We start from the raw sequence: 72089 nt of genomic DNA on the forward strand, positions 1-72089 counted from the left end.
TCAATTGACACTGTTATCAAAACCAAAACTGTATACTGACACGATATAAACTGAACTGCTGTAGCTAGGCAGTGATTCCTATTTGCCGGATCACTTCCTCAAAGTTAAACCTCAATATCACACGTGAATTACGTGGCTGACATGGATACGAGCGAATGCAAATAATTACTCCAGTGTAATATGGACCTGAAGTACGCTTCGACATTAAACGCCTGAGGAATGCGTCATTTACCTTTCGCAGAATGCAGCGATAAACTCGGCGGCGGTCGGCTGTTACGTGAGTCGCCTCTCGTACCCGCTGACTGAATTTATAAAGTCTAAAGCGTCCGGATGTTTTCGTGAATCGGAAAACTGTATACGTCCCCGGCTAAGACAAATGGTTTTGTACATTCGTCAAGGTTGGACGACGTTCACTATGTTGCCCTCAAAAATGCTCACAAGAACGTCAACAGCTCTTCTCGTGTCCTCTACTGCGGAGACGTACGAGGAATCCAGCACAAATTCCGATGGCTTAGAGCTTCGTGAATCAGCAAAGTGTTCACAGAAAAATACCTCTGTCGGCGTCACAACAGAACGTGAAGTGCTCCGTGGAACACACGACACCCCCAGAGAGAGAGAGAGAGAGAGAGAGAGAGTGCCCTCAATTATTCCTACGTAATTGACTATATTGTCGCTAATTTCCCTCACTGTACTGCAGCTTCGCTTCTTTCCACAACTGATATCGGCCAATGACAGTCATCACTTACTCGACCAATGAGGATCTCTGAAACGAGGCCAGATGCTCAGCCTGCGAAGCACACGCACTATCCTCGGTAGTATAATGTGATTTTACTGTTTACTGAAGGCCCATGACGCTGCAATTTTTGCCTTCGTCTCTCACAAATCCAAGGGCTGCGTCCACTGTCCATTAATTGGTCTCCTGCTGTGAGAATCGCTGTGTTATGATTCGCTGAGTGTATTTCCCTGTCGCACTACTGCATTGTCAACTGGAAAAACCTCTTTCACTTCAGTTCCACTTTATAACCAAAATGTTACGTATTTATCTGCATACTAAAGATGTAGGAACTGTTAGTACTGCATACATGCAAGCCACATATGTTCTTATTACACTTCATACTAAGCAAATTACCTGATTGCGTTCAAAGTGTGGCTTGTGGCACATCAAACAAATCGGCTTAACGAGTAGAATCAACCTAACGAGAAAATTAACACGTTGGGTGGTAAATATTACCCTTCCATATTACAGGTGGATGCTAATTGGTGCCCAGACACTTTTGATGAGATATTGTATAATTAGAAATATTCTATTATATTAGAGCTTCACCAACATTCCTTCACGGAAGTTATTGAATCCCCCATTACTCTGAAACGTTGTAGGAAATGAAGGTAAATGGGAGTTCTGCAATATATCGAAATAACATGGTAATATTTTGAACAAGGTCTCACTTATAATTGTTTTCCTCTGGCCTGTTTTACAGTGATAAGAGAGTATCTTTAATACTATTACAGATACAGAGAGTATCTGTAGTACTACACTCCTGGAAATTGAAATAAGAACACCGTGAATTCATTGTCCCAGGAAGGGGAAACTTTATTGACACATTCCTGGGGTCAGATACATCACATGATCACACTGACAGAACCACAGGCACAAAGACACAGGCAACAGAGCATGCACAATGTCGGCACTAGTACAGTGTATATCCACCTTTCGCAGCAATGCAGGCTGCTATTCTCCCATGGAGACGATCGTAGAGATCCTGGATGTAGTCCTGTGGAACGGCTTGCCATGCCATTTCCACCTGGCGCCTCAGTTGGACCAGCGTTCGTGCTGGACGTGCAGACCGCGTGAGACGACGCTTCATCCAGTCCCAAACATGCTCAATGGGGGACAGATCCGGAGATCTTGCTGGCCAGGGTAGTTGACGTACACCTTCTAGAGCACGTTGGGTGGCACGGGATACGTGCGGACGTGCATTGTCCTGTTGGAACAGAAAGTTCCCTTGCCGGTCTAGGAATGGTAGAACGATGGGTTCGATGACGGTTTGGATGTACCGTGCACTATTCAGTGTCCCCTCGACGATCACCAGTGGTGTACGGCCAGTGTAGGAGATCGCTCCCCACACCATGATGCCGGGTGTTGGCCCTGTGTGCCTCGGTCGTATGCAGTCCTGATTGTGGCGCTCACCTGCACGGCGCCAAACAGGCATACGACCATCATTGGCACCAAGGCAGAAGCGACTCTCATCGCTGAAGACGACACGTCTCCATTCGTCCCTCCATTCACGCCTGTCGCGACACCACTGGAGGCGGGCTGCACGATGTTGGGGCGTGAGCGGAAGACGGCCTAACGGTGTGCGGGACCGTAGCCCAGCTTCATGGAGACGGTTGCGAATGGTCCTCGCCGATACCCCAGGAGCAACAGTGTCCCTAATTTGCTGGAAGGGGCGGTGCGGTCCCCTACGGCACTGCGTAGGATCCTACGGTCTTGGCGTGCATCCGTGCGTCGCTGCGGTCCGGTCCCAGGTCGACGGGCACGTGCACCTTCCGCCGACCACTGGCGACAACATCGATGTACTGTGGAGACCTCACGCCCCACGTGTTGAGCAATTCGGCGGTACGTCCACCCGGCCTCCCGCATGCCCACTATACGCCCTCGCTCAAAGTCCGTCAACTGCACATACGGTTCACGTCCACGCTGTCGCGGCATGCTACCAGTGTTAAAGACTGCGATGGAGCTCCGTATGCCACGGCAAACTGACTGACACTGACGGCGGCGGTGCACAAATGCTGCGCAGCTAGCGCCATTCGACGGCCAACACCGCGGCTCCTGGTGTGTCCGCTGTGCCGTGCGTGTGATCATTGCTTGTACAGCCCTCTCGCAGTGTCCGGAGCAAGTATGGTGGGTCTGACACACCGGTGTCAATGTGTTCTTTTTTCCATTTCCAGGAGTGTATTAAAATGTGCTAACTTGTCCATGTTATATGGGTGAGGCTAAAATGACAAAAATAGGGAGGATGAAACCCAGAGTTGGTACATAACGTACTAATATGGAAAAATGATAAGGAACCTCCAATCCTTACCTAACCATCTGATGTACTGAACACTCTCCCCCGTGTCTCCTCATCCTCTGTAATCAACATAAGGTAATGTGGAGCTATTTTTATCTGAACCTTTGACCATGTCGTAAAATATGATTGAGCATTTATTTCTTTCCCACAAGATTTCTTCATACCTCGATGTCGAACCAAGTCTTTGGGCGCATTATTACACTGAAGTGCCAAAGAAACTAGTATAGGCACGCTTGTTCAAATACAGAGGCATGTAAACAGACAGAATACGGCGCTGCGGTCGGCAACGCCTATGTAAGACAACAGTGTCTGGTGCAGTTGTTAGATCGGTTACTGCTGCTACAATGGCAGATTATCAAGATATAAGTGAGTTTGTACGTTGTGTTATAGTAGGCGCATGACCGATGGGACACAGCATCTCCGAGGTCGCGATAAAGTGGGGATTTTCCCGCACGACGATTTCACGAGTGTACCGTGAATATGAGAAATCCGGTAAGACATGATATCACCGACATCACTGGGCCGGAAAAAAATTCTGAAAGGATGGTACTAACGACAATTGAAGAGAATCGTTAAACGTGACAAAACCCCAACCCATCCGCAGATTGCTGCAGATTTCATTGCTGGGCCATCAATAAGTGTCAGCGTGCAAACCATTCAACGAAATATCGTCTATATGGGCTTTCGGAACCGAAGGCCAACTCGTGTACACTTGATAACTGCACGACACAAAGCTTTACGCCTTGCCTGGGCCCGTCAACACCGACACTGAAGTGTTGATGACTGGAAATATGTTGAATGGTCGGACGAGTCTCGTTTAAAATTGCATCGAGTGGATGGATGTGTACGGGTATGGAGACAACATTGTGCGTGAACCCATGGACCTAACATGTCAGCAACGAACTGTTGAAGCTGGTGGAGGCTCTGCAATGATGTGGCGCGCGTACAGTTGGAGAGATATGGGACCCCTGATACGTCCAGATACGACTCTGACAGGTGATACGTACATAAGCATCCTGTCTGATCACCTGCATCCAATCATGTCCATTGTGTATTCCGACGAACTTGGGCAATTCCAACTGGACAATGTGACACCCCACACGTACAGAATTGCTACAGCGTGGCTCCAGGTATACTGTTCTGAGTTTAAACACTTCCGCTGGCCACCAAACTCCCCAGACATGACCGTCTCTGGAATGCGTTGCTACGTGCTGTTCAGAAGAAATCTCCACCCCCTCGTACTCTTACGGATTTATGGACAGCCGTGCACAATTCATTGTGTCATTTCGCTCTTGCACTACTTCAGACATCAATCGAGTCCACTCAACGTCGTGTTGCGGCACTTCTGTGTGCTCGCGGGGGCTCTATACGATATTAGGCAGGAGTACCAGTTTCTTTGGCTCGTCAGTGTATGTTGGTGTCTCCGGTAGGCGACCTGGATGGTGAGGTGTTCCAGTAAGGATACCAGAAGTAATTATTAACTGCTACTTCCAGGTTAACTGGACGACCCACATTATCTCTACACAGTTTGATAACTGAAGCATTCCTATTTATTTTTTCCTTGTGAACAATAAGTTGATGCTTTGTATGAAACCATTTTACTGAGAATACTTGTACACATTATGACGTTGCCATACTTTGGCCTGAGCACCGACGTTCGTAGGGTAAGTAGAGTTTAAAGAGAAATTCGAAAAATGTTGTATCTCACACACAAAGCAATGTCACAGATTAAAATTACGGGAACCAGTCTATTGCATTAGCAGTCCTCAGGTAAAAAAAAATGTATTTGAAGTCTAACCACTAAAAATTGCATTAGACTTCCTCATTATGGCGTGTAGCGCAGATAATGTTTACCTTGCAACTTAAACACTTGCATCGAAGGATATAAAAGAATTCACGCCACAAAAAAAAAAAAAAAAAAAAAAAAAACAGTGTGTAGATAATACTTCCTCCATACTCAGTGGGACTGCTCAAATAGAAACCAATTTTGAGCAGATACCACTAAAAGGAAAAATCCGTGACAATATCGAAAAATTACAAGTCGTTGTGTTGTTTATACTTGTGACATACTATCTGCTTGTGAAAAAGATCTTCAGTTTTCCATCTCCACTACAACCATGCTGTACTTTCGGTAACGCAAGCATGCTTTTGAACACTCAGAAAAATCTATTTCTCGGTTATTATTAATTAGTCTTACAGTTAGTTTAACGTTTCCTTATATCCACTACTGATTTTTTAGTCTGTGGTAGTTTAATGTTTCCTTATATCCTGTACTGCTTAGTCTGTGTCTTTGAAGATCGGTTTAGTACATTCCAAACTTTGCCACTACCTTCAGATTTCTCCATCTCCAAGTCTTAGCATAGGTTTGTGAAAATTTCCCTTACAATATGGACGCTCCACAGAATTCTTCCTTTGTCTACCTCTTCAGCACTCAAATCTCCCTGTAGAACCCTTCTACGACATCAGAGGTGTATCTTCTTTTCCTTCCCCAGTTCTTAAGTGTTACATATTCACATAAATATTCAATATTAATACTGCGCCATATGTATAATTTGCTCAAGCAGTAAAGGAAACAAAAGAAAAAAGGAAACAAAAGAAAAATTCGGAGTAGGTATTAAAATCCATGGAGAAGAAATAAAAACTTTGAGGTTCGCCGATGACATTATAATTCTGTCAGAGACAGCAAAGGACTTGGAAGAGCAGTTGAATGGAATGGACAGTGTCTTGAAGGGAGGATATAAGATGAACATCAACAAAAGCAAAACGATGATAATGGAATGTAGTCGAATTAAGTCGGGTGATGCTGAGGAAATTAGATTAGGAAATGAGACACTTGAAGTAGTAAAGGAGTTTAGCTATTTGGGGAGCAAAATAACTAATGATGGTCGAAGTAGAGAGGATATAAAATGTAGACTGGCAATGGCAAGGAAAGCGTTTCTGAAGAAGAGAAATTTGTTAACATCGAGTATAGATTTAAGTGTCAGGAAGCCATTTCTGAAAGTATTTGTATGGAGTGTAGCCATGTATGGAAGTGAAACATGGACGATAAATAGTTTGGACAAGAAGAGAATAGAAGCTTTCGAAATGTGGTGCTACAGAAGAATGCTGAAGATTAGATGGGTAGATCACATAACTAATGAGGAAGTATTGAATAGGACTGGGGAGAAGAGAAGCTTGTGGCACAACTTGACCAGAAGAAGGGATCGGTTGGTAGGACACGTTCTGAGGCATCAAGGGATCACCAATTTAGAATTGGAGGGCAGCGTGGAGGGTAAAAATCGTAGAGGGAGACCAAGAGATGAATACACTAAGCAGATTCAGAAGGATGTAGGTTGCAGTAGGTACTGGGAGATGAAGAAGCTTGCACAGGATAGAGTAACATGGAGAGCTGCATCAAACCAGTCTCAGGACTGAAGACCACAACAACAACAACATGTATAATTTTTACAGACATCTTGCTTAATTTATGGACGATGTTCGATGTTCATAAATATATTTAATATATGAATGTTATTTTTCTGTTATGCTAGTCTGACGATAATGTCTTTCTTACTTCAGGAATCTTTTTCTCGCATTTTCCTCAGATCCTTTAGTTCATCTTTTGCTATTGCACAATTTACTTCTCTCCTTAATGATGGTCGCCATATCTGAACTTGGTGAGATGACCGTAACTATAGGTGATCTTCTCTAGGCTGTTCGATAGTTCGCATCTTTCTCTAGTCCATTCGAGTGAGTGATCTCACGGAGATACTTAAAATTAAGAACCGTGCCAATTGCACCTATTAACGAGGGCGAAATGTCGGTAGTTCTACCAATTTTTGACGCGGTCACACACCCAGAAGAATTTAACTGAAATGGACTCCGTCGGGTCCGTAGGCGACTGCAAGTGGGTAGGAGGCTTTCCAGAAGTGGAAGCAACGATGGGAACATTGGAGCGCGGGATTAGCCAAGCGGTCTGAGGCGCTGCAGTCATGGACGGTGCGGCTGGTCCCGGCGGAGGTTCGAGTCCTCGCTCGGGCATGGGTGTGTGTGTTTGTCCGTAGGATAATTTAGGTTAAGTAGTGTGTAAGCTTAGGGACTGATGACCTTAGCAGTCAAGTCCCTTAAGACTTCACACAGATTTGAACATTTTTTGGAACATTGGATTGCAGGTAGAGGTGACCATTTTGTGGGGGACATTGCTTCAGATGTTGTACGATAAGCAATAAGGGCGTTACAGCAAAAGCTCAGTTTCTTTTTGAACAACCCTCGTATGAATAGCAATATAATTTATGAATATTTTGTAGCTCTATTTCCTAACTCGATGGATACTCTTGGTTTAGTGATACGAGAACGTAATTTCGAAACATTGACTCAGAAAATGGTGACATCCGGAATCATATGTAAAATACAGAATGATATACTGTGCGTAGAGTTGCACTCTAGCAAAATTAAGTTTCGGTAGTTTTGGTACACCACATAAATGACATTTTAAATGGTAGGATTACCGATTTTGTTGGCAGTATTGGTAGGTAATGAAATAGAAATGAAAGTGTAAGAGAGAGAATTGGAGCCACCGACTATGCTTTTTTTTGTTTTTGTTTGGTAGGTTGTTTGTTTTGCACATAATTAGAGCCGCACGTCGTTCAGTGTAAGTCCATTGTGTATTTCATATTCTTACAGAATATGAATTGCCTTTTATAAGTAATAAAATTTGTTGATCACGTAACTTCTGCGCTTTTGTACAACCAAAGCAATTACTTTTAATGCCAGTACAGTTTACATGCACAGACGTTATGTATATTATTATTATTATTATTGGTGTTTTCCCTTAAAGAGCGCAGTTGGACTAAACTACGTGGCAAATTCCTTTTGCTGCCTTCCTTGCTGCCCAACTTCCCTCATTCACTCGCTGTGTTTCTGTTTCCGGTCCTCTGTCCATGCTTCTTGTCGGCTTCGTGTCTTCGGCTTCATCTTGGTTTCCTTTTTGGTTGTCCATATTTCTTTCATCTTCCGGCTGTGATCTTGCTTGCGTTCTATGGTCCATTTTACGCCTGTTAGTTTGTCACTGTGTATCTCATGTAGTTTACTTTTCTTAAAGATGTTTCTGAATTTTATTCTGTCGTTTATTATGTCTGATGTGATGCTGAGTTCGTTCAGGTCGTTTTTTTACCTCTGCCACCCATTTGTTGTTTCTAGTGGTTACCCAGTCAAAGATCTGTTTGTTCAGTCTGAGTGATGGCATTCTGCATAGGTGTCCATAGAATTGTAGTATGCGTTTACTAATCTTTTCTGTGATTGTCTCTGTATGCTTGTGTAGTTCATCTGTAGATTTCTTGGTCCATCTTTCATTGTTGTTAGTTGCACCAAATATTATCCTAAGTACACTACTGGCCATTAAAATTGCTACACCAAGAAGAAATGCAGATGATAAACGGGTATTCATTGGACAAATATATTATTCTAGAACTGACATGTGATTACATTTTCAGGCAATTTCGGTGCATAGATACTGAGCAATCAGTACCCAGAACAACCACCTCTGGCCGTAATAACGGCCTTCATATGCCTGGGCATTGAGTCAAACAGAGCTTGGATGGCGTGTACAGGTACAGCTGCCCATGCACCTCCAACACAATACCACAGTGCATCAAGGATAGTGAGTGGCGTATTGTGAGGAGCCAGTTACTCGGCCGCCATTGACCAGACGTTTTCAATTGGTAAGAGATCTGGAGAAAGTGCAGTCGAAGATTTTCTGTATCCAGAAAGGCCCGTACAGGACCTGCAACATGCGGTCGTGCATTATACTGCTGTAATGTCCACTGTTCAAAGTGCCATCAATGCGAACAAGAGGTGACCGAGACGTGTAAACAATGGCACTCCATGCTATCACGCCGGGTGATACGCCAGTATGGCGATGACGAATACACGCTTCCAATGTGCGTTCACCGCGATGACGCCAAACACGGATGCGACCATCACGATGCTGTGAACAGAACCTGGATTAATCCGAAAAAATGACGTTTTGCCATTCGTGCACCCAGGTTCGTCGTTGAGTACACCATCGCAGGCGCTCCTGTCTGTGATGCAGCGTCAAGGGTAACCGCAGCCATGGTCTCCGAGCTGATAGTCCATGCTGCTGCAAACGTCATCGAAATGTTCGTGCAGATGGTTGTTGTCATGCAAACGTCCCCATCTGTTGACTCAGGGATCGAGACGTGGCTGCACGATCCGTTACAACCATGCGCATAAGATGCCTGTCATCTCGACTGCTAGTGATACGAGGCCGTTGGGATCCAGCACGGCGTTCCGTATTACCGCCCTGAACCCATCGAGTCCATATTCTGCTAACAGCCATTGGATCTCGACCAACGCGAGCAGCAACGTCGCGATACGATAAACCGCGATAGGCTACAATCCGACCTTTATCTAAGTCGGAAACTTGATGGTACGCATTTCTCCTCCTTACACTAGACATCACAACAACGTTTCACCAGGCGACGCCGGTCAACTGCTGTTTGTATATGAGAAATCGGTTGGCAACTTTCCTCATATCAGCACGTTGTAGGTGTCGCCACCGGCGCCAACCTTGTGTGAATGCTCTGAAAAGCTAATCATTTGCATATCACAGAATCTTCTTCCTGTCGGTTAAATTTCGCGTATGTAGCACGTCATCTTCGTGGTGTAGCAGTTTTTATTGGCCAGTAGTGTATTTTCCGTTCTACTTTTTCTAGTTGTCTGATACGTGTATGCCCTAGGATTAGTGTAGTCTGTGCTGCATATAGTGCCTCGGGGTGCACCACCGTGTCGTATTGGCGTAATTTGGCTTTTTGTGAGATAGACTTCTTGTTGTAATGATTCCACACTACAGTGGAAACTCGATTAACCGTCATCTTCGGGACCGTGGTCGTGACGGTTGAGCGAATAGACGGATAACAGAAACACTGTATTCCTCCAAAACATAACCTCAACCAATTATTTTATATATAGACACATATCACTCTCACAGTAATATAATAATATTTCGGAGCGAAAACAAATTAAACACGATTGTAATAGCAAATAAAACTATTTATTACATGGTGAAAACATCCGTACAGTAGCTACAAAAGTTGCAAAATACGTAATGTACAGTACTGTACTGTACTATAAACTTACAGGTTGGAAATAGTCAATTTCTTCTGCCCTTTTGATGTTCGAGCTCTCACCGCGGCAATATTTCGTATTTTTCGGAGCAGTAGTGCCTGCGTTGCATTAGCCTCTTCTTGACTTTCAAGCCATGCTATACACTTGGACAGCATTGTTTCGGCCTCTGAATGGCTAATAGTTTGTTTTTCTTCATGGTTTGAACACTCGTCTTCATCAGCCCCTTCTTCTTCTTCTTTCGTGGCATTTACGCTGGCAACAATTTCGTCATCACTCAAAATTTGAAAACCCCCGTCCACTTTGTCATACTCTAACCACTCTGATACTTCTTCTGACGTCAAATTTGTGCTGATTTGTAAATTATTGCACAAATTGACCATCTCGTCAACTGTAACACACTCAGATTCCTCCGATTCTTCACCTCTAGGTTGAGGCCAAAGTTTATTCCAGCCGTTCTTGAGATTTGACACTGACAAATCACTCCATGCACTGGCAACATTGAAAATGGTATCTTTAATATTGTAAGACCTCCAGATGTTGATTCATCAGATGAGAGCAAACGTTCGATAAATATTTTTCTATAACGACGTTTCATGTTTTCGATCATTCCCTGATCCATGGGCTGTGAAGTTGTGTTTCCTGGAAGGAAGAGACATGTTATGTTGCTGTCATCACTTTTCATTTCACAAGTAGGGTGCGTTGGGGCATTGTCTAACAGCAATAGCGCTTTCTGTGGCAACTTTTTTTCAGCCAAATCTGCTCTAACTTGAGGTAGAAATTGTTGGTGAAACCAGTCAGAAAAAATTGATTGATCCATCCAAGCACTCTTCTGGGCGTAGTATTGTGCAAGGAGAGCATTCAAATTCAAATTTTTGAATGCACTAGGTTCTCTTGATTTCCCAGTCACAAGCAGGGGTAGCCTATGATTGCCGGTCGCATTTGCGCAAACCACAGCAGTGATGCGATCTTTTTGTACTTTGAAACCTGGAGCAGCTTTTTCAGAGAGTGATGCTAATGTCTTTTGTGGTAAAGCCTTCCAATGAAGCCCAGTTTCATCACAATTGTAAACTTGCTCCCTAACAAGATTCAATTCAGCCATTTTTTCTTTAAATTGTTCCCGGAACTCAGCAATTACTGAGCTATCCGCGCTGAGTTTTCCTCCACTGATAGCAAGTTGGCGAATGCCATGACGAAATTATTTAAACTTGTCGAGCCATCCGATACTTGCTTTAAAAGACGAGTCACCATCAAGTTTGCTGTTCATTTCAACATCCTTGGCCATTATTATAGGCCCTGAAAGTGGAATCCCCTGACTTCTTGCTTGTATAAACCATCGGTACATTGCAGTGTCCAATTCATCATATTTTGCAGGTTTCATTGTCTTTCTTGTTCGCACATCTCCATCCATGCTCTGCATTGTTGACACATGTTGTTCTATTTTATCAGCATCTCGTTCTATATCGTTAACTGTTGTTCTTCCAATACCATAAATCAGCGCTACGCTTGTCGCAGTTTCGCCCTTTCTTCAGAGTTTTATAATTTCAAGTTTCTGATTAAGTCCTAAAACAACACGTTTACGTTTTTCAGACATTTTATCAAGTCACTGTACCACACACACCTGCACTACATGCGGTAGTGTAAAATATTAGTCAATAAAGCTTATTCAAGTGGAAAACACGTAACACGGCACAGCCCGCTAGATACACTGCGACAATTACAGTCTTCTCGCCACAACTGGAAACCGATCCAGTGGTGATTGTTGACTCACAAGTGAGACAAAGACAAGAAAAGGGGGAGATGTGTTAGCACGTCGACTGAAGGTCATATTTTATGTACCATTCTACGGCGGGCGGGTACATTCACTTCCTACCAAAATAGAGTAAATAAACAAAGCGAACGCGTCACTGCACCTTAGAGCATTCTGTTATTACAGTATTATTATGCTGTTACAGCAGTGACGGTTTAAAGAGTGACGGTTGATCGAGTTTTTACTGTACTTTGTATGCCTTGTCCAGTTTAGTTTTTCTTTCTTCGTTTGAGTCGCTGTTATGTCCGCTCATTTGTAGTGCCGTAGACAACGCTTACTCATGTCAGTCTTCGGTAGCCTATGGTAGTTATACAACTCTTAACTCTGCATATACAAATGAAATATGCTCACCTTGTAGATACTAAAGTAATTTATCTTGAAAAACATATTGAGCGGCTAACTATCACTCGTTTAAGATAGAATAAGTTTGGTGCAATTCGTGTTAAAGTTCTAGGCGGCTGATGACCTCAGATGTTAAGTCCCATAGTACTCAGAGCAGTTTGAACCATTTTGAACAGTCTCGTGTGTAAGCACGATGACATCTAAGTTGGGACGGAAGCTTTTTCAGCCACTGTCAGAGGCAGAACCGTGACGTCTTGCTCGTCTCGCCGCTCAACTGTAGGGCGACCTTTCCCTCTGCAGAGGTACGTCCCCCGCTGGCCGCTCCCCCCCCCCCCCCCCCGATCCCAGTGAATTGGCCGGAACTGCCGCAGCGAGTGCAGTGAGTTTTTCACCAGACTGGCTCCGTGCGTGACGTCGCGGGGGCACGTCCGTGCGATTCGGCCCGTCTCGGGGCCCAATTGCAGGCCTCGCAATTTATGTGGGCCGGCAGCGGGCTTACACCACGCTCCCCCTGCTGCCTGTGGTGGATGTCCGTTCCTCGGCGCTCGCTGAAGATTTAGAAGCGTTCGAAACGCAGTGAGGGCGTAGGGCGCTAACCCCTTGTTCACCCCCTCCACTCCGGCCACCGGCCGCGAAAAACAAAGCGGTGTAAATTATCGATGACTATGACGCATGCTATCCATTTAGCCCTTTTTAAAGTGGCAATTTCCTAAAATTTCTGACCGGTAGGGCGCATATAGGCGTGCTTTGAGACGTAAGGGGGGCGGGGGGGGGGGGGAGCTGTTACAGGCTTGCGACTCGCTACATAGCTTTAGCAATACGATATCTCTTCCGTGCGAGAGCCAGGGAACAAGACAAGGGAAAAAGAACAGAGCACAGACTAGACGCATTAGTGTAGAGCAGGGCCGGCCACTCTGTGCCAAACTTCAAACGGGCCGAGTGAGTGGAAAGCGTGCGAGCCAAGGCTGTTCCTATCTTGGCTTTGCTCGTTCCCTTGCGGAAGTACACGGTACAGCGCGGCGTTTCATTTAATACTGCGGTGTGGCATTTTTCGATTGGCACAATTCTCTTCAGTTCGACAGAATGGTAATTTCAGCGCTGTCTGCCGTGCGGAGTGGCCGTGCGGTTTGGGGCGCCACGTCACGGATTGCGCGGCCTCTCCCGCCGGTGTTCGAGTCCTCCCTCGGGCATGGGTGTGTCTCTTGTTCTTAGCATAAGTTAGTTTAAGTAGTCTGTAAGTCAAGGGACTGACGACCTCAGCAGTTAGGTCCCTTAGGAATTCACACACATTTGAACATTCAGCGCTGTTTACCTCACCGGTCTAATGGCTGTTTGCACAAAAAAGACGCAATCTAGCGATCAGAAGTATCAGGACACCTGGCTGAAAATGACTTACAAGTTCGTGGCGCCCTCCATCGGTAATGCTGGAATTCAATATGGCGTTGCCCCACCCTTAGCCTTGATGACAGCTTCCACACTCACAGGCATACGTTCAGTCAGGTGCTGGAAGGTTTCTTGGGGAATCGCAGCCCATTCTTCACGGAGTGCTGCGCTGAGGAGATGTGTCGGTGTTGGTCGGTGAGGCCTGGCATGAAGTCGGCGTTACAAAACATCCCAGAGGTGTTCTATACGATTCAGGTCACGCCTCTGTGCAGGCCAGTCCATTATAGGGCTGTTATTGTCGTGTAACCACTCCGCCACAGGCAGTGCATTATGAACAGGTGCTCGATCGTGTTGAAAGATGCAGTCGCCATCCACGAATTGCTCTTCAACAGTGGGAAGCGAGAGGGTGCTTGAAACATCAATGTAGGCCTTTGCTGTGATAGTGTCACGCAAAACAACCAGGGGTGCAAGCCCTCTTCATGAAAAACATGACCACACCATAACACCACCGCCTCCGAATTTTACTGTTGGCACTACACATGCTGGCAGATGGCGTTCACCGGGCATTCACCATACCCCAACCTGCCATCGGATCGCCACATTGTGTACCGTGATTCGTCACTCCACACAACGTTTTTCCACTGTTCAATCGACCAATGTTAACCCTCCTTACACCAAGCAAGGCGTCGTTTGGCAATCACCGGCGTGGTGTGTGGCTTATGAGCAGCCGCTCGACCATGAAATCCAAGTTTTCTAGCCTCCCGCCTGTCATAGTACGTGCAGTGGATCCTGATGCAGTTTGGAATTCCTGTGTGATGGTCTGGATAGAGGTCTGCCTATTACACATTACCACCCTTTCAACCATCGGCGGTCTCTGTCAGTCAACAGACGAGGTCGGCCTGTACGCTTTTGTGCCGTATGTGTCCCTTCATGTTTCCACTTCACCACCACACCTAGGGATGTTTAGGAGTGTGGAAATCTCGCTTACAGACGTATGACGCAAGTGACACCCAATCACCTGACCACGTTCGAAGTCCGTAGTTCCACAGAGCGTCCCACTCTGCTCTCTCACGATGTCTAATGACTACTGAGGTCGCTGATATGGAGTATCTGGCAGTAGGTGGCAGCACAATATACCTAATATGAAAAACTTATGTTTTTGGGGGTGTCTGGATACTTTTCATCACATAGCGTATATCGTCTCAAGACGTTAAAAATGAATGGAAATGCCAGAAGAGATGGATGAGACTTTTGTATATACATTACGCAGTTACATAAATGACAAGAATTGCAAATCTGCTATGAAACGATATTTCAGTGTCATACAGAAAGAATTTAAATATTAAGTTGACAATCAAAGAGCAAAAAATTACAGTGATCGACAGATAGGATTCATTGTTCAGTACATCAAGAAACATTTTGTGCCAAATTTGCAGGCATGCACCACGTGAAGATATTGGTGGTAAAATTGCTGAAGTTGCAGGCATTGTTCCACTGTTGCAACAGTTTCCAATGAAGCTGAACGAATAGCATGGAGACCTTATGTATTACTGCAGAGGACGTTGGTTGAATTAAAGGACATACCTAGAACTATTTTTAGATTTAAAACTATTTATCCTTGAACCTACAACTATTTTTCGTTGTAAAACTCGTTATTATTGAACTCATGAAGGAAAAAAAAGGAGTGCTGGAATGAAAATGAGAAGATGCAGAATGGATAGCAGACCTGACGTTTCAAGTGGACTTGACTGCTTACTTCCCACATTAAGATTTTTCAAGGTGGCAAACAACTTATTTCTGATTTGATGGGGATGCGTTTAAAAAGACAATCGTGTTGTAGAAGGGAAGCACTTTGAGAAACACAATCCACTTTTCTAAACTCACTGCCGTTAAAAAAACAAAAAAAAAAAAAAAAAAAAAAAAAAGAAAACGCGAGGTCTGAAGAATTCGTTGTGCTCTTGAAAGAATTACAAGTATAGCTTCCTAAACGCTATGAGAACACCGTCAATCTGACATCCGTTTTCGACCTGTTTGCGAGACCATTTGCCGTTTCAGTTGGAAGCACCCCTGTGCGTGTGTAAGTGTACCTGACTGAACTGCAACGTAATTCCTCTTTTAATGACAAAGCCTTGTACGTTAAAACTGTCCAGGATGTCTAACAATAAGTGGATCAGGTAAAGTTACCACGTCTCCATAACGAGGTTGAAAGAGTGCTAAAATATTTCAATCGGGATATTTTCCATTGTAAAACTACTATAAAAAAGTCACAATTATGTGGTAATTTGAGTGCGAAAATCTTTGAAATTGTCTACGTCTGTCCGCATGCCGACAGTTTGTACCAAATGAAAACTATATTACGTCTTTAGCGAGCCAAAAATAATTAAATAATACTGATTTGTTTCATTTCTTATTTATATTGTTGACAAATGTGAAACATAAAATTAAGTGGTGGGAATTGTGTCTGGTTCAAATGGCTCTGAGCACTATGGGACTTAACTTCTGAGGTCATCAGTCCCCTAGAACTTAGAACTACTTAAACCTAACTAACCTAAGAACATCACACACATCCATGCCCGAGGCAGGATTCGAACCTGCGACCGTAGCAGTCGCGCGGTTCCGGACTGTAGCGCCTAGAACCGCTAGGCCAGAATGTGTCTGCATTTGCCATTTAAATGCTATGTGCTCGCAGTTCCCCCCCCCCCCCCCCCCCCCCCCCGCCGCCCCCGCCCTTCCCCCCTTCCTCTTGCTGAGACAGCGTGGCGTGGGAGTGGGGGAAGTGTGCAAAAATGGTTCAAATGGCTCTAAGCACTATGGGACTTAACATCTGAGGTCATCAGTCCCGTAGACTTAGAACTACTTAAACCTAAGGTCATCACACGCATCCATGCCCCAGGCAGGATTCGAACCTGCGACCGTAGGAGCAGCGCGGTTCCGGACTGAAGCGCCTAGAACCGCTCGGCCACAGCGGCCGGCGGGAAGTGTGCAGCAAGTTTGAGCGCACTCACCCCAGGACGCAGCTGGTGGGCTGAATTCTTGGCTGCCCCTGGTGTAACGAATAGTCTGGCGTCACGGTGCATGTCTTGTTGCTTCCACAGCTGATAGACCTCTTATTGTGACGAATAAAAATTATATACGTTCGTACAAAATAGATACATGTTTCAAAGTTTCACTGACGTTCAAAATAGTCACCTGCATTGTGTCTAACACGTTTCCAGTGATGTGGAAGTCGTAGGATACTCTTAGTAGTGCCAGACGTGTTGACAGTTCGAGCGACAGAAAGTGTCATCAGTTCTGTCTCTAAGCTGGTCGTAGGTTGTGTTCCCAAATTGAACAGCGTAGAGACAGACGTGATGGCACTTTCTGCAGGACCTGACCATCATTTTGCGGGACAATGCTGAAGCACGTACAATGCAAGCTGTTACTGATTTGTTTGACTGATGGGGCTACTAAGTGCTTTACCACCTGCTTCACGCCTCTAACTTAAGCCCTCGTAAGTTCAACTCGATTTCTTAATTGAAGGCATTTGCTTCAGAACTGCCACAAATTCGTCGGGCAATATAGACCGCGCTGCTCGAACTGTCAACACAACTGGCACTGCTAAAAGTATCCTACGACTTCCACATCGCTGGCAACGAGTTGTACATAATGATGGTGACTGCTTTGAAGGTCAGTAAAACTTCGAAACACGTATCTATTTTGTACGAGCTTTAAATAAATAGTTGCTACTATTAAAGGTCCAACTCTCGTATTCCCTTTATTGTTTTGCATTTTTGTATCTAACAAGCTGTACTTATTGTTTAATCTACTGGCAATTGGCTGGGGATGAAGCCCTCTGGTTTTGAAGCCAATTAGTGTAAAAGAATAAATAAATCTGACTGGACATAAAAAATTAAAAAGTAGTAGAAAAGAGAGGATATTCAATATTTATTCTCTGTAGAAATCATGATGCATGCGTAATCCCAGGAAGATGAGAGTCGAGCCTGGAAATGAGGAGAACGTTTGTGGAAAAATGTTTGGAAAAACTTCCATAGGAGCAGAACGCAACTGACACAACTGGAAGTTCTTTTTTTCGAAAATTAGTCCATTCTTGTTGTGTAAAACCTTTAAATGCACGGACATATTTATGCCCTCAAACTACCAAAATACTGAAAGCAGTTCGACTAAACAGACTTGAAACCTGTCTCCAGAGTTAAATGTGATTTGTCGCTGTTCCTTGTGTGTTTTATTTCTTTCGCTGATGATAAATAGAATGTGATCTTGGTAAATGTTCGTAACCAGCGGCTTTCTGTTGTTACAAAGAACTACTTTTTTTTAAATTGCTTCTCAGATAACTAAATTACTTAATACAATTTAAATAATTTGTGACAGTCATTTTGTTGTGCCTATCTACGACTCAGCATTTTATCTAGATAGTGAGTGGCAACTTTCCTTTCCATAATATTGTTACATTTCATCCTGCATTTTCTATTGTTTGAGTTACTTCACTGTTTGATACATACTGCCGTTTTCGGTATTATATTTGTTATTCTGGTTTTCCTGCTTGCCATGACTGTTTCTCCTGCTTTTCGTCGTCGTAACTACTATACTTCGCAGTCAGTCGATTGCAGTTATTCACGCTCTCCAGTCTTCCGTCAAGAGCATTGGTCCGAAGAAGCATCTATATTGAACTAATGTTCATGCACGGTGAATTCTATCTCATAAAACGTATCGAACTTTCTTCTATTTCTGTTTCGTACCTTCCTTTGCTTCAAAGTGGATTTGTTGCCTCCCTTGTTCGGCAATTATGTTCAAGAATTTTAAAATTAGTTTCCTGCCTTATTAAATTTTGTCGTAAATAACATATTTACACTTTTGATATCCTCGTATCATTTTTGTGGTATATTAATGCAAAGGAAACTTTGCAAATTATTCTTAATACACATTTTTTGAACCACAAAATATTAATCGGGTGGACGAATGGGTATCTTTCAAAGACTAAATTCTCGAGGGTAACTATCAGGAAAAGTCTGTAACGAAGCTTGATCTCATGTTTCAAATTTATACCGTCTTACTCAAAATATATGTGAGTGGCTCAAAACCTTATGAGTTCATCAGCGGCAAGGGTATCGTCAGGAGTGCCACAAGGGAATGTGATAGGATTGATAGTGTTCTCTGTATACATAAAAGACCTGTTGGGTAGGATGAGCAGCAATCCGCGAGTGTTTGCCGATGACGCTGCACTTTACGAGTATGTGTCGTTTTTGAGTGATTCTAGGACCTGGAAGAGCAGTTGAACGGAATGGACAGTGTCTTGAAAGGAGGATATAAGATGAACATTAACAAAAGCAAAATGAGGATAATGGAATGTAGTCGAATTAAATCGGGCGATGCTGCGGGAATTAGATTAGGAAATGAGACGCTTAAAGTAGTTTGCTATTTGGTGAGCAAAATAACTGATGATGGTCGAAGTAGAGAGGATATAAAATGAGGACTGGCATTGGCAAGGAAAGCGTTTCTGAAGAAGAGAAATTTGTTAACATCGAGCATAGAGTTAAGTGTCAGGAAGTCGTTTCTGAAAGTGTTTGTATGGAGTGTAGCCATGTACGGATGTGAAACATGGGCCATAAATAGTTTAGACAAGAAGAGAGTAGAAGCTTTCGAAATGTGGTGTTACAGAAGAATGCTGAAGATTAGATGGGTAGATCACGTGACTAATGAGATGGCATTGAAGAGAATGGGAGAGAAGGGAAATTTGTGGCACTAACAATAATAATGATCTTCTGGCATTGGTAGCCGGGAGACCCCTCGCCGGGCGATTCGGCCGCCGCTCCACCTGCGAGTAAATGCGGATGAAACGATGAATAAAAACTCACAACCCCCAGCCATCTCGAGGCAGAGAAAATCTCTGATCCTGCCGGGAATCGAACCCGGGACCCCGTGCTCTTGCTACCGCAAGACCAGGAGCCGCGGATATTTGCGGCACAACTTGACTAGAAGAAGTGATTGGTTGGTAGGATATGTGACGCATCAAGAGATCACCAATTTAGTATTGGAGGGTCAAAATCGTAGAGGGAGACCAAGAGATGAATACACTAAGCAGATTCAGAAGGATGTAGGCTGCAGCAGGTACTGGGAGACGAAGAAGCTCGCACAGGACAGAGTAGCATGGAGAGCTGCATCAAACCAGTCTCTGGACTGAAGACTACAACAACAACAACATGATGATACGGATAGAAATTCTGTTTAGTGTGATGAATGACAGCTTGCTCTAAACGTGGGAAAATGTAATGTGATGCATATGAGCAGGAAAAACAATCCTGTAATGTTGGAGTACAGTGTTAGTGGTATGCTACTTAACAAAGTCACATGAATTAATTAGGTGTAACATTGCACAGCGACATGAAATGGAAAACGACGTGCTACTTTACACAGTCACGTCGATTAAATTTGTAGTCGTAACACGAAATGGAACGAGCACGCATGGCCGGTAATAGGGAAGGCGCATGGTCGACTTCGGTTCATTGGGAGAATTCTAGGGAGGCGTAGCTCACCCTTGAAGAAGACCACATACAGAACACTTGTGCGACCTATCCTTGAGCACTGTTCGAGTGTTTGGGATCCCCACCAGGTCGGAGTGAAGGAAGACATCGAAGCAATTCAAAGACGTACTGCTAGATTTGTCACATGCAGGATCTGGTTCAAACGGCTCTGAGCACTATGCGACTTAACTTCTGAGGTCATCAGTCGCCTAGAGCTTAGAACTAATTAAACCTAACTAACCTAAGGACATCACACACATCTATGCCCGAGGCAGGATTCGAACCTGCGACCGGAGCGGTCGTTTGGTTCCAGACTGTAGCGCCTAGAACCGCACGGCCACTCCAGCCGGCATGCAGGATCTGTCAACGTGAGTATTGCGGATTTTTTTTTTTTTTTTTTTTTTTTTTTTTTTTAGAAAAATATCTTGAGAAAGTTTAGAGAACTGGCATTTACGACATCTGTAGAACGATCCTACTGCCACCAACAAACATCTCGCGTAAGGACCCCGAAACCAGAAATCAGGACTCGTACGGAAGCATTTGCGAGTGCAATGGGAAAGGGAATGAATATAGGAGCCCTAGAGAAAATAGGCAAATGAATGTCATCTCAACGTCTCACAATATTGTCAGTTAGTGGTAACTTCAGATGTTAGTAAACATTCCGAAAAAAATATTAGACAGCTCTACTTTTAGTCCACAAGAAGTACTTTGCCGAGAAACTTCTCGCCAGCTGCTACGAAAAAAGAAAAATAACGTTACAAGAAATTTCAAAGAAGAATAATTTTTTCACTTAAGGCTGTAGAAAAAACAGAACCACTGGCATATAAGGACTGAGAAAAAAAATGAACTTTTTTAAAGCTTATAACTGCATCTGATACAAGTTTTACCGTAAAAAACATAAAAGTAGTTAGAGATAAGAAATAAAATACCGTAAGAGGTGTGAAACTGTTCCGTCTATGTAATGAAAAATTTGCATTCTACTGGACCTTGTAGAAACTTACAGCGAGAAATTTGTTAAGAAAACTATAAAATTTTGGTATCATCTGAGACGTGTTTGTTGTATCACGTCACCAATGAAGGCATTTTACTTACGAAAGACTCAGCGCTCGCGACTACTTGCACGCCGCCGCCTGGATTTTAGTTCCGGCGACTCAAAAAAAGGAAGGAAGATTGGGCTTAACGTCCTGTCGAGGTATAAGAGACGGAGCACAAGGTCGGAATGTGTGAAGCATGGGGAAAGAAGTTGGCCGTGCCCTTTCAAAGGAACCTTCCCGACAGTTGCCTGGAGCGATTTAGAGCAATCACGGAAAACCTAATTCTGGATGGCCTGACGCGGGTATGAACCTTCGTCCTCCCGAATGCGAGGCCAGTGTGCTAATCACTGCTCCACCGCGCCTCGTTCGACGACTCACCCTAATACGATTGACAGTATTCCCTACCTCTCGAATTGTTTGTATTTGGAGCTCTTACTGATCCTTCGTCACAGCACCCATCACCCAACCTGCCAATACACACTATACAGAAGTAACAGTAAGTACATTCATGCCAATATTTCCGCTCGAGTCGAGCAAAATATAATTGTACGAATGGTTCTGTGAAACATCAAGTTTTATCGAAGTATATAGTACAAGCGTACTGTCCTTAGTACGTAACACGTGCATTGTATACAAAATTTCGTTTGTACTGCCGGAATGTCTCTGCATTACATTAAAAATTTTCGTCCAGCACTATACTTGAATCAAAAACCAAGTAAACGGAGAAGACAAAAACTGATGTCTGAGCCAGAATATGTTTTTTTTTCCTAACCGTCTGGTACTCTTCTCTGTTGTAGTATCGAAGTACAGTTCTACGCACTAACTTTTTGGCAAAATCGTCAAATTCCGTAGATTTCCGTTTTCATTTACATCCCTTTCTTGCAGAATCAAAACACGAGTTCACAAGTAGAGATTCTGCCAATGATACTGCACAGTTAATACGGAATACCGTCGATTCAGAAATAAAATGAGATTTGTTGTCATTTACGCAAAATTTATGTTATTCTCGGCGTCTTGGATGTTGACCAGATCACTAAAAGGCTTCAGTATATTTGATACGACAATTTTTGATAGTTTTCGAGTGTATTTTCGCCCTGTGAGAATTGAAGTGCTGACACATTGTCTGCGTATCCAGTAATGTTGCCAACTGATGTGATATATATAAGGATAGTATCAACAACAGCCTGAAGATGACGCATTGAAGCGTTGAATCTGGTTGAAAATCAAATCAAATCATAAGGACGGCTCTAGGTGTTTTTCTTTTATCACAATAGTAAACGGCCGTCGTCCCAGAGATCTCCTGACAAAAGGATGGACATACAAAAACTTTTTTTTAATCACAGATTTTAACGTCAACATTAACGAATGCTATATCACTGTAACTGTCTTCTCAAGACCTATCGAACGCAGTTATAAAAAGCATAAGTTCCGTTTAAAAAAGCATACTTGCTTCAGTATCTCCGTTGATACCAGCGCTAAAAGCATTTAACCCAGCAAAACAATATATGCTTCTCGATGCTATGGCATATGCTGATAACAACGTTTCAAAAATGGCTCTGAGCACTATGGGACTTAACTTCTGTGGTCATCAGTCCCCTAGAACTCAGAACTACTTAAACCTAACGACATCACACACATCCATGCCCGAGGCAGGATTCGAACCTGCGACCGTAGCAGTAACAACGTTTCGATAGATATGTGTAACCCTTCACGAAACGAAAGGGGTCTTACGTGACTTCTCCTGTACAGATATAGAGTGGATGTCGAAAGGGACGTGGCAGAGAACTAGAATAGTACCACAAATTTTAGAACAGGGACATGAATGACGAAATTTGTAAACGTGAGGCGATCAGGAGAGTCGAACATTTGGTTACCCAGTAGAGTGAGATGTCAGGTCGTACGCGAGCGCGTGTGGTCGAGCGCCGAGTGCACAGCGCGCATGCGCGGGCAGTGATTTACTCGCCGCCCGCGGCCCCGGCGTGGCGCTCATAATTCCTGGCGCAATCGGGAGACGCGCGGCGCTCGCCGCTGCCCTTTTCGCCACGCGCTGCAAAACGCGTGTTTGCCGGCCCAACAGAGTCCGCCGCTGCGTTTTCGCGATTCGCACTCCGTGTCCGCTGCAACATTTAAATCGCCGCGGCACGCTGATGGCGGGGGCGTATTTACGATATAATTTCGTTAAGTAAACACGGCGCGCAGTCAGTTTACTCTAGGTGCGCGCATTAATTTAAATTATCCGGCGTCAACAAGCGGTGTATGTTCGTCTCTCTCACTCCAGTCGGAACTCTGTCACAATCCCTTTCTCGCGCTTTTTCCACCATTTCGACGCCAATGGGATCGATTGTCACCGCATTATGGGCCCTCCTCCTGTGATTCAGTCACGCGAGATCCACGTTTATGTACGGTTTTGTCGAAATGCATGATGAACCTATAGCTGTCCTTTATTTTACATAATTCGCAAAATAAAGGACAGCTGAATATTCACCACGAATTTTAACGATTACTTAACGGCTGAATATCCCCACGTGCAAATATATATACATATACACTGTATGTAATAGCAAATTCCATATCGCCCATTCGATTCAGCAACTGCTATTTTAAGTGACTTTATTACACCGTCATATGCATCTACACTCTACTGTACGATACACGGTAGAGAGCATTTTTTGTGTCATATCAAACTTCCGAACATTTTTCTTTTTCTATTGATGGGCAAATATCTATTAAAAACATTACGTATGTTCAAATGGCTCTGAGTACTATGGGACTTAACATCTGTGGTCACCAGTCCCCTAGAACTTAGAACTACTTAAACCTAACTAACCTAAGGACATCACACACATCCATGCCCGAGGCAGGATTCGAACCTGCGACCGTAGCGGCCGCGCGGCTCCAGACTGTAGCGCCTAGAACCGCTCGGCCACTCCGGCCGGCAAACATTACGTATGTAGATTGTGGACAGTTTGGAATGTGGGTCTCACGGGAGGGGGGGGGAGGGGGAGGGACGTGGAAAGGATAGTTCCCTGCGGTCGCGCTATTCATCTGTATCCTCGGTGGCTCAGATGAATAGAATGTCTGTCATGTAAGCAGGAGATCCCGGGTTCGAAAATGGCTCTGAGCACTATGGGACTCAACTGCTGAGGTCATTAGTCCCCTAGAACTTAGAACTAGTTAAACCTAAGGACATCACAAACATCCATGCCCCAGGCAGGATTCGAACCTGCGACCGTAGCGGTCTTGCGGTTCCAGACTGCAGCGCCTTTAACCGCACGGCCACTTCGGCCGGCATCCCGGGTTCGAGTCCAGGTCGGGGCACACATTTTCAGCTGTCCCCATCGAGGTATATCAACAACACCTGTCGGCAGCTGAGGGTTTGGATTAATTATCATTTATTCGTTCAATGATTTTACATGGGAAAAATGGTTCTTTAGAAGCCTCAATACTTCCTATTGTTAGTATAATTTTATACACTGCGGAAGGGAATAGTACACCCTTTTACAGCTGTGCAGTTCACTCAAAATTTATTGTTGCAACAGTGCAAATGGTGTACATGAAATGATTACATTTACTGATCAATAGCACCGGTAGTTCTGAGGTACCAGGTATCGACGCATGCTGAAACGTCCATTTTAGTAAATGGTGTTGCCTCTACAGGTGGCAATGTAGACGCTGACTCTGGCATCAAATCGATCGTACAGATGGCGAAAACTGTCCTGGGATACATTATGCCATGCCTGCTCGACTTGTTTACGTAGTTCTATAAGAGTCGTCTGTTTTCGTATGGCACGAATCACTGCTCGTCCCATCATATCTCACACGTACTCGATTGGAGACTGAAACGTTCCCTAAAAAAAATTTAAAAATGAGAGTGCTGGAAAAGCTCTTACGTTATTTGATTTTCAAACAGCTGAGCAAAACTGAACGTACTCAGACATTCCTCTCTTGAATTATTCTGATCATCACTGAAGTGACACATAATATTTTTAGCGCAACACAATCTGACTTTCAATAACCTCTACAAAAGAATGGCCCTGACTAACAATAATCTATACCTTTCATGAATCACTTACCTCACAAAAATCTTCGTTAATCGAACTGCTGCAATACAGCGAGCACCAATACTGCCAGCTAAATAAAAGATTCTAACTACTGAAGTCACGAACTACTTATAGGCATAGTTAGCAAATGAAAGATTTTGATATAGACCAAAAAATTTATTTACCTTAATAATGTTTAAAAGTGATCATATATATACATATACACCTCCATCTTTACAAACTCCTTTTTCTGGCGGACACACGTCCGCTTCTAGTAACCTCTCAAAACTCTGGCATCTCTTCTCCCCACATCCACCACTGCTGGCGGCTCAACTCCAACTGCACAACGCTACACGCTGTCAGGGTTGTGATATCCACACAGGGCGATTCTCGTACCAACCTCATGAAATTCTCGTATTTTAGTAAAAATTCCCGTACGTTTTGAAATTTTTTTATTCGTAGTATATATATATATATATATATATATATATATATATATATATATATATATATATACAGCTTTACAAAACCTTATTTACAATGAATACAACTATGAACAAGAATTTGTAATTATGAAACAAATTCGATGTCTACATCTTCTTCTTCCTGTTTCGTTTTATAAAGAGCGTCCGACGTAATTTTCTCGTACATTTCGCGTGTTGGCTCAAAAGTTACACATGTTCCGTTGCTTCCTGGTCGTTCTTCAATGCATTCAGAGGCAAGTAGTGCTCCATTTAGTGTACTGGTTTGGAGTCTGTTCCTAATTTTGGTTTTTATGAGGTTTACCTGAAGTTGAACATGAAACTTCAATAACCTGACAAGTACGAAATCATGTTATTAACTAGTTATTAGCTTCATTGTTTTACATACCTTAGAAAAAACTCTTTCGCAGTCTGCATTTGAATGAGCTAAACTCAAAATTGAGAGAGCGAAAACGCTCAATTCCTTAAATTCTTCAGATTCGTTATTTAATATATTCCACATTTTATCCGGTGATTGTTCCTTTTGTAGTGAGTCTGGGAGACGAGCCAAAACCAGAGGGAGACGCCTCCACTGGTCATCTGTAGTTTGTGCTAAATCAGGATCTGAGGTAGGAATTACACGTGGCAACAGTTCCATTAAAGGCATGAGTGAAGGTGTTGTATCTCGGAAACTTTGTGACAGGGTATTTGTAGGTTTGAGTGCCGCTAGTTTGGACAGCACTTTATCTTCCATATCATACTGTAATTTGATCTGGCACGAAGCTGTCTGTAATATTTGAGAATTAATAGCTCTCATTAGGTATGCCACACATAAACACACAAATGTATAGAAAACAATAAAACACAAATTATATATGATTTCAGGTTGGTTGGTTGTTTTGGGGGAGGAGACCAGACAGCGTGATCATCGGTCTCATCGGATTAGGGAAGGATGGAGAAGGAAGTCGGCCGTGCCCTTTCAGAGGAACCATCGCGGCATTTGCCTGGAGTGATTTAAGGAAATCACGGAAAACCTATATCAGGATGGCCGGACGCGGGATTGAACCGTCGTCCTCCCGAATGCGAGTCCAGTGTCTAACCACTACGCCACCTCGCTCGGTTATGATTTCAGGCAAACGGGGTGTACTCACCACAAGAAAGTTCCTGCATAGATGATAAAAATCCTTGATAAGATGTGGGTGATTCTTTATCTCTGGTGTGCCAACGTTCTTCAGAATTTTCACACCCAAATACAGTTGTGAATCTTCCAGATGATGAGCTGCATTTTTTGGGTCAACATCACTTTGATTTTTCCCATGACATAAGTGCGTTTCATGAAATACAGAAGTATTTCTGTATAGAGAGCTCTAATCTCGTCATGAAGATCAACAATTATTACTGCTCTAGACTGGAAATACTCGTTGAAAGTAGTAAATTTTGGTAGAATCCACTCTAAGAACATATAATACATTTTAGCAAAGGAGTCATGTAAACAGCTAAAAACTTGTTCAGCAGTTAGAACTCGCTCAGAAAGCCATTTTTGGTTAAAAAACAGCATTAGAGCATCCCAGTTTTCCAGCACTGTCCTAACAACCGCGATCATTGACAGCCAACGTGTCTGTGAAGGATGTAGTAATTTGTGTGGTTCCAAGTTTAAAACTACCTGGAATAAAACATAATATTTAGCCCATTTCCACACGATCGGACGTAAAATAAAGTCTATGAGATATAAAATGCTACAATACCTGAAATTCCTTGAACTCTGCCTGCCTCTTCGCACTGAGTTTGAAAAAACCATAAATATTCCTCGCGAGGTCCTCACAAGCTCTTGGAAGGTTCTTGCACGCCTCGCTTGCGCATATATGCACCGAATGACAAACACACTTCTTTACAAAAATTCCCGGGCAGCTATTTCGGAATCTGCTTGCTACAGAATTACGAACTTCCATCATAGTATTGCAACCATCTGCTCCAAAGCCAATAATATTGGCAAATGGAATGTTATGCTGTTGAAACGTTTTTACTACACCATTGTTGAGATTTTCTGCAGTAGAAGCTTTCTCAACATTTAAGTCTCCATCTTCATAAACTTTATATAGCTCCCAAAACTTACTTTCAATACAACCTGTAAAAGGAGAAGTGATACAAAGTGGTAACTTAACAGGAGAATTTATTTTAGAATTAATCTGGTTATTATTTCAAAACTAGCTCTTATTATTACTCACCTGAATCTTTGTCATAAAAGCGGATCGCCACGCAGGAATTTTTCACAGTTCCGATATCGGTGGACTCGTCCGTCATTATGCTAAATTTGGCGTGTTGTAGTTTTTTCGCCAACACTTCTTTGTGTGACGTCCCAATAACATTAGAAACAATGGCAAGTGCTTTGTGCCGTTTAAGAGGCATTGCCCTTGCAATATCCGAGTCTGCAAAAATATCTTTTAACAAACCGGATAAATGGTCAGCACCTAAAAATGCCACATTATGTTCTGCTAAGAATGCTGATAATTTGATTTCAGCTTTAGCAACCTTCCTCTTAACTGGTTGTGCGTTTGTGACAAATTGAGCAACTGAAGGCTGTCGCACGGTAGCAGACTGCACCATGTTTAGGTGCATCTTACTTCTGGAATGGTTTTTAATATTCTGAATTTCGGAAACCATGCTGGTATTGCAATATCTGCATTGCGCCCTGAGAGGATCACTATCGCGCACCAGCCAATTACGTAAACCTGGCGTATGTAGCCACTCATCACGAAATTTTTGTTGTCGATGGACAGGCCGTTCTGTCTTCGAGATTTCACCTCTTTTTAGACGTTTTTTCTCCGGCGTGCACGAAAGTTTCGTGCTTGTGTTTTCATATTCACTGTCACTTCCCATTTCTCCACTCACAATAACACACAGTAACCCGAAACAAAAAGAAACTACACAGTAAATGAATTCAGCTAAACGTACCCGTAATGACTATACGCGAAATACACATTGTTAATAGTATCGTTTGTTGAAGACGAAACAATATCGTCTGATGAAATGTCTTTCGTTTGTACCTAACAATTCCACAGTATTGTAGGGTAATTAGGTCTAAAGTTAATTGCTTTCCAATAATATTCGATTAAAGTTCCATTTAGTGCTTTGAGATTCGTTGGTCGCTCTATTTCTGAAACTTAACAATTCGAACTGAGTGAAATATGTCATGCAAAGCAAAGTGATTCGTTATTGTTAGCTTATTTAATTTATTTTCCAGGGCCAGCCTTTGAACTAAGCCCCATTCTCGACTTTAATCGTTTTGTCACGTCGGTAGTTTGGCGCTCTCTCTCCTGCTTGAAATTTGTTGATTGACAGAGACTGCATGGATTCGTAACAGTTTCTAATCGTTTATAAAATATAACAGATGAATTGATTATTTTCCAAACAAATGTGTATAATGTATATTTGGTAAATAATTTGGACCCGCCTCCATAGCCACACGACTTGGTGTGGTGTCACGAGCCACGAGCCCGCAACTACTAAGGTTCCAGTCCCCCCGTGGGCATGTACGTTTCTGTGATGTCTGTAGACTAAGTTAGGATAGGATAGGATACAGTAAGTCGTCTGTAACGACTCCAGTTATAGATCGGATTGAACGCTAAAAAAAAAAGTTTTAGGCAAAATGCTCATAAGTTCGTGTACGATATTCACTTTTGTCTCGTACATCGTACAAATGACGAAATTTTCGTATGCGTACGAGAATTCTCGTACATATCACAACCCTGCACGCTGTTCACATCCAACTGCCCAACACTACACTAGCGAAGAGACTTGGCCACTGTTTCTATGTTTCGATACAGTGTATCGATACGTGGAACTGTTTCAGTGTTTCGGAACGGCTGTGGTTCACTGTTTCGAAACAGTGGTGTTTCATTCCGCCCCTGTTTCGGATAACCGCACCAGATTCGATCTCTAGCCAGACACAGAAACTGTATCGTTGTTTCAAAATAAGGCTGTTTCAGTCCACCTGCGCTTGGAACGGACTAATTGTATCGAAACAGTCATGTTTCATTCCGCTCTGTGTCGTACGAGATTCGGGCTCGGCACAGATACTGAAACACACCATAACACTTCATGAAACACTTTCAAGAGTGTCGAATTCTATTTGACAAGCAATAGAATGACGCTTAAGAAATCCGAAAATAAAGCTTCGTTTCTAGCTGACTGTCCTATTACGAAATGGCGTAACATCTGCTTTATAAACGCTAACCAATCAATGAAACAACGCATACTATTCCCATTCAAAATAATAAATATGTGAAAATCATTCGATTAAATTACACTTTTTTTTATAACATACGCTTCTCTTTTCATTTACAATAATCGTATTAAGAAACGCAAGTAAGCCTACAACATTTTGAATAAAAAAAAAGGCTTAGAGTCACAGTTATTAGACATATACATAAATTTGATCTAGGTATAGTTGCAAGCAATCTGTTTGACATATCACTGACAGTGTAATGGTGAACGGGAAGGGCTGGGAAGCATGGTGACTTTATAGTAAAGGTTCGAAACACCTTGAAAGACAAAATTTTTTTCTGTTATATTTTGTTATTTATTCGAGTTATTTGGCGTTATTTGTGAGTCTATAGTCACTGTGCCTATTATCCACAATGATTCCCTTTGTGTGCATGGAAATTAGCAGGATGGGTATATTACCCATACTAACGGAATGTGGGAATCCCAGTAGCATATCCGTTGTTTCTGCAGTTTGCTCCTACATCCAGTTCCGTTCGTGGTGGTTCTTCTGTGTTCAGCTATGGCTGTCCTCAGCCAACTGAGAAGTATGAAAGTCACACAACACGAAAGCAGCGCATTTGCTGCAGGAAATACGAAACTGCCAAGACGCTCAGGTGATAGTTTCATCCTTTCTGCGAAATGATTAGCGCTCTCGCACCTCATTTGTGTTTATATGGACATACTTACACAGTAGACATTCAAGATGATTAAATGTGTACGTTTATTAGATTACAAAACACAAACTGTTTCACTGTTTCGAAACAGCATATCGAAACATTACATTGTACTGTTTCATTTGTTTCGAAACAGTTAAGTGTTTCAGTTTGCCCATCTCTACTAGCGAATATTCCAACAATAAGTCCAACCAGCCACAGACTGCACACAGCGCAGTCAGTGATTTTAATACAGAGCACTAAGCGGCGTTACCAACAGAAAAACGTAAACAGCCCACTTACAAGTCAAGTCCGGAGATGGAGCTGGCTAGGGAAGTTTCTGCACGTCTTGCAGAGCAAGGTGAGTTTCACGGGCAGTGTGTGGGAGAGCATTATCCATCCTGTTGCTAGAGCGGCAGGAGAACGGGAATAACAACATTCTCCACGTACCGAGCGCTGGTTAGCGTCCCCTCCAGAAATACCAAGGGTGCACGAAAGTTGTAGCTTATCGCACCTCAGAACATAATGCCTGGGGTAGAGCCAGCGTGTCATGGACGAATGCACTCTACGAGGCAGCGCTTACCAGATCTATGTCGTGTGCGCAAACCACCATCACTTGCGTACAGACAGCATCTGCTTTCGTTGCTGAAGGCCACGGCACGTCATTCCGTCTTCCAAGTGATCCTCTGACGGCACCAGTCGGGCTGCGCACGTCAACGGTGTGGCGTGAGTTGACGGGCTACTGGCATGCGTGCCCACGGTCCCCCTGCTAATAACCGGTTCCCCAGAGTTCGTGTTGACACGACTGGGCTCGCAAGCCCTCTTACAACTGTGTACAACTCTGTACTGTACTGTACTGTACTGTAACTGTGGTTCCTGTACGATCTGCCACTGCTGCCCTGACGGGCGTCTCTGCTGCGTGGACGCCCAGGACCTCGTCTACTGGTGTCTACATCTACGTGATTACTCTGCTATTCACAATAAAGTGCCTGGCAGAGGGTTCAATGAACCACCTTCAAGCTGTCTCTTGTGACGTCGGTGCCATTTGTTAGGCTACGTTACATACAAAAAAAATTACATATATATTTTATATAGTTTTATTTTTAATTTATCAGCATGAATTTTTCTTTTGTTAGTGCATGATTCTTTCTCTCAGGGATATTGTCATTTCTTATCACTTTTACTTACGTGCGTAAGTAAATATGAAACGGGTTCTTGCTTATCACTTTTACTTACGTGCGTAAGTAAATATGAAACGGGTTCTTGATGTACCAACTTTAGATTTTGAACGTGATGACTAAAATATAGTTGCCGTTAACTGAATTGAATGTAATTTTGTTAATTTCTGCTTATTGATTGCAAAGCAAGGCTCGAGAGAATTTCGATTGTTGCCGTGGAGCGCCCAAGATAAAACTTACTGAACTCATGGAATCTGTATAGTTAAAAAAATGAGCTTTAACGTAAATTAATTATCTGTTGCAATTTAGAAAGGTTCTTACAACGAAATCTCTCGCATTTACAGTTACTGTTAACGCTTTGAAAAATAAATTAATACTTCGGCGCGTAATGGCCGACCAGAGGCTGCGTCGGAAGATGAGCTTGCCGCAGCGCAAGTTACTGAAAAAATGTTTATTAAAAAAAATTTGGCACTGCAAGCATTTGAGGTGAGAACTATTACAAAGAAAGTCATTTTGTAATAATAATGCCGGCCGCGGTGGTCGAGCGGTTCTAGGCGCTCCAGTCCGGAGCCGCGCTGCTGCTACGGTCGCAGGTTCGAATCCTGCCTCGGGCATGGATGTGTGTGATGTCCTTAGGTTAGTTAGGTTTAAGTAGTTCTAAGTCTAGGGGACTGATGACCACAGCAGTTAAGTCCCATAGTGCTCAGAGCCATTTGAACCATTTTGTGATATTAATAACAAGTTTATTTTAGAACAAATACGAATAACTTACATAAAATATGTGTAGCTACTGAATGGCAGCCTTCCGCATCGCGAAACAAAACAGTGTGTGTACCATAAAGTACGTCCTTCCTCCTCGGCCGTACAATCGCGTCTCTTTCGATCCTTTTTTATTTTCATAGACATTAAATAAAGATGCTACTCTTAAATTATCGCTGCATATCAGTTGTTTCAAGAACATTAACTATATCTTTTACACTAATTATATTCATAAAATACTTGAACTGCGGTTTACAACCGCTAAAAATGTCAATATTTATGTGACTTACGGTCACACTCTCTACCGTTCCTCTGTCGAACGGCACGCGGGAAAAACGAGCACCTAAATTTTTCCGTGCGAGCCCTAATTTCTCTTATTTTATCGTGATGACCATTTCTCCCTATGTACATGGGTGCCAACAGAATGTTTTCGCAATCGGAGGAGAAAACTGGTGATTGAAATTCCATGAGAAGATCCCGTCGCAACGAAAAACGCCTTTGTTTTAATGATTGCCACTGCAATTCGCGTATTATGTCTGTGACACTATCTCCTCTATTTCGCGATAATACAAAACGAGCTGGCCTTCTTTGTACTTTTTCGACGTCATCCGTCAGTCCCACCTGATGCGGATCCCACACCCCACAGCAATACTCCAGAATAGGACGGGCAAGCGTGGTGTAAGGAGTCTCTTTAGTAGACCTGTTGCAAGTTCTAAGTGTTCTGCCAATGAATCGCAGTCTTTGGTCTGCTCTACACACAATATTATCTCTGTGATCGTTCCATTTTAGGTTATTTGTAATTGTAATCCCTAAGTTTTTAGTTGAATTTACAGCCTTCAGATTTGCGTGACTTGTCGCGTAATCGAAATTTAGCTGATTTCTTTTAGTACTCATGTGAATAACTTCACACTTTTCCTTATTCAGGGTCAATTGCCACTTTTCGCACCGTACAGATATCTAAATCACTCTGCAAGTCGTTTTGATCATCTGATGACTTTACAAGACGGTAAATGACAGCATCATCTGCAAATAATCTAAGACGGCTACTCAGATTGTCTCCTATGTCGTTAATATAGATCAGGAACAATAGAGGGCCTATAACACTTTCTTGGGGAACGCCGGATATTACTTCGGTTTTATTCGATGACTTTCCGTCTATTACTACGAACTATGACCTTTCTGACAGGAAATCACGAATCCAGTCGCACGAGGCGATACTCCGTAGGCACGCAGTTTGGTTAGAAAACGCTTGTGAGTAACGGTGTCGAAAGCCTTCTGTAAATCTAAAAACATGGAATCAATTTGACATCCCTTGTCAATTTGACATCCCTTCATGCGTATAAAGAGCTAGTTGTGTTTCACAAGAACGATATCTTCTGTAACCGTGCTATGTGGCAATAAATCGTTTTCTTCGACGTGCAGTAGAGCGTCGATTATCCGAAGTAATTGGGGGACATGGGTGTTCGGAAAACTGATTTGTTCGGATAATCGAACTGTACATGTTTATTTGCCAAAAAGAAGTACTGTACAGTAAATTTATTCATAAAAACAGGCATCTCTTTTAGTATTGGTTCAAATGGCTCTGAGCACTATGGGACTTAACATCTGAGGTCATCAGTCCCCTAGAACTTAGAACTACTTAAACCTAACTAACCTAAGGACATCACACACATCCATGCCCGAGGCAGGATTCGAACCGGCGACCGGAGCGGTCGCGCGGTTCCAAACTGAAGCGCCTAGAACCGCTCGGCCACATCGGCCGGCCCTTTTATTATTACAAAGTAACATACAAGGGCAACTTAAGTAGGAATATATAGTATGTGGCACAGTTTATTAAACAAAAATATATACATATTACATACGCATTTTGCATGAGCAATACACACAGTATACAAAATTAACGTTTAAAAAATCCTTTATTTTGGTCTGTCTAAGCAAGCCTACACGCTTACGAGCAGCTAAGTCACGTACTTTTTTCATTACAGATATCTGAAACTGGTCACCTTCATCTTGGGCTTCAAACCATCGCAAGGCAGTATCTAAACAAGTGAACGCTCAGAAACTGTTGGTATACTTTCATCTTCACTTTCTGGAGCACTGATTGATGAGATGCTGGCGGCGTCATCTTTATCAGTGACGACGTTTACAGTCTCGCTGTCCTGCATGATTTCGTGTCCTGGATCTGCATCATCGATATTCATCGATTCATGAACGTCTTCTTCATCACATTCGTGGCAATCTATTGCTTGGTTTGGGAATGAAGGGGATGATGGACGATAGGGTGGGAGAGTAACAGGTGCGAACGAGTACACAGTTCGGTTAAGCGGTCGTTCGGTTGACCGACGTTCGGATTATGGACGCTCTACTGTACTTCATAATGTTCGAATACAGTATATGTTCCAATACCCTACTGCAAATCGACTTTAGTGATATAGGCCTGTAATTCAGCGGATTACTCCTACTTCGCTTTTTGGGTACTGGTGTGACTTGAGCAATTTTCCATCTTTAGGTACGGATCTTTCTGTGAGCGAGTGGTTGTATATAACTTCTAAATATGGAGCCATTTTATCAGCATACTCTGAGAGGAACCTGACTGGCATACAGTCTGGACCGGACGCCTTGCCTTTATTAAGTGATTTAAGCTGCTTCGTTACTCCGTTATTTCTATGTTTCTCATCTTGGCAGTTGTTCTTGATTGGAATTGAGGAATAATTGAGGATTTAATTCAGGAGTTTCGGAAACCGTGTTTAATAATTCTACCATCAGGGACTTCACCGTTGTTGTCGCGCAGTGAAGGTATTGATTGCGTCTTGCCACTGGTGTGCTTTATGTATGACCAGAATCTCTTTGGGTTTTCTGCCAGATTTCGAGACAGAATTTCCTTGTGGAAATTATTAAAAGCATCTCGCATTGAAGTGTGAGGATGTTCACGTGACCTCTGATACCAGCATCGTTGCACAGCTGACGCAGCACGTCCAATTTGTCTGGCAGTTCTGCGAAAGAACCATCCCGCCACTTGGAAGGCCACAATTTGACCCATTTCAGAGTCGCTCAGCTGGCTGCAGGAAGAACGATTGCGTCTCCGTGGCATGGTCGCCTGCTTCCTTCATACGTTTTGCCCCACAGTGAGCCTCTGGCTACGAGAAATTCCTGTTAAAGGGTGGACACGCGATCTGTTGGCGGACGACGTTGAAACCATTATCAGTACTACATATGCTATTCCTCAGGTGGCGAGGCCTACAAGAACGACAGAGCGCGGCGCGTACGTCACGAAGTTAGTCCTGAGCTCGCTCGCTCGCTCAGCTCAGCAGACAAAATGAGTTTCTAAACCAGATAAACCGCAGCTGGTCGTGTAAGTACTAACGAGAATTGTATCTTCCACTGGAATCTGCTATTATGAAGACTTACTGATTAACAGTACTACAGCAAAACTTTATTTAAGATCAATACTCGATACAGGCAACGGCCTTGCCGCAGTGGATACACCGGTTCCCGTCAGATCACCGAAGTTAAGCGCTGTCGGGCGTTTCCGGCACTTGGATGGGTCACCATCCGGGCCGCCATGTGCTGTTGCCATTTTTCGGGGTGCACTCAGCCTCGTGATGCTAATTGAGGAGCTACTCGACCGAACAGTAGCGGCGGTGGTCAAAGAAAACCATCGTAACGACCGGGAGAGCGGTGTGCTGACCACACGCCCCTCCTATCCGCATACTCAGCTGAGGATGACTCGGCGGTCGGATGGTCCCGATGGGCCACTTGTGGTCTGATGACGGAGTGCTTTAATACTCGATATAAATTGTATAACAGCTTGTTTATAGCATTTAGTCTTATCTGCTTAACAGTACTCATTACATGATGGAAGTGGTGCCTTATGCAACTGATGATAATTTTAGCATGATTTTATTGTACTGTACGCCAGTACAGCCGTAACAGATTGTAAGTAGGCCCATGGATTTCCCATAATTATAGGACTAATAACAGTAAGATTCCATAATAGCGGATTCCAGTAGAAGATTCAATTTTCGTTTGCACGGACACGCCTAGTTACGAGTTAAGAAACGTAGTTTGTCTGCTGATTTGAGCGAGCGGGCGAGCGAGCGCAGGACTACCTTTGTGACGTGCGCGCCGCGGCCTGCCTTTCTCGTAGGCCTCGTTCAGGTGGCATATTACGTCACCGGATCAAAGTCGACGTCGTCTTTCCAGGAGTATTAATATTTCTCCCGGCAGTGTATTTACGGTCTACGCCTATACCTACATCGACATCTATATTATGCGAGTCACCTTACGTTGATATTACTATAATTTTCCTTCCCATCTGTCCCATTTGGGAATGTTTATCAATCGAATTCATGTGGGACGCCTATATCTACATCGACATCTATATTATGCGAGTCACCTTACTCTGGTACTACCATAATTTTCCTCCTTAACTGTCGCATTTGCGAACGTTTATCAATCTAATTCATGTGGGACGTGAGTATCAGCCAAGTATTCATATGGTGACATTGCTATACTGAGTGAAAGTGATGAAGAATTGCATGATTTGCTGAACCGTCTAATGAGTGCAGAGTATGGATTGAGAGGAAATCGAAGAAAGACGAAGGTAATGAGAAGTAGTAGAAATGAGAACAAAATGGCTTTGAGCACTATGGGACTTAACATCTATGGTCATCAGTCCCCTAGAACTTAGAACTACTTAAACCTAACTAACTTAAGGACGTCACACACATCCATGACCGAGGCAGGATTCGAACCTGCGACCGTAGCAGTCGGGCGGCTCCGGACTGAGCTCCTAGAACCGCTAGACCACCGCGGCCGGCGAAATGAGAACAGCGAGAAATGAGTACAGAATACGGAATGGGAATAAGTTGAGGAAAGACTTAAGTAATGATAAGTAGCAGAAATGAGAACAGCAAAAAACTTAACATCGGGATTGATGGCCACGAGGTAGATGAAATTAAGGAATTCCGCTACCGATGCAGTAAAATAACTAATGACGGACGGAGCAAGGAGGACATTACAAGCAGACTAGCAAAGGCAAAAAGGGCATTCCTGGCCAAGAGAAGTCTACTAATATCAAATATCGGTCTAAATTTGAGGAAGAAATTTCTGAGAATGTACGTCTCGAGTACACCATTGTATGGTAGTGAAACACTGACTGTGGGAAAACCGGAACAGAAGAGAATCGAAGAATTTCAGATGTGATGCTACAGACGAATGTTGAAAATTAGGTGGACTGATAAGGTAAGGAATGAGGAGGTTCGGCGCAGAATCGGAGAGGAAAGGAATATGTGGAAAACACTGAAAAGGGGGAGGGACAGGATGATAGGACAAGTTCGCAGAAGAGCTTCTGTGAGATTTGGAAGGTAGGAGACGAGGTACTGGCAGAACTGAAGCTGTGGAGACGGGTCGTGAGTCGTGCTTGGGTAGTTTAGATAGTAGAGCACTTGCCCGCGAAAGGCAAAGGTCCCGAGTTCGAGTCTCGGCCCGGCACACAGTTTTAATCTGCCACGAAGTTTCACATCAGTGCACGCTCCGCTGCTGAGTGAAAATCTCACTCTGGAATTCCATTTGAAAGTTGGCGGAATTGCTGTAAGTCGCTAAGAAAAGAACTTACCTGTCATTACCGTTCTGATAGAGCAAAAAAATAAGGAATATGCTTTCATGCCTACTAAATGTCGACATTATTCAAAATACATGGCTCTCTTTATCATTTTAGTCTGGGGGAGCTTAATGTGGCTCTGTTTATGAAACCTGTCGTCACTTTAGTGGCCGACATGCGTCACAGTCTTGCAGCGTTACCGCCTTCTTGTAGACAAAGTATCGCCTGCAAAGAGCCTAATGGAGCTTCAGGCGTTATTCACTTGATCATTTATAAAGCGTAAGTAACACCAAACGATAATGTAAAATCACGAACCTTATCTTGCAGAAGTTGCTTCTAGCCTGGAAAACGAGGAATAACACGAGAATGAGAAACACAATAACACACTTGTAATATTAGGTTAGTGCATAAGTCCACACCATTTTTCCATACGTTTAATAAACACAACAGATACACGTAACAGAGAGTTTCGTCATCAATAATATTTTCCCCTTCACTCTTTACAAGTCTCCCAATGATGGGGTAGAAATCACGTGGTTTTGAGATGAAGAACTCATCGCGCCATGTTTGGAGCGCATTTTCATCCGGAAACGAATTTCCTTGAACGCTGTTCCATAGAGAGCGGAAAAAATGAAAATCTGAGGGCGTAAGATCGGATGAATTAGGTGCGTGTGGAATGACTCCTCAACTCGTCTCTTTACAGTGTATTTTATCAGACTAGCGGCATGCATGGAGGCGTTATCATGGAATAGCACCACATCACCGCCTTCGTAGTTGTTGTACTTACAGTGTGTTAACTGTAAGACGGCTGAGTTGTGCGGGGAGTGCGGGGAGAGGGGGAGAGGAGGAAAGGAGGAAGCAAGCATTGGCTGGCGAGTGCAGAGGTGACGTTGGGGGTGGGGCGGGGGGGACAAGGCACTCCTACCAATTGCAGTGCTGGCACTACAAATTGCGCGTCATGCTTACACGAAAGCAGACGAAAAGCTTGGAAGTAAAACTCGCTTTAAATGTTGTTCGTAAACGAAACTGAAATCGTCATGTACATTAAAATGTATCTAATTTTGCGAGCATCGCTACGTAATACTGGTTTCCTTCTAACCGTAGGCCTACCGGTAGGGGTTGTTGGCGACTCCCGAGATGGGCCAGCAACTGCCTCTTCACTCATTTTGATAATGTTTAGCACAACTGCACAATAAAAACATGCAGAACAGTACAGCACAAAACAATAACGAAGCAGACGACAATGGCTACCTAATGTAATGTTGGTAGCAGTCGAAACTGCGTGCCTACCGAAGCCTCCCGACGTTTACCGACTTCTACCGATTCAGGACGAGGAAGGGGTCTGCCATCTAAAAGTTTACACACTGTACATTGCTATGTCTCACTTGTTAAATATAAATGACAGCAGTGATGGTTACTCATTACTACAATTACCTATACTACACGAAATCCTCGCTGTTCTGTCATATGCATAACTTTCTGTTTTCTGGCTGCGAGTAGCTCTTTGTAAGGGGAGTTGTTGCTTTGTTTGGTCTCAACCACTCCTTTCTTCTCCTTATGTTAGCGTAAAAAGACCACCTAGCGAGGTGGCGCAGTGCTAGCACACTGGACTCGCATTCGGGAGGACGACGGTTCCATCCCGCGTCCGGCCATCCTGATTTAGGTTTTCCGTGATTTCCCTAAATCGCTCCAGGCAAATGCTGGGATGGTTCCTTTGAAAGGGCACGGCCGACTTCCTTCCCCATCCTTCCCTAATCTGATGAGACCGATGACCTCGCTGTTTGGTCTCTTCCCACAAACAACCACCCAACAACAACCGTAGAAAGACCACTTCTCGTCACCACGAATGACCAGTGTTTTTCACAAGCCAATTGATGACGAGCAAACAGAGATGCACACAAGTGTCGCACGATGGTGCAATGGTCACGATTCATCACATTTGCCAGTTCTCGAGTACATTGTGAATTAATGTCGAGGTCCTGCTGAACGTGAAGTCACTAATGTCAAAACGGTCCTCTTTCAAAACACGAAAACCATTTTCTGTGATGCTCTGTCCAGTGGCATTACCCCGGTAAACGGCCCTAATGTTTCTGTCTGTCTCCGCTGCCGTCACACCTCTATTGAACTCAAACGGAACGGTACGTCGGAAATGCTCCGATTTCTCCACTTAGCACTCCATTTTCTAGCATCCACAGGCCCACTCACTATGTCGAAATGATAAATAACAATACGTAAACGCAAATAGCAAGAGTGAACTACAAACAAAAATTGCCAATTGATAAATAAACCCATAGTAACCAATGAGCAAGACAAAAACGCTACGAACTTATGCACCAACCTGTATGATACAGACGAACGACACATCATTCCCTTTAACTTACACTTACATTCCTGAAAATTTAAAACATCTTGTATAATTTGACATTGTTGAACGATTTTCCTTGGTCGAAAAATCATACGAAACTTCGATTTTTCGTAAGTCTTACTTCCATCATCAAGCAGAACCTCAAACTGCCTCTTTGACGACTTTAACTATCCTCTAAGATATAGACTCTATAAGTCTAGTTTTGTTTGCTAGGGACTGTGTGGAACTGTGTCGACAGAAACATAGCATCAGGCAGGTCTCCCCTGACTGCAGTTTTGCTAGTAGAGCAAAACTCATTTCACATCATCGTTGCTCACAGAATCTATGTTGATTCCTACAGCGTAACTGTTCGATGTGCAAGAAATTTATTATACACTGTCCGGTTACGTTAATGTGACCACCTGCCAAAAGCCTGAATAGCACCTGTTGCAGTCCGGACCATTGCGAGTCAGTGAGGGTCAAATAGGTTCTGGAAGGTACCTACAGAGATATGGAGCCATGCCAACTCCAGCGATATGGGCAGCTGTTCTAGCTTTCTCAGCTGAAGTTACATGGCGTGAGAAAACCGATCGAAGTGGTCGCTCAGATTCTAGGTGGGGTCGCATCCGAGCAGTTTGGTCGTCAGGGTGTACGGTAAACTCATCCTGGTGCCCTTCGAACCACGCACGAAATGCCCGACACGTTTCATTGTCTTGCTGGTAAACGCCATCCTGTCGAGGAAAAAAAAACTGCTTGTAGGGGTGAACATGGTCCCCAGAGATGGCTGCATACTTGTGTTGATCCATTGTACCTTCCAGAATGACGAGATCACCCAAGGAATTCCACGAAATAATTCCTCAGACCATAGTTCTCCCTCTTTCGGCATGGAACCATTCAAGGCATTTGCTGTCAAGACGTTTCATACCCTACACGCCTGTCCGGTGGGGCACAAAACTTGATTCGTCTGAAAAGGACACCTTTTTCCACTCAGTGGACGTCCAGTGGTGGTACTGGCGTGCAAACTGCGGTTTTCGTCGCCGATAAACAACAGTCAGCATGGATATGTGAAGCAAGCGCCTGATGTGGAGGCCCATATGCAGCAATGTTCGCTGAGCGGTCGTTGGGGAAACACTGTCGAAAGCCCTTTGGTTCATGTGAGCAGTCAATCCCCTCCTGTGTCCCTGCACTCCCTCCTCAACTGTGTCCCTCCAACGTCCTCCCCTCCCCAGCCCTCTTCGACGCGGCACCGCCCGTCTCGCCCCCTCTCTCCCTTCTCACTCATCTCCATGCCCCTTGCAGATCCCTCCTCAACTGTGTCCCTCCCACGTCCTTCCGTCCCCAGCCCTCTTCGACCAGCACCTCCTATAGAGGAAAGCCTGCGCGCCCGCTCAGTGACGTCACGCACGTAGTCTGGTGCCGGTGCTCGCAGTCCGTTTGGCCACAGCAATAGACTGTTACGGGAACCGTACGAGGAAAATTCGTAAAGAAATCTGACATACCTCTCTCATGAATTACAAGATTTCCTTTCTCAAATGACCCAGTTCTTTTGTCTGTAACTTATTTCTGCATACCTTTTAGCCCCGACGTAAAAAGTGGCTGTAATAACTTTCATTATCTGAGGCATCAAAACTCCCAAATGAATGGACCCATTTCATTGTAGTTTATTTTAAAGGTGCTTTAATGGGGATTGTCACGACTTGTTTCATGGCAGTCTGGTTAGCCGTTCAAAGATCGTCAGCTACACAAAGTGCAATTGTTTGCCACCAGTGTGCACTTTCCCAATACCATTCCTAAACTGTAAGTGCTGTAGTATAAATTGTAAATCTCGAAAAGGCCAATCTAAACGTCTGCAACGGTATACATTTATCTTTTATGGCTGACCACCATTCACCATTCTTCCGTTTTGCAGTTCCTGTGTAAGACGATTTTTAATGACAAAAATTTTGATTGAAAGCCATCCGCGAAAGATTCTCGTATGCTCTCGCGGACTTTCTTTTAGGGGTTTTGTTCTGTTTTTTGAGTTAAATATTGCATCACTTTGACGCAGGTCTAATAATGTGGACGGCACTTTGCAAAGTAGCACACTGGCAGCTAACATTTTACGGACACTGTTATTGCCGCTGTTTATTCCTTATGTAGCAAAATCCATTTTAAAACCTGATTGGATGATATACCCGTTAATTAAAAAAAGAAACACGAAAATTGGGCAAATAGTGTTCGAATTATAACACCCCCTATAGAGAGGCACTGGTAATAAGCAATAGTATGAGTCGTTTCAAAAACTAACACTGCCCTGAAAGACATGTTCTACATATGTTTTAGTCCACCATTTCAGCAACCTTGTATTCATGCTTTTTTTAAAAATTTAAAGAAATTTCTCGTGTTAATATTTTTTAAGTGAAATGCAGTTCTAATGAATGATATGATATCTCTTCTCAGTTTGTGCACCTTTCCCTAAGAAAGTTTCTTTCCATTAAGAAAATCTCACTGACCTGAGATGAGTATGTAATGGTATTGCCATAAAGTTTTGGTATGCCAATACAAATTTCAATGAATTCTCTTTTCCCAGTAAGTTAACTAAATTTCCATTATGTATTGAAATTACAAGAGGTCTCAAAATACAGATTACCAGGTTAGAATTTCGCTGCTCTAAACTGAATACCTTTGAAGAAAGAATGTTTCTGTACTAAGAAGTATATACTTTGAAACAAACTGTTTGCATGAATTGCACATAAATAAATTTCAACTACAAAGTAAACTTTCATTTCATCTGTTGAGAAGTTTTATGACGTGATGTGACCTGTGATGAAATAATTGTGAAAAATGAACACTTACCTTCATTTGGCATCACATTTGGGCTGCACTCACCAGTGGCTTAGATACTTCATCCTTCCGTAAGTTTGGGGAAAGGGGTGGGGGTGGTGGTTCAGCTCTATTTAGTTGCAATACTTTAACAGATCATCATTCCAAAATATATATACTGGTAATTGTTTAAAAGTGGAAAACAAGTTTCATCTACTGACCATGCTGATATGAATGAATGCAAATTAAGTAAAAAAATTCTGTGTATGAATGAATTTATTTATTTCTTTTGTTCATCTTCCATACACTCTTGTCAATAATCACTAACACATGGAATGAGAAAAATTTTAGATTATAGTGGTTCACAATAGAAAATGATAGATGTACAGCATGAATACTATGTAGTGACAAAATAATTAAGACTTATGGACACCAAGGCCAAACATAAACATAACCACATTCTTGAGACTTAAGTTTCATAATTTTAGGAATAATAATGATAAATTTTGAACAACATTAATGATTAAATTGCTATTTTATAATCTCCAGGGTAGTAATGGAAGGTCTTTAAGTGGGACACTAAAAGAATGCAAATAAAACACTGCACCATAAAGTTTTGTGTAGGAAGAATGCATATGAAAGCACTGTAGTAGAAAAATGGCGATGCATATAGACATTATATTAGGTCACCCTGTAAATTGCAAGTAATTACCAACTGTAAGTGTATGTTATGTGGCAAAAATGTGTCAAGTGGTGTTGGAATATGATCTGGTTACATTAATTAGATTAGGTGAGTGAAAAGCAATTGTGACAGGCTTAAGCTTTTTTAATATTCTTTTATAAACAAATATATTCAAAAAGCCAACAGAAGGGCATACCTGAGAGTCCACCTCAGATATTTTTCTCCTCAGCAAAGATGAGCTAACAAGAAGGCACTTTATGGCACAGAGCAAGCATCTATTTAAAGAGCTCAGTAATTAGTCAACCTGAGAATTAGTGGCACTCAATAGTGCTTGTAACAGAAGTGAGAGCTGTTCCACAATTACATTACTATTAGATGAGGAGACCTGCCAATCATTATACACAAAGAAGGCCATGAAAGTACTGCAAAGCCCTCCCCTAACGGCTTCTCCATTTGTATTAGTAGTAAAATATATGCAAACATGATCTACATAAGAAAATGTTGAGAAAACAACAGTTATAACAGCTGCAGAGAAAGTAGTAAACTCAGAAAAAGAGAGGCAATTGTCACAGCATGCACATCTGCACTCATAACAGTGACAGTAGTAGAAGACAGAGGAACACCACAAACACTATGTGAAATCGAAATTTGTCTACCTAAAGAATCCATAAATACTATAGTAGCTTTTTCAACAATAACAATTAATGAATCATTACAAATTGGCAGATTTCTCACATGTATCACAAGCTAAAGTAATAACTTCAGTATACAAAGAAAAGTGTTGCAGAGAATGTAGAGAACTATAGAGCAATTTTGCTCTTGTCTCCCATTTATCACCAAAACAAAGTAACCTTGTTTGCAAAAAAAGTGGAGTCTGCTATAGCACAGTTTGTGTAGGTTTTTCTCAAAATAATAAAGGAAGGTGATCAAAATGGCATTGTCTTGTCATTGTCAAAGGCATGTGCCATGTTGGGCCACATAACTTTATTACACAAATTAGAAATACTATGAATAAGGCATGCAGCAAAGAAGTGGTTTAAGTCATACTCGGAAAAGCAAGCGAATTGATTTTTAGGTTCCACATACTATAAAAAGATTACTATTGGTCCTCTCTGCCTGCCACACCCCCTCCCCTCCCTCCTGTATGTAGCATTCACCACCCAACTTCAACTGAGAAAAAATTAGTGTAAGATTCTTTATATTAAAGATTAATTTCTTTGATAAAAATTTCACGTTAGGCTATTAGTGTTGATAGCTGTTAGCAGCTGTATATTAAAATATTTATACAAACTCTCAGCCATAAGTTACAATTTGGTAAGTTTGACTAGTTTCAGATTAACCTGACTAGTTCAGCTTAAGAGGCATTTGTTGATGTGGCAATATTACTGATGACAGGTTTTGTATTAATGATTTAAAAAGAATCTAAGATAAAGATTTCAAAGTTATGTTGTAAGAGTTTGCAGTTTTCGCTGAGTGTTTTTTGAAATTTTTTTTCCATTAACCTTTTTACAGTAGTTGTTTAAAAATATATTGACACCAACCCAAACAACACTTTTCATTATTGCCTGGGATGAATGTCCATTGCAGCATACCCCATCAAATAATAAAAAGTCATTTTCGTGAAGAGTAGCAAGTGCTACTGCACAGGCAATAGCACGTTGATTCGTACAGGCAAGAAAATCTCTTTCATGTTCTTTGAGAAGTTTGCTGATGACAATATAAGTGTAGACAATCATATTTAAAATAGTGTCTGATGGGTATTTTAGTCCTCCATGATCAAGTCTCTGTATCAAACTAAAATGTTCGTTTATTGGCAACTCCTTTTCAATCACAATTTCATTAAGGCAACTCTCACATTTCAGCTTCTTAATCACTGCATGAGCACAGTAGCCTGCAATGAAAGTTAAAGACGTTGCAATATCTTTCACTGAAAGAACATCGTCTTGAGTTACACTGACTTCTATGTCTAATGTGTCTGTTTCTTCAACTTCAGAAAACATAAAATTTTTTATGGCCCCTACTGTGATATTGCCATAGGAAGGAGAACATAAAACTAAAGGCATTACACTTTGAATTCGAAGCTTCTTTTCTGCTTCATAGACTTGTGTCACTGAAACATTGTATTGGGAACCTGCAAGCTGTCTATACTTTCCAAAACGCCGCTCAAGCACATCTGTTTGTAGCTTGGCTGTCAGTAAATAGCTCATACCTAGCTCTTCAGTACAGTATCGAGCAATCTCTACAACGGCATATGTTGTATGTTGAATAGCAAAAAATGTTTCTTTTGTGAGAAACCCACTTGACAAACCTTTTGCTTTCCACACATCAAGCCAGTCTAGAAAATCTAGCAAAAATTGCATAGAAACGCTATCAGTTGTCAACGGATCCATATAAGGATTCTGTTTGTGTTTCCCTTTAAACACTGATTTCACATTCATGACATCAAACCATTTTGTTATTATTCGAATGTATTCTGCTGTTGATGGTGCATGTCTCAAATCAAATTTATCACTAGCTACCTCAAGGCCCTCTGACACATGTCGATTGAATATCTGCAGCACTAATTTCATGCTCTGTTTTTCTAATGATGTAGGGCAAAGTGATTTGAGAGACAATGTGTGACAATATTTTACTAAAGAACTGGAATCTATGTCATAAATCTGTTTCAGTGTTTTAAAAGAAGCTACAGAAAACTTATTTTCTTCCACTTCTTTTCTAACTGGAAACTGAGGATAAAACATATCTTTACCATCATTTTTTTGGTTCAGCCACACATTTATTATGCATTTAACAATGTGTATGGCATCAATTAAAAAGAAAAGTGGGCGATTAGGATCAGATGGATGTTTAAAAACTATATTAACAGCTTTATCCAGAGAAAACATTGACATGGTTTTGCTATTGATTTTGTTGTTGTCAGTTACCACACAAAAAACCCTATAGCCTATTAGTTCAAGGCCATTTATTATGGCCAGTAGCACATCGTATAATGCATTAGATGAAATGGTTTTCACCGGTAAAATGTGAACAACATCCCTGTACAAAGACTTGACACTCTGCAACATAAATACAAATGCTGAATTTGCAGCACATTCAGAGTTATATGACATGCCCAAAACACTACCTCCTTTATATTCCAAATAAGAATTTAGATGAATTTCATCTACACTCAAAACAACATTGACATCATCGCTGTTCAAGTATTGAAATTTCTGTCTTGCATAGGATAGGAAATTACTTCCCCCAAGCCTTTCGTGAGATGGATTCACATTAAATTTGCTGCAGATCCTACGCAGAGTGCTTGGATGTGGCATTTTCATTAATGAGCTACTACGTAAAAAATTGTAAGCGTGAGATGAAATTGAAAATAGCAAACAACACAGTATCATAAATGTAGAACTAAACCTATGATTAAATTTCTTTACATTTATGAGACTAACTTGTTCATATATAAAGTCTACCATCTCCTTTTCACTCTCCTGTAAACTGTCTTTCAGCACTCCTAGACTGTCTTTCACTATCTCTACAATACTATCTATAGAAGTTTCTGAGTGCCCACAATCTGTGTCTGAAAACTCCTGCAGTACACTGACAATTTCATGGATATTGGTTACAATTACAGGAAAAGATCTTTTTCCTAATGTCTTAATTTGTACATCTTTCTTAAACAATGAAACATTTAAATTACTATCTATAACGACAGAATGTGTGATTAATGGTGCTGGATTTCTTATTATCTTTAAAAAACAAACAAAATCACTGTGTTTTTCGATCACACTCCACTCGTTGGGCAAATCCACTTCCTTCGTACGCAACATCAACTCTTCTAAAGAACTGAAGCTGAAAGTGTTTTCATAGTCCTTCTGTGATGCTAAACTATATTGTAACGCTGGAGCTAACTGCTCATTTTCAAGCCTTTGCTTTTTCTCCTCTGGCCCTTCACGTCTACTTTCTTCCTTTGAAAGGTAGGAAGGACAGTTTGGGAGTAGTGATGGAACTGCATCTGGTCTCAAACGTGGTTTGAGAAGGGGGGCTCTTAATAACTGACCAGTCCTTTCATCCACAATTTGTGTTTCCCAAATAACATCATCCTTGTGGAAGTGAACATGACATACCTGTAATTAAAAATGAATAAAAAATGAAAAAGGTGCTTACAACTGAATGTGATGACAATATTAATAGTGTGAAAACAATTTATGAATATAAAGTTAGTTTCTAGTTCTAAAATACAAATAGACTCCCAACTAAAATGCAGAAGAATGCTCAAGTGATAAATGTGGCCATGGAATAGTAACTCTATAAAACAATAACACTACAATATCAAAACACATGCAGTTACATGTCATGGCAACAAGCTCTTAAAGAGATGGTGAAATGAAGAAAGTACTTTCCCCATCAAAAATTACAAACATTGACTAATGTTTGTAGTATAATTCAATAACAGTGACAATTTTTTTTATAAGTTAGCCTTGAAGCTCATATTTACAAGAGGGGTGGGATTTTTGCTTAATGTCTTGCTCTATTCCCCCCCACCCCCACCCCACACACACACCTCGGACACAAGAAAGCATGATGACACCAAACACACACAGGTGTAATCCAAGAAGCAACTGTGACACAGTAACAGAATAATACAAAGTAATTGTCAACACTGTGTAACCTTTAGAACTATGAAATACTTAAAGGTAGTGCTTTTTATCAGATAGACACTGTTTTGCTTTTGATATCAGTTCATAACTTACATGAAAACTGACAGTATGATGAACTAATACATTGCCACTTATGTGCTACCTATTAGGCTAAACATGAGTACACAATTGCTTTCAAGTACTTTAGCTGTGTATCTATAAGACAGCTGTGTAGGCCACTGGCATGTATCTGAAATTCCAGACCCAGAAAGTAAGAATTTGTAAAATCCACAAGTATTTTTTATATGTTTTCACAGTTTCTCCCTTTGCATTTTGTGATGGCCTGTTAATCCATTCATGTACTCATTCATTTTTCCTGTCTATGGTTCACTGTTAAGTCTAAAGCCTACTATATTCCCTAATAGTAACATTCCTTGCAATGACTTCAAATTCCCACCAATAATTTATTAAAAACAAGCGACTGAGACACTGTTTTTACTTCATTTTCAATTTCTGGGTACACCACATTACTTATTTTTGAACAGGCAACTTCCTAAAGACTTTTACAGCAAAAAGAAACACAAATACAGAAGCAGAATACATCGAAAATCGTCTGTATCTTAAGTGCACGTACTTAATTATAAACCGACTTTTATTCCTAACAACAGGCAGCATAAACAGTAAGTATAAAGATATACTGAGATATTTAACTACGTAAGTATGACTGTGCTTAGGCTATACTGGTTGAACTTGCAGAATACAGAATTCATGTAACCTATACCAGCTAAACTGTAGAATTGCCAGGGCAAGAAAACGAAACGCTATTTTCTTCGGCACTTATTCAGTTAAGATCTGATATATTAGTCAAAATGTCGCTGACCTTCCTTACTGCATAAGTGCCTATTCTTTGTTAGCACACTTAACCTCTTTTAAGAAATAAACAAAACAAATACTTACTCTTGAACTTGAAGAAGGAGTGAAGTTATCTCTGCGAATACTTGACAACCATTTCTTTCTCATTGCTTCATCCTCCGGAAATTTAAACACGGTTACTTTTGGTCCACCGTCGTAATTTCCTCTACAATTCGGCACACAACAACGATACGGCATTTTGCAGGCAACGAAATTTTCACAGGCAAGAAAAACAGATCACCAGTTTAGTGCACAGAAACTAAACAACCAAATCACGTACACTAACGCAGGAACACCATTCACTATAATAGTAAACTGACGCGAAACTCGCCGAACGACTATTCACAAGCACTGTTCCGTGAAACTGTTGAAGAAAGGACTATCTGTGTAGCCATCTTGTGACGTCACGCACTACGTAGACAGGCTTTCTTTTACAGGGGGTGCTGCTTCGACGCGGCACCGCCCGTCTCACCCCCTCTCTCCCTTCTCACTCATCTCCATGCCCCTTGCAGATCCCTCCTCAACTGTGTCCCTCCCACGTCCTTCCCTCCCCAGCCCTCTTCGACACGGCACCGCCCGTCTCACCCCCCTCTCCCTTCTCACTCATCTCCGTGCCCCTGTGTTTTGCTCATCGTCATCAGTGTGCTACATCAGTGTTGTGTTTGGTGCTGTTCTCCTTTTGCCACTCAGTGGACCTACAGTGTGTGATTTTACTTGTGTGCTGGACTTGTACATAGTATTACCGTCAGTGATTGTTATGTGCTAAGCCGTCCGTCGATACTTTTATGCTCCAGTCATACTTAGCCTTGTGTTCTTTTAATTGTCCCAATGTATGGTTTTTTTGTGCGCTACTTTTTTACGGTTTTTTATCTCAGTTTTACAGCCGCCCTTTTTGTCTATTGTTTTCCATAATGTTCCCCCCTTTTTTTATATCTATGTACATCATGTTTTCTCCTTTATGTTATTTTTAAATGTCCTCTATTGTATGTTTTATGTCTTTCGGATGAGGAGCAGCGCATATGCTGCTCCCAGCCCGCCCTGATGGGGAACTGAAATACAATAAAGCAAGAAAAAAAAGCGAGCGGTCAGTTGTTCAGGTTGCACATCTGTTCGTCCGTACATATCTCTCCAGCCGTCGTTCGCCCCTGTGATCTAAGGGACGCGGTGCACAATAGTTGCCGACGTGCCGGGTTTGGATAGCATCATTTCGCCATGCACGGTATACGTCAATCATGGCGGCGCGGGAATGGTTTATAAATGTAGCCGTTTCGGAAATGCTTACACCCTTGGTTCGAAAGCCAATGATCACGCTCTTTTGGACGTGAGACAAATCGCTTCGATTCCGCATTACGACGACTGCTCTGTATTCCAAGTGGGCCCCTCTCCCCTCCTCCCGCTCAACACGCTTCACAGCACTCCACTGCAAGTGCTGCCACCTGACATCTGTGAGTGGTTATCGTACGTTACCGTCGAACATAGACGGTGCTCACATAAATGTGACTGGACGGTATATAAGGGGCAGTTAAATGGAAATGAGAGACATGCAAAAAAAAGTAAATTAACTGTTTATTATTTCAAAAATAACAGACATCCCACTGTGATCAACACGGTTGATGCCTTCATCGAAAAATTTGCGGTCGCCTACAGAACAACGAATTTTCTTCAGGGCTCCAAAAATATAGAAATCACGTGAGGAGAGGTCGGGACCTTGTGGAAGATGTGTAACTTCGGCAACGTAGTAGAAACAACCTTCAGAATATAGCGTAGTTGAAACAACCTGTCAATCAAATGACTGCCCACTTGTTGCGACCGCCCACTTGTTGCTAATATTGCTTCGACTATGCCGCATAAGTTTTGCAAGGAAGCCCTTGAAAGGAGTATACTGGAGCACACTTGTATGTGGCACCAGAATAAGATAAGAATATGAATAAATTAAAATGAAACTAGTATACTATACACGATGAATATCTGTGATAAGCTCGATAATGTGGACCACTGTGCGCGAGCACATATCCAAGGATATTGTAGGCGCCCCGGTGGTCCTGGTCGCCTACGGTGGACTGGAGGCCGAGCGGTGACCTCTCCAGTTGTCAGGATACTAGGAAATGACTGTGGAAGCGTCAGAAACGCCTTTATTCCTGCCGAGTACAGTGTGGCTTGGTGATATCAACGACCTTCCCCGAGTCCTCGCTGACTCGTAGCGATGACACCAGATCCGGGCCGCACAGTCTTGATAGCGCAGCGCCGCGTGCTGTGACGTAGCGGAGGAATGCCCTTACTTCGGCCGCGCATTGCTGGTGGCGCCTGGCTGGCCGGCTGGCTCGGCTGCCGACAGCAACCCGCTGCGCGTAGGAAGCTCCGGGTTGGAGTCCCGACGCTGTCGGCAAGAGAGGCGTTCTCGTAGTGCGGAGTGTACTCTATCCCACTCCGTCTTCTTCCCTGCTCCTCCTGGTGGCTCGTCCACGGTGGACGGAAGGAACGGGCTGCAGTCCCCCAGTGTCGTCGGCTCACCCGCTTGTGACGGCGGATGCACAGGGCCTAGGCCCCGCACGATCTCGACGACGGCTCACTGATGTGGTCAGCATTGGCGGTTAACGAGTCTGCCGCGATGTCTGCTAATCCTGGGTTGATTGACAGTGGCAGCAGAGAGGACCAGAGCTGGTACTGTCCCCTCACGTTCGCTGCTGGATGGGCCACCCGTACTGCAACATCTCCTTAAGGGGCTCCGGAACGCCCTATACTTGCAACGTTAAAATAACGCTTATAAATTACATCTTTCCTCACAAAGTATTTGAGGTAGGAAATTGAACTTTTTACAGATTATTTATTGGAAAATGGGCTACAACTTAACACAGGGATTTTACAAAATTTTTGTTCAGTTATTAAAGATGATTTTTTTTCAATTGTAATGAAAATTCACAACATTTTTTTGCAATTTTTTATTTATATATTCAAAAATATACAGTTTTTTGGAAAAAGGATGTGTTAAATTATGCAGAAGGTACTGTGTAACATTTACTGAAAGTTTGAAACAAATATGTTTGGAAGATCCTTAGAAAACATGTAATTAGTATGAGAAAATAAAAGTTTTGGGAATCGAGCGACAAAGATTGGATTAACTTTTTAGTGCATTACAGGTCCATAGGATGGATTATCTTCATCCTCTGCAAACTCTTCCTCCAGCTTCCTCTTGTTCCTCCTCCTGTTTACTCTTGCTTGTATTTCTAGACTCTTTACAGCCCTGTCTGCAGCCCGAAGGCGTTCCTTGTCTAAAGCAAGCATCGCTCGTTGGTGTGTTCGTAGATTTTGCTACCATTTTCTTCAGTTGCAGTTACTGCAACACTGTTCCAAAAGGTGGTCATGTATGAACACTTATCACATTTCAGTTGTATTTCACTAGCAAGTCCTACGTGCTTTATTATGGAGAGTTCCAGACCAACTTCACTACAATGAATACATCTTACACAGTTTGAAAAAATTCCTTTGAGAACCGACATATCAAATATTTCATTCACATCCGATTCGCCCATAAAACATTCATAGTTTTCACTCATTGAACCAAGCTTCTTCTGTGAATTTTCTTTCCCACTTTGACTGCTATGGGCAGGTGTACTTGAGAGGTTAGGTTCACTCACTTGGTTATCGTCTTTATTGTTTACAGTAATAACACATACCTTTGGCTTTCCAACATTTCTCCTTTTCTTAAAAGCCTTCAGAGGATTTCTAATAACTTTACTTTTACTCATTATTATACTTCAACAAACAGAGACTCAAGAAACAGAATTAATTACGAATATTTTCGAGATAACGACAGAGTAAATAAACATGAAACAATCGACAATCACACCAGCGATATATACTGAACCATCGCAGGTTAGCCACAACACATACTTTATCTCACATCACTAAAATGTACCTGATGAACACGGACGTTAATAATAACACCATTTGACAGCAGTTTAACAGCGCCACAGTGGGTCACGCCCATGTAGAACACATTTCAAAAAAAAATTTAAAAATAGTTGTAGTCTTCGGAATTGAATAAATTATATATCTATTAAAAGGTAATAGTCTGCAGATTCAGAAAACGCAAAAAAGTACAAATTGAACTTTTCATGATTTTGAGCCTTTCCGGAGCCCCTTAATATAGATTAACATGTCGATCAGCGAGCTGAGCGCTACGCAGCGACCCAGTACACATCTAACTGCAAGTCTAACTGCGAGTGTGAGTGTCTTGTTGCTATCAAAGCTGGCGTATTTAAAGGAAGCACGACTGACGTCCTGACGTCATGCTCGTTTATAATGAACGCATTCGTTCCACTTACACTGCTGATTCATCTGTCGTACTCGCCTCTTAGGTGTTCTTGCGACAGAGCTACGTGTTGTTACGGCAGACTTACGCGAAGTTGTGAAATGCACTACAGCTGACGCTATACCTCTCTCTTGCACTCTACGAAAATCTCTGTCTAACACAAACCCGCGTGCTAAGCAATTCTCTCTCGCCTGTTGTGTGTAACCAGGCCATTGCACCTGCGTGACGACACATTCCGATATATGTGCAATCCTCTAACCTCTTGGCTAATTTACTGCCTCTGGCTCTCGGCATAGGCAACGAAACTTTGAGAATATTCCACGTTTCCAACTCTTTATTATTCCGCGACACTATGATACTGTACTGCTAGTGTTGGAGTAAGAGAGCGCTTGGCGCACAGTTGTAGTTAGCTGTTTGTGACGGAAAGACGCTGGAGAAGGCGGTTTCTGTGGTGTGCTGCCACCAAGAGTTAGATTAGTGTAGGTATGTCAATATTGATGAACCTGGAAGCAGAAGTCTACAGGCAAATAATTTAAAGATTTAAATAACTATAATTTCTGTTTTCGCCAGCACGTTAATACAGATGAGTTAGCTGATAATTTGTAATTGTTGAGTCACCCCAGAATCTATGTAAACAGTTTTGATAAAAAGTCTAGTCAAATATTTCATTTTTGTGATGCTTTTGAGATTTGTTAACAGAGCTATGTGTAATTTGATGATTTGCATTTATGTTGGATTAATGAACAATACTTGCTGTTTAAATCTCATTGTTTGTGAATCAATTGTGAGTAATGTAGTTTCAATTGTCAGAAGTTTCTGAAAAGACAAGTTTAACTTGCAACACAATTTTGCTAAAAACTGAGTGTTAGCAATTCACCATAATTAGTACCGCCTCCCAGCCCATGTCATAAATTTTTTGAATAAGTTAAGTTTTCGTAAATGTTCTCGTTTATCGGACAAAAGATTTTCATGTGCATTTCAAGCATTATGGCCAGCATTGCACACTGTTGAACCTGTAATTAGCATATTCATATCTTACGGGAAACCAGAATATATCGCGTTACAGAATATATCGCGTTTAATTTATTTGTTATGTGCACGGGGAGCATAAGTTATCAGTTTTCAACAGGGCCAGATGATTCAGTGCCTAAGGGGCTGAATGTATTTTGCAGTGACTGTATTTCTTTGTTGGTATTACGAGTTGCTTTGCCCAATAGATTCTTAACGTTTTGCTAACAATAACACAGAGTAAGCACACTACTTGCACTTACAAGACGCAACACGACAATTCGAGTTCAGTATCCATTCCACAGTTCAGATTTCATTCAACATAATAGTAAAGTTATTTTTATATTTTTTAAAGAACGTTACACTTGGAACGTTACACCCTTGCGCATCCTCCACGCAATCCGATCTCTCCCCACGCGATTTCATATTTTTGGAGCCCTACAGGAACATATTCGTGGCCGCCGATTTGCTTCGCACGCCTGGATAAAATTATGCTTCCGTAGACAACCGCAACATTTTTCCGTGAAGGCACTGACCGTCTTGTCTCACAGTGGGTAATGTACTAACAGTTCCGGCAATTACTTTCGAATTAACACATAGTTTACTTACTCTTTTTCCATCTGTCTCGTTTTCATTTGATTGACCCTTATACGAGAGTACGAAATGTGATTCATAATTCTATAGCAAACTGACCGTAGTGGGCTATGCCTGTAGTTATGTCCACCTATTCTTCAACACTGCAACGACCTGCGCCTTTTTCGTACCATTACATTGCTTTGTCTTATCAGCGCATATACTTCGTGGTGCTACAGTGGTGTGCAAGTAAGAAGACGTGTGCGTGATCTGCGCAGACGGGGACAGAAAATACTTTGCGGCGTCGCCGGCGTGCTCTCTGTCATTATTACGCGCCACACGTTCCTGCCCTTACCTACCCTGGAACACGGAAAAGCTGGGGTGAGCGCCACATCGTGCCACAATTTCTGCTTCTCACTCTCAGTCCCGTCAACGAAGGAAAAACATGGGAAAAACTGTAGCAGCAAATTTTTGTACAGTGACAGGAGGGAGTGTCATGAACAACATATTAAAAACCTCCACCGGTGGGGTGTGAGCGGGGGGGGGGGGGGGGGGGGGGGTAACGAGGGTGTTTAAAGATCACATTTTTGTGTTTCATCTCGAATAGCTCGGAAACCGCTGCTTCTGGCGAGAACAGTTCTCAGCATAAAACTGAACTACGTTACATTTTCTCCAATAAATGCCCTATTCATTTTTTTCTCTAGGATTAATAGTTTGCGTGTTGCAGGGGATGGAAAAATCGTAGATTGTTGGAAGCAGTATTTTTAATCATATAAAATTAGTGTTTACTGATAAATGAAGTGGGTTAAGAACAAATATTAAATACGTGTACCACGTCTATGCGCAATAAAGCTGTATTAGGGTATAAATTGTTTTCTGGGGATGTAGCAAGGTAGAGGGGGCGGGGGTTCAAATGGTTCAAATGGCTCAAAGCACTATGGGGCTTAACATCTGAGGTCATCAGTCCCCTAGACTTAGAACTACTTAAACCTAACTAACCTAAGGACATCACACACATCCATGCCCGAGGCAGGATTCGAAGTTGTGACCCGACTGAAGCGCCTACAACCGCTCGGCCACAGCAGCCGTCGGGACGCGGGTGAAGAGTAGACATTAGAGGGAAGCTAAGTCACCGAATTATGGTGACGCACTTTGCTCCTTCATACGTCTACAGAATGAAAAGCGAGCAGATGATTCCCAAGTATATGTACCTCACCATATCACATGAAGTAACTAGAGGATGTTTCACGAAGTTATCCTTACGAATCACTAGCGATGCAATGTGTGGACGTGCTCGGGCAGAGGGGGTGGGGACTGTTTATTTTCCAAAAAGTGTTTTAGCACCATATGGAATATATATGTGAGTTACTAATGTTCAGCCGGCCGAAGTGGCCGAGCGGTTCTAGGCGCTTCAGTCTGGAACCGCGCGACCGCTACGATCGCAGGTTCGAATCCTGCCTCTGGCATGGATGTGTGTGATGTCCTTAGGTTAGTTAGGTTTAAGTAGTTCTAAGTTCTAGGGGACTGATGACCTCAGATGTTAAGTCCTATAGTACTCAGAGCCATTTGATTTGAACTAATGTTCAAATGTGTGTCAGTACCTAAAGGGCCAAACTTCTGGGGCCATCGGTCCCTAGACTTACACACTACTCAAACTAATTTAACTAAGAGTACCACACTCACCCCTGCTCGAGGAAGGTCTCAGAACCTATGGCGGGAGGGGCCGCGCAATCGGAGACATGGGGCCTCTAACCGCGCGGCCTCTCCGCGAGGCCAAGTTACAAATATAACTGACACAAAATACCTACACGAAGAGAATCTACGTAGAAATCTGCACGCTGCTCTACGCTGCTGGAGGGGAAACTGATTTTTCGTCATCCTGTGCGGCAGCTGTAGTCTTCTTCTGCGTAAGGTTTCTTCCCTCTCCTCCTACCCCCCCCCCCCCCCCCCCGGCTCCTCTCCCCACCCCCCGGCCATTCGATTTTCAGTTTACAGACAGACTATACCTCCCCACCATTTCCTGTCCGGTTCTCAATGTGAGTAGGCAATATAACTTTATTGAACTCGTGTTTATATAGTGGATTTATTCTCAGTTTATGAAATGAGTAATTATTTACAGTTTTTAAGTGAATTCTTAGTTAAAACGCTTTCATGTATACAAAGGCTGAGAAGTGTATACTTAGTAACTCTGATGTTGTCAGTGACCTTCGCAGAGCTGGAGGAAAAGTGTTTGTTCAAAATGTTCTGGGTGTGAAATCTTATGGGACTTAACTGATAAGGTCATCAGTCCCTTAGCTTACACACTACTTAACCTAAACTATCCGAAGGACAAACACACACACACACCCATGCCCGAGGGAGAACCTCCGCCGGGACCAGCTGCACAGTCCGACTGCAGCACCTTAGACCGGAAAAGTGTTTGGATTGGTAAAAGTGTCACCTTGCTTCTCTCTGTCATGGACAGCTTCTTGTGACTGTGTTGCACTGTCTCGTTCGTGAATTAACGAATGGACAGAAAGCTGCTGCACTTGCCTTACCATTAATCGTTTTGCTGGTACGAAGCATAAAAGCGTTCCATTCATGAACTGGTAACAATTGTACAATGTTTCTCACTGAGCGGGGCCACTTACCACACATCCACTATGTATCTTCCGAGGTGGGCGGGAATGTATCTGATGGAATGGGACTGATCACATTATAGTACGGAATAATCATCTGCGGTAATGCATTGCTTGACTTATATTGAAATATCTGAAGTTCTGTAACAACTAGTTGACCTACTTCTGTCGCAGAGGGAGACAATTTAAGCCCCTGACCCTCTTCAGCTGTTTAGGAGAGCTGAGATTGGAGTGATGCACTTGATACTCCTTATGCTGTGAAAAATATTCCAGCCAACGATAATGCAGGCAATGAAATCGAAATTGTCAAATACACTTGGAGCAGGCTCTTCACTGTGGTAGACAGTAGACAGCTCCAGCTGTTGACCCTTTTTACTTTATAGCTCATGTTTTTTTTTTTTTTTTTGGTCATCACTCTTCTGACTGGTTTGATGCGGCCCGCCACGAATTCCTCTCTTGTGCTGATCTCTTCATCTCAGTGTAGCACTGCAACCTACGTCCTCAATTATTTGCTGGATTTATTCCAATCTCTGTCTGCCTCTACAGTTTTTACCCTCTACAGCCTCCTCTAGTACCACAAAAGTTATTCCCTTGTGTCTTAAAAGATATCCTATCATCCTACCCCTTCTCCTTATCAGTGTTTTCTACATATTCCTTTCCCCTCCGATTCCGCGCAGAACCTCCTCTTTCCTTACCTTATCAGTCCACCTAATTTTCAACATTCATTGTAACACCACACCTCAAATGCTTCGATTCTCTTCTGTTCCGGTTTTCCCACAGTCAGTGTTTCACTACCATACAATGCTGTGCTCCAGACGCACATTCCCAGAAATTTCTCCCTCAAATTAAGGACGATATTTGATATTAGTAGACTTCTCTTGGCCAGGAACGCCCTTTTGTCTTTGCTAGTCTGCTTTTGATGTCCTCCTTGCTCCGTCCGCCATTGATTATTTTACTGTCTAGGTAGCAGAATTCCTTAACTTCATCTACTTTGTGACCATCAATCCTGATGTTAAGTTTCTCGCTGTTCTCATTTCTACTACTTCTCATTACCTTCGTCTTTCTTCGATTTACTCTCAATCCATACTCTGTACTCATTAGACTGTTCATTCCGCTCAGCAGATCATGTAATTCTTCTTCACGAAAGTGAAGATTCGCTGATGACATTGCTACCCTGAGTGAAAACTTCGTTCTTGGTCGTCCACCCTTTTTATACCCTCTTGACTGTTGTACATATGTATATGACCCGTCTCTCCCTATAGCTTACCCCTACTTTTCTCAGAATTTCGAACATCTCGCACCACTTTACATAATCGAACGCTTTTTGCAGGTCGACAAATCCTATGAACGTGTCTTGATTTTTCTATAGTCTTGCTACCATTATTAACCGCAACGTCAGAACTGCCTCTCTCGTGCCTTTACCTTTCCTAAAGCAAACTGATCGTCATCTAGCGCATCCTCGATTTTCTTTTCCATTCGTCTGTATATTTTTCTTGTAAGCAACTTGGATGTATGAGTTGTTAAGCTGATTGTGCGATAATTCTCGCACTTGTCATCTCTTGCCGTCTTCGGAATTGTGTGAATAATACTTTTCCGAAAGTCAGATGGTATGTCGCCAGACTCACACATTCTACACACCAATGTGAATACTCGTTTTGTTGCCACTTTCCCCAATAATTTTAGAAATTCTGATGGAATGTTATCTATCCCTTCTGCCTTATTTGATTTTAAGTCCTCCAAAGCTCTTTTAAATTATGATTCTTATACTGGATCCCCTGTCTCTTCTAAATCGACTCCTGTTTCTTCTTCTATCACACCAGGCAAATCTTCCCCCTCATAGAGGCTTTCAATGTATTCCTTCCCACCTCTCCGCTCTCTCATCTGCATTTAACAGTGGAATTTCCGTTGCACTTTTAATGTTACACCCTTGCTTTTAATGTCACCGAAGGTTGTTTTGACTTTGCTGCATGCTGAGCCGGTCCTTCGACAATCATTTCTTTTTCGATCACAGTTTTCCTGCAGTCATGTCGTCTTAACTTCTCTGCACCTCCTATTTATTTCATTCCTCAGCGACTTGTTCCTCGGAAAATTTTTGTACTTCCTCCTTTCATCGATCAATTGAAGTATTTCTTCTGTTTCACATGGTTTCTTCGCAGTTACCATCTTTGTACCTATGTTTTCTTTCCCAAATTCTGTGATAGTCCTTTTTAGAGATGCCCATTCCTCTTCAACTGTACTGCCTACTGAGCTATCCCTTATTGCTGTATCTATAGCCTTAGAGAACTTCAACCGCATCTCTTCATTCCTTAGTGCTTCTTTATCCAACTTCTTTGCATATTGATTTTTCCTGACTAATGTCTTAAACTTCAGTCTAGTCTTCATCACTACTACAGTGTGATCTGAGTCTATGTCTGCTCCTGGGTAAGCCTTACAATCCAGTATCTGATTTCGGAATCTTTGTCTGACCATGATGTAATCTAACTGAAATCTTCCCGTATCACCCGACCTTTACCAAGTATACCTCCTCCTCTTGCGATTCTTGGAAAGAGTGTTCGTTATTACTAGCTGAAGCTTATTACAAAAACTCAATTAATCTTTCTGCTCTTATTCATTGTCCCAAGCCCATATGCTCCTGTAACCTGTTCTTCTACTCCTTTCTCTACATCTACATTCCAGTCTCCCATGACTATTAGATTTTCATAACCCTTTACGTACTGTATTACGCTTACTATATACTCAAACGGTTTTTCTCTCACTTCGTCTTCAGCTTGCGACGTCGGCATGTATACCTGAACTATCGTTGTAGGTGTTGCTTTGCTGTCGATTCTGTTAAGAAAAACCCTATCACATCAGTATAGTTTATGTAGTAACCAAGATACTACACTTCACAATTAGGCTGTCATAGATTACAGTTTCAAAATGGCTGTCTCTCGGCAGCCGTTTATAAATTTCAGCATAGGAATCACACTTGCAAATAATTTTTTGGTACGCTGACCTAGGTTTCGATGTCTTCACCAGAAAGAAATTTTAAGAAACCCTGTAAAATAATACATAGAAAATTAAGTTTGACAAAATTATTAACCAAGGTGACAGTTGTCATGGCATACAAAGGTTGCTTACGTAAAACCGTAAAATTACATTGCGAGAAAGCTGTGGCCAGTTATTTGCAACCGGTTGGCTGTGTGAATCCTGTACTGAAATGTGACACAGATTATCCTTGTTCTGCTCTTAAGAGCTGAGTATTGGCTCCTCAGGTAGTTTCTGATCATTATCTTATCATTCTTGCTAAGCAGAAATATAATTTTACGGTTCTAACCTTTTGTCGATGTCTAGGGATCAAGGATACTGTAGCAGGCTAGTGATACTCGATTCTGAGATTGTAAATAATACTATTTGCAAAGTCATTAATACACACAGAAGATATTCGATGTTGCTGAGTCACAGTCACGCAGCATTTTTTGAACGAATCCACTGTCGTCAGGCTGTATTTTTCTTCTGTACAATCTATATTTCGGCTTTTACGCCATTGTCGAGTATAACGCTAAAAGTTCCAAATCTGATCAAAGTAGGTAAACAAGAGTAGCAGAATCTTTTAAGAAGAAGAGTCAAAACATTATGACCACCTGATTAATGGGTTTTTGGTCTGGCTTTGTAACGCAATAAAGCAGCGGTTCTGTGTGGCGAGGACTGGACAACTCCTTGTTAGATTTTAAGAGGTATGTGGCATCATATGCCTACGCACAGCTCACGCATTTCCCGTAAATTAGGGGCTGCTGGTATGTAGGCGCGTAGTTGTTTCCCGATAGCACCCGCAGGTATTCCATAGAGTTCAGGGGAATTGGGTGGCCAAGACATCAACGAAAGTTTACTATCATGCTCTTCAAACCAACCGCGCGGGGTGGCCGCCTGGTGTGAGGCGCCTGGTAACGGTTCGCGCGGCTGCCCCCGTCGGAGGTTCGATTCCTCCCTCAGGAGTGAGTGTGTGGGTGTTGTCCTTAGCGTAAGTTAGTGTAAGTAGTGTGTAAACCTACGGACTGATGACCTCAGCAGTTTGGTCCCATAGGAACTTACCACAAATTTCCACATTTTTTCCTCAAACCACTGTAGTACGATTATGGCCTTGTAACGCGGACTGTGATCCTCCTGCATGTTGTTGTCGCCGTCTGGGAAAATAACAAACATGAACGCGTGCAGTCGTTCCATAATATGTTCACGTGGTCCACAGCAGATGTTAGCAGCGAATACTTTATTCAAGAATCACAAGATAAGGAGGTATACTTGGCTCAGACAAGGAGACACGGGAAGTCAATAAAATTCTTCTGTGTTTGAGACCGCATTGTCAATTACAAAATTTCGACGTTTCGGCGACTACTGCAAGACGCCTTCCTGAGTTAGCAATACATTGATCTCTGCTACACTTAAATACTGTCTTAACCGCTTCACGTCCCCGCAGTGCAACCAGGTGGTATTCATTCTCATGGTGGGCATTGGTCATAATGGTTTGGTTGATCAGTGAATAATAATCCAAGCAGTAATGCTCCTTTCATACGAAATTACTCCTGTGTCTGTCGATTACTCCCCATCCACAATAACACGCACATCAAGAAGCTTGAAGAACTGTTTGCAAACCTGCTAGGCATTCGATACAGCCATAGTGTCTGTACTAAGTACCAGAGTGGTTCTGACTGATAGTAAGTTTAGAGACACCGACTACGATATCATTTCTTTTAATATGTATTAGGTCACTATGTGTAAAAAGCGCAAAATTATTTTCTCCTGTCTGTTGTCTTCCGGAAACCATAGTCGTTGTTGTCGACAAGATAATTTTGTTTGAAATAGGTTGTCTCGGCCCACAAATGTGGACCTTCGTTCATTATTTTTTTCGCAGCAAGTACGTAGATTTTTCCGCTTATAGAATGATGTTCCACAAGTATGGATGTTCTAGTTCTTAGTTTTGACACTTGAACGCAGTTTCTTGAAAAGAACGATTCGTGTGTTAGCTTAGAGTTACACGTATGCTGAAAATGGCTGCGGCTACAAACCGGAAGATTTTTAAAAAAGTTTTATGCCTAAATATTAGATGGAAAATCTGTGCCTTACCAAAGTTCGCTAACTATTGTAGATCATGATAATTAGTTCACGCATAAATTCAGCTCATTACTATGAAGTAATACACTTTCTGAGCGTCCTCGTACGTCGATCTCTGGTCGTAATGCAGATAAAAGAAACAGAAGTTCCCTTACCAATGGTAGTGAAAAATGGGAGATGTCAATCTTTGTGACAGATTTTTATCATATTTCAGATGCTACATTCGCACAGGAAAATGGCCAGTATGAATTTCTGATCGTTTTATAGACCACGTGATTGTCAGTTGTTGAGTGACACACCACAGATGGTGTCCAATCAGTCAAACAGATAAAGAAAAAAGACTGTCATTGACTGACTACGAAATAGATTTAGCCAAAGTTGTAATTAATTACAAATATGGCTTCCTAGTTACTAGGAGAAGAGGACATTTTTGTACAGCGAATTTCTCTGACAGCGAAGAAACAGATGATGTAGAAAATCTGAATAAATAGACAAGAAGAGCTCTTTTGTAACCAGTTGCAGGAATTAGGTTTGGCAATATTGACCACCTACCAGAATTTATTGACGCAGAGAATTTTTCAAAATGCAGGAAACGTAACTGCAATTTCAAGACAAATAAAATATACATTTTACTTAACAGAGCGAAGTTCAGTACGTTTTCACGATATGTGAGACTGGATGTCCACACACGTGGACTTTCATTTATACCTTAGTGAATCTTTAAAAAACATTTCTTCTGCATTTGTGTCATGCGTGTGAATTAGTTTGTTGCAAAATATGAAAATAAAAATTTCTTGAGAAGGAGTGAAGAGGTTAAATTCATCAAGTATTCTATAGTTCTATTTTATAGTTCTATTACGAATGCATGTGATGCTTAATGGGTAATTGTAGTGTTTTAAGGGCGCTTCCTCAACACTCCTGAACTCTATGTTGCTTCCCTGTTCCCTCTCCCCTCCGCTATTCCCTCCCTTTCGACGCCAGAACTTCTCCCTTCCTTTCTGCCAGTTCGCTGTCACGTCTCTGAAATGGCCTACAGACAATACAAGACTCGTTTCTCCACACCATTTGAGAGGACCCCTAATGGCAGTCTCCCGGAATTGCCACAGCTTACGCGCAGTTATCCTGAAGAAAGGACAAGTTGGCGGAATATTGGCGACCAGGACTCTAATCTGACAATGTGGGAAGCAGTTATGCTGGGAGACAAATATTGTATATTAAGTACCTGAATGTAGCATGCAATCAGAGGTTAAGTAATTGTCGCCAGCCGGAAGGAATGCCGTACTGAAATAAAACAGGGACAATTTCTGTGACGCAAAGAAAAGAACAGTCTCGTTGAAGGGCTCCCTGCACTGATGCTCATCGTCGAACCAGATGTTCAATTTAATAATAAGGTGTGGCATAACAAGGCTAAAATGAGGTAGCTGTTCAGTGCACGTACAGGTTTTTAATTTCTGAGATAAATGTTTAGGTCCATTTAGTATCAGACGAGTGTCAGGCAGAGTAACTAACGAAAACACCTAGGGCAGTTTCATAAAGGACAGTGAAAGAGGACGTAACGCCAAGGCATTTATTACAAGCTACTGAAAATAAATTTCCACGTCTACCTAAGTTCATTTGAAAAATACACCTTTGATCACTGCTTTAAAGAACAATATTCAAGTATTCTTCAATAGCTTTACTAGCACTTCATCTCATAAAACTGCATTCTCCACAGTCTTCAAAATATTAATGCTAAGTGCAATAACCCTGGTGCAAATGTCAACTTGTCAGTCCAGAATGATTCCAATGCAAAAGAGAGTAACATTTTCCACTTTTTCTGTAATAATTTCATTTGCTTATTTGTTAGTTTCTGCCTTCTAGGCCATTCTCAAGTGATTTTGTGGTTCTGTGCAAACCAGAATATATTGTATTACCTCCACGAATAGTAATGTAATATGTGAGTGTAAACTTATTTCAAATAGACTTTCCTGCAACAGAAAACTGTGCCTTCAGTATTGAAAGGACAGTCTCTTTAGATTTGTGTTTTCTGTTGGTGTTGATTTAAAAATGTTTTCTTGTGGTTTGATCACTTGACTGCTTGACATTTGTAAAGGTATTACATTAATGAAACAGCTAAGCATGGAATAAATGAAATAATAGTTTTAAATATTGTAAATGTATATTAAAATAGGGTATTTGAGGAAAATTAAAAAAATTAATTTTACTTCACCACATATTTCAATATCTACTTTCATTTTATTTTATTTCCCATGTTATTTCATTTCTTACCATTTTTTAACTTTCCTCAAATACTCCCATAAATTTACAATTATAGTATTTGAAATTATTATTCCATTTATTCCATGTGTAATTTTACTCTTTGACCAATATAATACTTTTATAAATGTCAACGAGTTAAGCTCTCAAACCAACAAGAAAGTTTTGTGAATCAATCCGAACAGAAAACACAAATTTAAAGACACTGTCATTACAGTGCTTACCGTATAGTTTTCTGTTGCAGGTAAATGTATTTCAAATAAGTTTACATTCACATTCTTACATTTCATTTCTGTTCACAGAGGTAATATAATATATTCTATTTTGGTCATAAGCGCAAAACCGCTTGATAATGGCCTGTAAGGTGGAAACTAGTGGTGAACTAATAAAATTATCGCAGCGAAAGTGGAAAATGCCAAGTGCTTGTAATAAATTGTTTGCTATGGTACCCGCTATGAAAGAAAAAAAGTGATTGCGAAACTATGGCTGACGATATTACAGCGTCATATATATCTTGATTTTTGAAAAACCAACGGATGGTGAGTGATGTCGAGCCTCTTGTTCTCAGATCAGACAACGCTTCTACTGCATTCTCCTTTTACAGTCTCCTGTGTTCTTCATTCCCCGGAACGCGAAGCTGGGTGGCGACTCGGACATTCTTTGTAGCACGAGTGCAAAAAATGTTTTATAAGTTGTTAGTATGAGGAGTTTTTCGACTTCCACTCAGCAATAGTTCAAGATCTCTCTTTTCCATTTCAAATTAATATTTTAGCGGGGAATAAAAACGTGTATTACTGGACCGTTATAATACTTTAGCATCCGTCTGCTAGGCCATGCCTGTGACGTGTCATCAAAAACACCTCGTAATACTGCCATCGATAGATTCGTGTACTTGCATTGTCCTGTATGAAATAAGCACCGGTCTATATGGTTGTTTCCAGAATGAGATTTTCACTCTGCAGCGGAGTGTGCGCTGATATGAAACTTCCTGGCAAATTAAAACTGTGTGCCCGACCGAGACTCGAACTCGGGACCTTTGCCTTTCGCGGGCAAAGGTCCCGAGTTCGAGTCTCGGTCGGGCACACAGTTTTAATTTGCCAGGAAGTTTCATATCAGCGCACACTCCGCTGCAGAGTGAAAATCTCATTCTGGAAACATCCCCCAGGCTGTGGCTAAGCCATGTCTCCGCTATATCCTTTCTTTCAGGAGTGCTAGTTCTGCAGGTTCGCAGGAGAGCTTCTGTAAAGTTCGGAAGGTAGGAGACGAGATACTGGCAGAAGTAAGGCTGTGAGTACCGGGCGTGAGTCGTGCTTCGGTAGCTCAGATGGTAGAGCACTTGCCCGCGAAAGGCAAAGGTCCCGAGTTCGAGTCTCGGTCGGGCACACAGTTTTAATCTGCCAGGAAGTTTTATATGGTTGTTGTCTGTTGTCCGAAAAAAAAAAAATTGCAATGTGTCGTCCACATATCCATGAGAAGTTATGGTTTTCTGGAAAGAGATCTGACATTATGTACAGGCCCTTGATTTTACGGAAGGGGGTTTTCAGAACTCCTTCATCGATTCTTCTGCGAATTTACACACGTAGATAATTACAGTGATGACTCTCAAGGAGGAATGAGCATTTCAGGATCAGCCACTCATCAGGCACAGACTGAAATAACCAGTGCCGCGTGGGGTAGCCGCTCGATCTAGGCGCCTTGTCAAGGCCCGTGCGACTCCTCCACGATGGAGGTTCTAGTCCTCCCTCGGGCATGGGTGTGTGTGTTGTCCCTAGTGCAAATTAGTTTAAGTTAGAAGTTAGGTTAAGTAGTGCGTAAACTTAGGGACAGATGACTTCCACAGTTTGGTCCCATACAACCTTACCACATATTTCCGATAACCAGTTGCAGTGCTGACGTTGAGCAACTGTACCTGAAATGATCAGTCGAGGCACTACTATTACTCCGTAGGGTTTCAGTTGAAATTAGTGTACAGCCTATGAGCAGATGCCACTGAAATGTCACATCTGCATAAAGTGCTAAATGGTGCATCGCTTTTTTCGGACTTCTTGATAAGACTGATCTTAATTCGTGTAAATCGTAAACGCCGAGTCCAAGGAACAGTCTGTAGCGTATGTGGTGATTGCAGCCTGCCTCCCCGCTTCACATTTCAAAGCGGTTGCGTCGTCTCTTAAATATCTGCTATTAGCGCTATGTACAATAATTTAGAGAGGCTCTGATAAGTATAAGGGGCGTTCAAAGAGCAACGAGCCGGAGGTATAATTACAGAAAGCAGTACCTGTATGTTAAAATATTGACCCTGGCTGTTGAGACACTTGTCCCATTGTGACTCAAGGCATGTGAACGGCTGTCTCATAAAATTCCCGGGGCTGCGATGTTAACCAGTTCCACACGTACAGCTAGACGTTGTCGTCCGAGGTGAATCGTTTGCCCCTCAGAGCCTTTTTAAGGGGACCAAAAATGGCGTAATCATAGGGAGAGAGGACCCTATCTGATTTTCTGTACGAGTGCCGCGACTGTGTTGGCCGTATGAGGCTTTGCATTGTCGTGGCGCAGAATGACCTCACGTGTGAGATTGCCTAGTCGTTTTGATTTGATCGCTTGACGAAGGGTGGTCAAGGTTTCAGAGGTACTCTGGGAATTCGCTGTTGTCCCTTACTTCAGGAAGTGAATCAGAAGGGGGCCATCTTTGTCAAAGAGGAACGTCAGCATAACCTTTCCTGCACTCGTGTGGATGGCCTTGGCTTTCTCTGGTGGTGGTGACCCTGGATGCTTCCACTGGAGACTTTGTCATTTTGATTCTGGTTGGAAGTGATGACACCATGAGTCATCTCAAGCCACCACTCGTGCCAGGAACGTATTCCCTTACCGAGCATAGCGCTGTAGATCAAGTCCATTCGACATGCTTCCTGGTGTGGTTGAAGACTGTGGGGCATCCGTTGGGCACACACTTTGCGCATGTGCAGTCGTTCCTTCATGATGGTGTGAACACTTCCGACGCTCAGTCAGACCATGGCGGCTGTGGCTTTCACTGTCACTCCGCGGTCCTGGGTAATGAGCGCATCCAACAGCTGGGCGAGATCATCGGTAATGCAGTATGGTGCTCCAGACCGAGCATCATCGGCTAATGACACCCGTCCTGCCTTGATGCTCTTGTGCCACGCCTTGACCCTTGGAAGGGACATTTGTGACATTGCTCGATGAATGTCCGTTCCTCCTACTCCTTCCGCTGTCAGAAAACGAGCAACACCTCCTTGCTCTTCTGTTGACGCCTCCATGTCACTGCAATGCGGCTGGCAGCGTTGGACGATTGATGCATGTTGCTGCTAGCTCTGTATAGTCACGTGACGTGCATGCATGCCCTCTAGCAACGGGCTCTGAACTTCCACTCTCTGGTCGGAACCACACCTCGTTACACACGCCAAGATATTACCCTCCTCTCACCGGTTTGCGCATTCCAGACTCGGGCTCGGTTTTTTTTTGCCCCGTATGGTGTTTTGTGTACAGCAATACGAGAATAAGTAATGAGCGATAGACGTTCATTTACTTGAGAAATGTCAGTGTAAATAGACTTATGTCACATAAAGATAGATATTTACATTTGTTCCTTATACATAACAAAATCAGGTGATCATACGAATGTCGTTCAGTAAATAAAGTGACACATTTTTTTTCTCAGAACTTACTTACTCTTAAGAGTTACAATTTGGTAACACTATTGATCAACATTTCTTTTACATGTACTCGTTTTCGTCATAGCCTCCATGACTTTCTACGGTCTTATGCCAGAGTGATGTAAGAGAGATTGTTTCCCGCTGTTAAAAGCTCTTGTCCTGTGCTCGTAGCTTTGTTTTGGCTGCATGAATGTCGTCTCATATGATAGTTGACACATTGGGAGACGACTGGATATGCCATGAAGATTGATTTAATTGCAAAGCTAATAAATTATATACATCGGATATTAGAATATAGTAATCAGTGTATGAGCATGATGAAATATGAAACAAGGAAATGGGTAACTCTTGCCCGAAATTAAATTAATTAAAAAAAGGTATAAAGTGACATGACATGAGAGGAACTGTTGCTTTGAATACACAGGGTGTGAAACTATTCTGAATAAAGTCCCTGTGCAAGAGTGATTTGCCTTAAAAACAGTTTGTGTGCCGATACATAATGCGAACAACTCTTGTGATGCCCCAATTGTGTGGGGTTCCAGAACAAATAATAGCCATCCGTGATAATGGACAACAACTCAAGTGCACCCGATATCAATCAGCAGAGAAACAGATTTTATTGTTGGCCTGCCAACAGCTGACGTTTTACTGATAGACGACTTTGTGTGTTATGTCCTTTTCAGATTCGATGAAAGTTTGTCTTACTGCCCAAGTCCGAACACCACACACCGCCTTATTCTAAGCTCGACCTATGTCTAGCACCTAAAGTGAGACCTGTCCCGTCCACGTTTGATAGTTTTACTTCTTAGCAGTTGATTGTTACAATGAGATTAGATACTCTTATTAGACGGTTCTTAGATGATGTGAGCAATTAAAGAAAAGTACACAAGTAAATTTGTACAGTTGGCAGTTAAGAGTAGGAGTAATGGAGTGGTACTCTTCGCATTTACTTGTGGTTTATGACTTAAACTATGGCATCTGTTACTGAGGAAGAGACTTAACTGGGGAGAATAGAGTGATATATAAAGATAGCTGTAGACCGAGAAGCATGCAGTAGATACACTTTTTATTTTTTATTTATTTGTTTCATTTTAGAGCGAAGAATCAGCTGGTAATAGAAATACGATGAGAGCGATGCTGATTTATCAGTGTTGCAGATAGTCGCCCATCATTTTATCAAAGCCCATTTCACCAGACACAATCATGTCACGTAAACATACAAATAGGTATGTCATACGAGTTCCTTAAAAAATGCGAACACATTCTATTACACAAAATCGAATTACATAAAGATAGTGAACAATTACTTGAGATAATCAGTCTAAAAAGTATACAAGTATGATTGCACCAGTACAATGAAACAAACAAATTTTTAAAATAAAATCAGACGCACACACACACACACACACACACACACACACACACACACACACACACACACGTGTGTGTGTGTGTGTGCATTGTGACTGTTCTTGGATCACTGTATTTGCCACATTCAGTTAATATGCTCGTACATACAATACCTTCAATGAGGCAGGAATCACAATTTGGAGGGGGCAATAATAAATGCCTCGTTTTATCAGTATTTCTTTTCTCGTGACTGCTGAGTTGAGAAATCTAAGATGGCTTGGAATCCATTCCTTCTTTCTTCAATTTGAGATTTAAAGAGTAATCAGAATACAGCGTATTTTACCCTGGAAACAGAAATAATGACAGAAAACGTGTCTTCTAGGACAGAAATTTCATCTCTAAAAACTTAATTAAAGATAGAGAATTTGTTTTTGTAAACGGAAATATCATCTTAGAAAACCTGCACGAAAGAGTTAAAAGCACTGTGTGACGTGCTCGAAAAGTGAAATGAATGAGCGTGGGCCTAAGATGCCTAGAGGATGGTCACTGTGCCTTAACAATTGTTGAGAGATGACACCTTCAGTGGGCAAGCGCAATTTCCGCGTGGGGAGAAATTGTACAGTGACAAACTTGCCGTAGTTGTCGTGGAGATACAAATGAGTGAGCCAATAGTCAGCTGTCCACATGTCGCCTTTCAGGCATACAGGGAGCTATTTTCGCAGAAGTGAAGTCTTCACGCGGCATTGTTAAACGATCTTAATTAGCAATAAGGGAGAGATGAAATGAAAAGAAATGATCGTATTGTATTATTGATCGTCTGGTGCAAGTCTTTCCATTTGATACCACTTCAGCTACTTGCGCGTCTGTAAAGCTGAGATGAAATGATTAGGACAACACGAACACTCAGTCCCCATGGGAATAAAATCTCCGACCCGGCGGTAAATTGAACCCGGGACCCCACTGATCGCACACTGAAATCAGCTGAGTACAGGTCTGGAGGGACTGATAAAACACAGTGAAAGCTTCCTAATGTATGGTGACTGCTGAAGCTTAACATGGTTAATTATGCTGTTGACTGACGAAGAATGGGAGATGGTGAAAGATGCTATCAACCCGAAGATAGTTTTGAACACCACAGTACTTTACTAAGCCCTGTCCTTTTGGAGTTGGTATGCCGTTGCCTTCAAAGCACTAGGAGCTGAACGCTTCTTTTGATGTTTTAACATCAACACGAAGTGTTCAGTTCCTAGTGTTGTGAAGTCTGTAAAACAAGATTTCAAATGGCAGTTATGAAAAGAACAGCACAAAAAATGAAACAAAAACACAATATGCAGAACAACAAACATGAAACGTGGCACTGCAGACGTCTTGCAAAGAAGCGAAATGCGTACAGCGCGAAAGTTGTGTTTTATTCTGTTGTAATTAGGCGGCCCAAAAGTAAAAATTACCCAGCCGGTTACATGGGGACTTGCAGTTGAACGTGGATTCCAACTCGGCATATTTCACATTAACAAATGCTGCCAGAGGTGAAATTAGTGACAAGTTTTAGACTGAAACTTCCTGGCAGATTAAAACTGTGTGCCAGACCGAGACTCGAACTCGGTAGAGC

At 42.3% G+C, this 72089-nt stretch overlaps 1 protein-coding gene and 1 pseudogene across 1 annotated transcript; one reads left to right on the forward strand and one right to left on the reverse strand.

Moving 5' to 3' along the window:
* Positions 1–10204: 10204 nt before the first annotated feature.
* LOC126455813 (uncharacterized) lies at positions 10205–49978 on the reverse strand. Its single transcript, XM_050091574.1, has 3 exons — positions 49650–49978; positions 47470–48179; positions 10205–10685 (listed from the first exon to the last, which is right to left on the reverse strand). Exons 1-3 carry the CDS (start codon positions 49800–49802, stop codon positions 10205–10207), a joined length of 1344 nt encoding a protein of 447 aa, XP_049947531.1. The 5' UTR covers positions 49803–49978.
* LOC126458650 (5S ribosomal RNA) lies at positions 36093–36210 on the forward strand (annotated as a pseudogene).
* Positions 49979–72089: the final 22111 nt, after the last annotated feature.

Source organism: Schistocerca serialis, chromosome 2, assembly GCF_023864345.2.
Source record: "Schistocerca serialis cubense isolate TAMUIC-IGC-003099 chromosome 2, iqSchSeri2.2, whole genome shotgun sequence".
Taxonomy (NCBI): domain Eukaryota; kingdom Metazoa; phylum Arthropoda; class Insecta; order Orthoptera; family Acrididae; genus Schistocerca; species Schistocerca serialis.

Bases quoted from the DNA above. Each gene is read 5' to 3' on its own strand.
- LOC126455813 (XM_050091574.1), bottom strand. From the start codon at position 49,802: ATGCCGTATCGTTGTTGTGTGCCGAATTGTAGAGGAAATTACGACGGT. The intron at 48,180-49,649 runs GTAAGTATTTGT...TTTTAATTACAG, and splicing joins CTCCTTCTTCAAGTTCAAGA to GTATGTCATGTTCACTTCCA. The intron at 10,686-47,469 runs GTTTAGTTCTAC...CAATGTTGCCAG, and splicing joins GTAAAGAAATTTAATCATAG to TGCATGGAGTGATTTGTCAG.